The sequence below is a fragment of the Anticarsia gemmatalis genome, chromosome W (genome assembly GCF_050436995.1).
Source record: "Anticarsia gemmatalis isolate Benzon Research Colony breed Stoneville strain chromosome W, ilAntGemm2 primary, whole genome shotgun sequence".
NCBI classification, from domain to species: Eukaryota; Metazoa; Arthropoda; class Insecta; order Lepidoptera; family Erebidae; genus Anticarsia; species Anticarsia gemmatalis.
In genome coordinates, this window is record NC_134775.1 from 5687307 (window position 1) to 5759395 (window position 72089).

The following is a 72089-nucleotide window of genomic DNA, read 5'->3' on the forward strand; positions in this document are numbered from 1 at the left end:
ATCCATGTTGAGTATTGTTAAAACTATTTTTTAAAGCCGCGTAAATTTGATTATAAATATTTTTTTCGAATATTTTTGATAGTATGCATAATTTAGAGACTGGTCTGTAATTAGTAACATCTGATTTAGATCCTTTCTTATGAATGGGCGAAATAAATGCCTTCTTCCATATCAAAGGTACAGTGCATTCGGCAACAGATTTCTTAAATAGTATGCTGATGGGGATAGCTATGGTGTCGGCACAATTATATAGGAATAGAGGAGGTATTAAGTCGGGTCCTGCTGATTTTTCGAGATCTAGTGCCTTTAAAAGTTTCGTCACTGTTGTGGTGTCTACATACACTTTGTGAATATCTGATACAGCATCTTTGTGAGAATGTGAAGAGATAGTGAGGGGAGTAGATGTATGAGATGGTTGCAAAAATGTTGAATGGAAATAACTAGAGAAAGCGTTACATATGGCATCACCCGTGTTTGCTAGCTGGCCATCATATGCAACGGAGCCTGGTATAGTTGAAGACTTACGACGTGATTTGACGTAAGACCAAAAATATTTAGGATTAGTCTTGATTGATTCCTCGACTGATTTGATGTAATTATCATAACACTGTTTTTCTAAACGTTTAACTGTTTCTCGTAATAATTTAAACGCCTCGTAGTCCGACCGATTGCCGTAAACTTTGAATTTTTTATTGTACTTATGTTTTTCTTTAATACATTTTTTTAATGAAGGTGTATACCACGGGGGAAATGAATTGTTATCATATGACAATCGTTTGACGATATATTTATCAATAAGTTGCATAATTAAAGAATAAAAACAGTCAACCGCGTCATCGACCGACATATCAGCGAATTTGCTACACCAATCGATATTACTGATACTGTTGTTTATTTCGGTATAATTACCTTTCAAGAATAAATATTTGGTTCTAGGTGCAGGTTTCAAGTAACTTAGTTTAGAAATTGTAATTTGAACAGAGAGAGCCTTGTGATGTGGGTCAATTGGAACTAATGGGTCTGAACATTCTGACACTTCAACGGTGCTGTTAGAAAGGACGAGGTCCAAAATTCTACCATAGTATTATTTACATGATTGAATTGCTGTAAATTCAGATAGTGCAATGTATCTATAAAGCTTTGCTCATCGGGGGTACTCGCTATAATAGGTGTTGTTATATTGTCATCCCAGTTCCACGATATACCGCTCAAATTAAAGTCTCCTAATATTAGGAAGGTATCGTTGGTATGATTAATAACGTTTTCCTCTAATTTGGACATGTAGTTTTGAAGCTGACAAGAAAAAGATAGACCGGTATTTTGCTTACACAAATATAGAGCCCCTATAAATAAATTGCTTTGGTGACGGTGGGAAATATTGGTAGGTATTTCGATCCAAAGATCTTCTGCTGTGGAATTAAAATTATATTTGATATTGGCAGGAATATCCTTTCGAATTGCAATTAGTACCCCTCCGCCACGAGTTTGATTAGTAAGTTCATACTCTCTGTCACGTCGCCACACCACATATCTGTTATCGAACAATTCGGAATCGCTAATACTAGGCGTTAACCACGATTCGGTCACTACTACAATATGATATGAGTTAAGGCAGACATTTCGGTAAAAAGACAATGTTTTTGAGCGAAGACCGCGTACATTTTGATAAAAAATAGATAAACTATTAATACGGAATGTATTATAACTAGCCATTTTTGTATTTTATACACAAAAACATAACAAGCAACATCTCAAGACCATAATAAAATACTGATAAGCACATTATTTTAACCAGAACACTAAAGCATAATTCACCCAATACCCACAATAATAAAGCGCAGAAGTAGTGAGATAAAATGTGCAAAACATGAGACCTCTCATTCTCAGTAACTAGCCGCGGTAGCGTACAACGCCGTGCGAGCGAGATAGCAATATGTCTTGCATTTTTTACTTGAAGCTGAACAGGCCAGCTAGCGCAAGCGTTGGCGCGCGATGACGACTCAGTTCGTAAAGCAGGAGTGCTCAATCTTTTACATGCAATGGAGTTTAATAGTGAAAAATAAATACAATATAAAATGGAAAAGTTATTATAAATGTTAACCCATGAGAACTTTAAACCAAATGTAGCATTAAGACTTTGATGAAATATCAGCAAACTTATTATACTACAATTTAAACAATTTTGTTTAAATCCTGAACCTTATTAATAATAATAGTATGTGATGTATCATTTTTACGTACATGGATTTTGCCGTACTTCACCCATACGAAGTTGAAATTTTTCTTTTTGGCGGCTTCTCTAGTTTTGTTTAATAGAATCTTCATATCGGCACTTAAGTGGTCGTTGACATAGATTTTCTCGGAGGAGTTGTGGTAGCCGAAATCATCTGCTTTAAGTGACTTCTTAGCGCGTGCATTCGCGATGAATTCTTCTTTGATATATCTGTTTATAAAACTGATAATAATCGGCTTCTCCTTAGAATTGTATGAAGGAACTCTAGACACATAATTGATCTGGGTTTTAGACACCTCATAACCGATTTTGGTACTGATGTTAGCGATGTTTTTAAATAAATTTTCATTTTTTTCTTGAGGTATACCTTTGATCTCCACGTTGTTAAGGCGGGATCTTTGCTCCTCTTTGCAATTATACTGCTTAAGCTCCTGTACTTCCTTTTCCAACAAAGCCCACTTATGTTCTATATCTTCTATGCCTTTTTCGGCTTCGAGTATCCTTTCGTTGAAGTCATCCATTCTATCGCTGATAAACTGGCATGAACCCTTAAGGTCTAAAATTTCCTCTCTCATGTGCTTGATATCTTCTGAAATCTTAGGTATACTGACGAGTTGGCTTTTGATTTCTCTTATCTCATTCATAATACCTTCGAGAGTAACAGCTTCTTTTGGAGGTAATGATGTCGGAGAAATGTCTTTGCATGATACACATTTCCATGCCGATCTTCGTTCTGCACCTAATCGTTTCCAACCCGATTCCGTCATGTTCGCACACCCAAAGTCAAAGTGTTTCTTACAACCTCCACAAATAACGCCGTTAGAGAACTGACTGTTACAAGAGTGACACTTCAACATTGTTATTTTAGTTATTTATATGAATCGACTTCTAAAAAATGTTGACGATATATGAAAATTTTATTTAAGCAAATACGTGTTGTTCGTACAGTGGTCACGCGCCGAATGTGTTTGTCTATCCATTGGAGAAGCTCCGAATAACAAAAGTACTTGGAAATGTTTTGAGCAATTCGAAAATGTAAAGAAGGAGCAACAGTGCTCGAAAGAGAAAATTAAAAGTATAGAATTCGAAAACAGTCAACTCAAGACCACAACTGATCAAATAAACGATCGGCTTGTCAATCTCGAGCAACAGTCCCGTAAAAATAATTTAGAAGTGCAATGTGTGCCTGAGAATAAAAATGAAAATGTTTACGATATAATAACATAACTCTCACGTGTAGTAAACTACGAAATAAATGAAAAAGACATCTCACACTGCACGGGATCAGCTTTTGGCGGCAGCTATAAAATACAATCAGTCTAACAAACAGGAAAAGCTAAATTGCATCCATCTGGGATACTCAGGACCTAAGGCTCCCATTTACGTAACCGAACATCTGACACCAAGTAACAAAACTCTTCATGCAGCGGCAAGAATCAAAGCTAAAGAGATGAGCTACAAGTACGTGTGGGTCAGGAATGGCAGAATATTTGTGCGGAAAAATGATGATGCAAAATGTATTCAAATCAAAAACAAGACTAGCATAAGTAAAATTGTATAAATATAAGTAAGTTTTTCTCTTTTTATTAATAACTAGCTGACCCGTGCGGCTCCGCTCGCGTGAATGTCGTGCTGTTGCATTTGTTGCAGCTCACTTAGACCTAGATACTTTCAAAATAATATACCTACCTACATGCAAATGCTTTAAAAACTTTTCGTTTTGACCTATCCTTCTGTCCGTACCCGTCTTCTCTCATGTTCCTGTCGGCGCCCGCGTACCTGCTATGTAGCGTACGCGTATGGAACCGCGCTAAAGTTCTTCACTCGCGAAACCATGTAGGGATCTACGATGATACGGCCGGCGCGAGCGCCGCGTTAACCATAATTTTATATTCATAAGACATTATAGATAATTTAATTTTACCTATCATCCCGTCATATGATACATAATGCATAAAAATTTTGATTGACATTAAATTAAAAAATAAATAAAACAAAAATCAATAAGGTTGGTGCATGTTGTAAAATTGATTGCAACGCCATCTATGATGTATATGTGTAAACTCAGGTTCATATGAAATAATTAATGCACTTTGAAATAAAATGGATTGCAACGCCATCTATTATGTGTACCTATATGTAAATTCAGGTTCATATGAAATAATGCACTATGAAATAAAATTGATATTAAATTATACAAAAATCTACCCAAAATGTTTAAAAAATGCTAAAAAAAGTATTTTGAATCGTAAAACAGTCACAAAAAGTCATTGTATCCGATGAGGTTTTATCCCAAATAAAATAATGCACTATGAAATAAAATTTATATCAATTTCCACAAAAATCTTAACAAAATCCATAGAAAATGTTTAAAAAGTACTTTGAAACGTAAAACAGTCACAAAAAGTACTGTCTCCGATGAGGTTCGATCGCACACCAAAACGATTGTCTACGGTACAATAAACCAATACGCCACGGCGACGCTTAAGCATGATGCTAAAATTATCGCTTATATTTTTATGTTACCTGTGTACGATTTTTACTACATATTTGCAATTTTCTAGAAAATTAAACAATTTTATGAGGTAAAAAGTATCTTAAAAGATGCTCCACTACTTATTCTATGGATATACCAAATTTCAGTGCATTCTATCCGGTAGTTTTTACGTGATAGTGACACATACAGACGGAGGACAGACAGACAGACAGACAGACAGACAGACAGACAGACAGACAGAAAAGAAAATTATAAATTGCAGATTCGGTATCAGTATCCGTTACTAAACATCCCCCATTGATTTTTTTTTAAATATATTCAATGTACAGAATTGACCTCTCTACAGATTTATTATAAGTATAGATAATAATAATAAATCATTTTATTTTCAAGCTACAATGGCTCATAGATATATACCTTACAAACTAACATATATATTAAGTAAGTATATCATATTGTTATTAGTAAATAAAACTTAAGACTATGTTAGTAGCACTTCACTTAAACACAGTGTCGTTGGTGCTATCCTGTGGTATAAGTCCGCGGAAGCGACGGAATACCACGCCCATGGGCCAAAAGTCCTCCTTCATGACGAGGGGCAGCACGTCGTTTGGGACGCGCACCACGAACGACTTGAAACCGACGTTACGGCGCGCCTCTAACAGCTGCACCCTCATCTGGTACTTGGTTCTCTTAGAGGTATACGTCACGACATCCTCCTTCTTGGTGAGGTAGTGCAGACGTGAGACGTACACCGGTGTGGTCGGTATCGCGGCTCTTAAGCACGGTGTTGGCTCTTTAGGAGCCGTACCGCTGCGATTCTGGGTTCGTGTGGCGCGCTTTTTTCTTTGAACCTTCACGAAACCCTCGTCAGTAGGTTGAAATTGGGGTTTCTGGATCAGATCAGATCCAGAAACACCCAATTTCAACAGTCATTAATTATTATTATTATTCAAAAATAGATATTAATATAAAACTTTAATTCAACTTACTCTTATTACACAATTAATTATATTTAGAATTAATAATATTGTATCTCTAGCGCATGTTAAAAGTATAATTATTCCGTTCACTAACAATTAAAATAGTCTTTCTTACTAACTCTCTTATATACTGTATAAAACTCAAATGTAACATTATACTATGTAATATTATAATAAGTTTGGAGCCAATAAATAAATTTATTAAAAAAAATATTTATTATTAAATTTATAAATTTATCAATCGAGCTTTAACTAATTCAGACATATTAAGGTATGGGAATACTATTCCATATTTTAGAGGCGCCTTCATGAGAGATGAGCTCCCTAAATGTCCCTTCAAAAAAGAATGTGGAATAATTAATTTGGATAGCTCTAAAAACCCTGGATCTCATTGGGTAGCCTATGTAAAATACTATGATTATATTGAGTATTTTGATAGTTACGGCAATCTTAAACCACCAAAGGAATTCATAAAATATGTGGGTTCTAAAGTGAACTACAACTATGAAAATATACAACGTGACCATCCTTTTAATTGCGGACATCTTTGCTTGGACTTTTTAAACAAGTTTTGGTGTAATAAGGTATTAAATAAGCGTGATCTTTAATAAGAGCCCAGTATATAAGCATGTCTACTACGGTTACAATCTCTGGAAATAAATCAGAATTAGTTTCATACTTTCAACCGCCACTTCATTTATCTGGTCAATACGAGTGCGGCTTACTATACTTTTCAGTATTTAATTCAAGACCAGATCCAGATCAGACTACTAAAACTAGCAAATTATCTGTGATTAAAATCGAATGTGATCTTGTGTACGGTTCATATTGCAACGGATTACCAACACATTTTATTCATGAATTTGTGCCTAATACTGCACTAGGTCATCATTACGTGGAGATACCACAAAATGTTATCTACTTTCCAGTAAACAAAAATATAATTTCATCTATATCTGTTTAAATTGTTTATCAATTTGGTCACTGTATTAACTTCAAAGAGGAACGTATTCAACTACGTCTGCATTTAAGAAAAACAAAATGATAGTATATTATAAAAATACGCCAGTGAAAATAAAACGTCTTATTGCTTCTACGACCACTAAGGTGCACAGACGTAATATAAAAATTAAAAAATTGACTAAGTCAAATAAAGAGTTTCTTAAAGCTCTTGGCTTAAAAGTGTGAATATGCTCCAGATTACTGAATTGCCACACTTTGACAGTTCGATTGAAAGTTATGAAATCCATTCATATAATCCCTACAATAACAGCTTTAGAGAAAACGATGAAATCAGAATTCCCATACATCAGCAAGACATATACGTTCTGCCATCAGCCAGTTCAATTTACATCGAAGGTCAAGCAAAGTTATTCGGCAAAGATGGGAATCCGATCACGAAAACTGTTACGTTCACTAACAATCCTGTTATGTTTTTGTTTCAAGACATCAGATATGAAATAAATGGTATTGAAATAGACCGTATAAAAAATTCGGGAATAACGTCAACAATAAAGTCATATATCTCATTGAATGAAGCAGAAAATAAAGTTGCTGGTTTATGGGGTTGGAATTTAGGTGGATTTCAAAGTGATGGGCATTTTTGTGCTGTGATACCATTAAATAAATTACTAGGATTTGCAGAGGATTACAATAAAATTGTGATAAACTGCAAACATGAACTTATCTTGAATAGAAGTAACTCTAACCTAAACAGTGTTATTCTTACTGATGATATCGCTCATTTTCAAATAGATATACAAAGAGTTCAGTGGAGGGTACCACATATAAAAGTATCAGATCGAGAACGACTGACACTTTTAAAACACTTAGAAAAAGATAAATCTATTCAGATGGCTTTCAGGAATTGGGATTTGTATGAGTATCCATTACTGCCTAAAACGACAAAGCATTCTTGGTCAGTTAAAACCGCTTCACAATTGGAAAAGCCCAGATATGTCATTGTTTGCTTACAAACTAATAGAAAGAACAATAAATTGAAAGATAGTTCACTATTCGATCATTGTGACGTAACAAACGTGACCCTCTTCTTGAATTCACAATATTATCCCTATGAGCCTCTAAGCTTATAGTTTTCCAAGAATAAATATTCTATATTATACGAGATGTATGCTAAATTTCGTCAGTCGTATTATAACTGTTCAGTCGACCCTTTGCTTAATCTACAAGATTTTAAAGAAAAGGCACCCCTGTTTATCTTAGATTGTTCAAGGCAAAACGATAGTCTAAAAACAGGTCCAGTAGACGTTCGTTTAGAAATTGAATGTTCAAAACCAATACCAGATAACACCGCTGCCTACTGTTTAATTATAAATGATCGACTAGTGGAATACAAACCTCTGAGCAACATTGTGCGCAGGCTATCATGAATGCCATTGTAGATGTCCAAGGCTTTAAAACAGAAGCAAATGTATTTATAATAAAATAAATTGCAGTATGGTGTGACAGGAAATTACAAGTATTTTTAATTAAGCCTCCATTTCCCTTTTACGATTTGACGAAACCAGAAAGACGACAGGTTGGTTGGATTGAACGTAACCGCAAAATATACTGGCGTGAAGGATTTATTCCATATTCAAATTATCAGTCAATTATTTCGGATATTCTAAAGGATAAGTGTGTCTACACAAAAGGTGTAGAGAAAGTACTATGGCTAATAAGTATTTTAAAAAACAATAATGTATTCAATTTAGAAGATAAAATGTGTCCTAGTTTGTTAAGCTTATGTAATCATTATAAGGATTCTGAAGATTTGTATAGTTGTTTTTATCATAATGAAATATGTGCATTAAAAAATGTTGTATGTTTAAAAAAATGGTGCTTTGATAATAAACTTTTTATATAAATAAATGTTTTTCTTATTTCACCAAGTAAATATAGTTTCCTGCCCCCATCCCATATGTGTCATTATTTTGATCAAGTTTGTCTATAATATTTGGGACACAGGCACCTTACATGCTGCATCAACACTCTGCTGAATGTTTCTATACAGCACCATCTGTATTATGAGACCGTAAAATGTCATGTTATTTCGTTCGAAAGAAACAAATATACAGTATTACTGAATCAGTAACCATGGCATTAAATACAGAAGAACGAGTACAGGTATTGATAGTAGAATAGTGATTGTGTGGGCTTCACATTGGGAAAATAAGAAATCACGAGCAGTATTGCTACCTATCTTAAATACTTTGCTATAGAAAGAATTTTCAATTCTCAAAAAAATCGCTTGAAAGGACTTATGTTTTGGGCTCGAATAATTAGAATCTGCAGCAATCTGGTAGAATTAATGGAGGAAAATTAAAATAAGATGCACAACAGCTTGTGCCATTATGGATAAGCTGTTCATAAACTGGTTCCTCTTTATACGCTGTTCATAAACCTCTTAATATGTAGCAGAAGAGATAAACAGTTAAAAGTGAACAAGAATGATCAGATAAATTATTAAATAGCAATTGTTGAACTAAATACATTAAGAATAAAGTACATAGTAATAAGAGTAAGTTGAATTAAAGTTTTATATTAATATCTATTTTTGAATAATAATAATAATTAATGACTGTTGAAATTGGGTGTTTCGGATCTGATCTGATCCAGAAACCCCAATTTCAACAGTCAGCAGCGTATAAAGAGGAACCAGTTTATGAACAGCTTATCCATAATGGCACAAGCTGTTGTGCATCTTATTTTAATTTTCCTCCATTAATTCTACCAGATTGCTGCAGATTCTAATTATTCGAGCCCAAAACATAAGTCCTTTCAAGCGATTTTTTTGAGAATTGAAAATTCTTTCTATAGCAAAGTATTTAAGATAGGTAGCAATACTGCTCGTGATTTCTTATTTTCCCAATGTGAAGCCCACACAATCACTATTCTACTATCAATACCTGTACTCGTTCTTCTGTATTTAATGCCATGGTTACTGATTCAGTAATACTGTATATTTGTTTCTTTCGAACGAAATAACATGACATTTTACGGTCTCATAATACAGATGGTGCTGTATAGAAACATTCAGCAGAGTGTTGATGCAGCATGTAAGGTGCCTGTGTCCCAAATATTATAGACAAACTTGATCAAAATAATGACACATATGGGATGGGGGCAGGAAACTATATTTACTTGGTGAAATAAGAAAAACATTTATTTATATAAAAAGTTTATTATCAAAGCACCATTTTTTTAAACATACAACATTTTTTAATGCACATATTTCATTATGATAAAAACAACTATACAAATCTTCAGAATCCTTATAATGATTACATAAGCTTAACAAACTAGGACACATTTTATCTTCTAAATTGAATACATTATTGTTTTTTAAAATACTTATTATTTATTTATTTATTTATTTATTTTAAACTTTGTATACAGAGCTGTATAAAGGCGGACTTAATGCCAGGAGCATTTTCTGCCAGTCTACCTTAGGGTGATGCAGAGATTGTTGTGAAGGTGTTTAAAAAGAGGAAGGAGAGTGAGATGAGAAAAGTGTGTAAATAAATAATAATAGATGTGGACAACATCAGTGTAAATTAATAATTATATTAAATATATACTAACATATAATTAAATATATACAAAATAATACATATACATACATATTAATTACATAAATGAAAATAACATACAATAAATATACAATAATAGGTAAATATATGAATACATATAAACTAAGCAAATTGTGACGATTCAGCAACTTTGTTCAGCAATAGATCTTTTACCTTGCTCTTGAACGTAAGACGGTTAGTGGACATCCTGATTTCAAGAGGGAGCGCATTCCATAACAGGACTGATTGGACAGGGAACGAAGAATTGACAAACCCAGAAGTGTGGGAGGGGCAGAGAAGAATAAGATTGCTTGAAGAGCGGAGATTACGATTGTGGTTATCACACAAGTATTGAAAGTAGGGAGTTAGGTAGGCTGGGGGAGTAGGGGAAGTAAGAAAAGAGAACAGTGTCGTGAGTGCACGTAAATTACGGCGCTCACGAATTGGTAGCCACCTAAGTTGAGAGCGATAAGTAGATACATGATCATACTTGCGAAGATTGAAGATAAATCGAATGCAGTTGTTAAGAAGACGGTCAAGTTTGTTGAGGAGATCTGCATTCAGGTCAAAGTAACACACATCACCATAGTCGATCAGAGGGAATATTAAGGTCTGCACAAGCATGGCTTTGGTCCTGGATGGCAGAAAGTTTTTGAGGCGATATAAAGCCCGCAGTGTGCTAGTCACTCTGCGACAAACATTGGCTATTTGGACTTTCCAGCTCAACGTTGAATCAACATAAAGACCTAAATCCCTTACTGAAGACGTCGTGTCAATAGTCCAGCCGTTAAAGACTATAGGTGGTACATGAACATTACCTAATCTGCTAATATTGCGGTGACTGCCTACCACTATAGCCTGACATTTGGCAGGGTTAACGGCCAAGCCAAACTTCTCAGACCAGCACCTAATGTGTTCGAGGTCGCTATTCACGACGTCTACAGCTGTCGATATAGAGTCCACGGACTCTTGCGAATAAAGTTGCAAGTCATCGGCATACAGATGATACGATCCTCGAAGATTTTGGGTTACTAGATTGATGAATATTGAAAATAATAAAGGAGAAAGAATGCCGCCTTGTGGGACGCCAGAATCCAGTCCACGCCAGCTCGATGAAGATTCACCGAAGTGAACCGATTGCTGGCGCCCTTGAAGATATGAGGAAAACCAATTCAGCGCACCGGAAGATATGTTAAGATGGGAAAGGATAGAGAGAAGGATATCATGACTGACGGTATTGAAGGCGTTCGAGAAGTCTACTAAAGCCATAACAGTGACTTTAGTATCCTCCATCCCCGCCCTAACATCGCCAGTCACCTTAAGGAGTGCCGTCGTAGTGCTGTGGCCTGGTCTGAACCCGGATTGGAGCGGGCTAAGTAAGTTGTTATTTAACACAAACTGTGTTAACTGCTTGTGTACGCAGGCCTCCAGCATAGTAGCCATAGTACTTTCTCTACACCTTTTGTGTAGACACACTTATCCTTTAGAATATCCGAAATAATTGACTGATAATTTGAATATGGAATAAATCCTTCACGCCAGTATATTTTGCGGTTACGTTCAATCCAACCAACCTGTCGTCTTTCTGGTTTCGTCAAATCGTAAAAGGGAAATGGAGGCTTAATTAAAAATACTTGTAATTTCCTGTCACACCATACTGCAATTTATTTTATTATAAATACATTTGCTTCTGTTTTAAAGCCTTGGACATCTACAATGGCATTCATGATAGCCTGCGCACAATGTTGCTCAGAGGTTTGTATTCCACTAGTCGATCATTTATAATTAAACAGTAGGCAGCGGTGTTATCTGGTATTGGTTTTGAACATTCAATTTCTAAACGAACGTCTACTGGACCTGTTTTTAGACTATCGTTTTGCCTTGAACAATCTAAGATAAACAGGGGTGCCTTTTCTTTAAAATCTTGTAGATTAAGCAAAGGGTCGACTGAACAGTTATAATACGACTGACGAAATTTAGCATACATCTCGTATAATATAGAATATTTATTCTTGGAAAACTATAAGCTTAGAGGCTCATAGGGATAATATTGTGAATTCAAGAAGAGGGTCACGTTTGTTACGTCACAATGATCGAATAGTGAACTATCTTTCAATTTATTGTTCTTTCTATTAGTTTGTAAGCAAACAATGACATATCTGGGCTTTTCCAATTGTGAAGCGGTTTTAACTGACCAAGAATGCTTTGTCGTTTTAGGCAGTAATGGATACTCATACAAATCCCAATTCCTGAAAGCCATCTGAATAGATTTATCTTTTTCTAAGTGTTTTAAAAGTGTCAGTCGTTCTCGATCTGATACTTTTATATGTGGTACCCTCCACTGAACTCTTTGTATATCTATTTGAAAATGAGCGATATCATCAGTAAGAATAACACTGTTTAGGTTAGAGTTACTTCTATTCAAGATAAGTTCATGTTTGCAGTTTATCACAATTTTATTGTAATCCTCTGCAAATCCTAGTAATTTATTTAATGGTATCACAGCACAAAAATGCCCATCACTTTGAAATCCACCTAAATTCCAACCCCATAAACCAGCAACTTTATTTTCTGCTTCATTCAATGAGATATATGACTTTATTGTTGACGTTATTCCCGAATTTTTTATACGGTCTATTTCAATACCATTTATTTCATATCTGATGTCTTGAAACAAAAACATAACAGGATTGTTAGTGAACGTAACAGTTTTCGTGATCGGATTCCCATCTTTGCCGAATAACTTTGCTTGACCTTCGATGTAAATTGAACTGGCTGATGGCAGAACGTATATGTCTTGCTGATGTATGGGAATTCTGATTTCATCGTTTTCTCTAAAGCTGTTATTGTAGGGATTATATGAATGGATTTCATAACTTTCAATCGAACTGTCAAAGTGTGGCAATTCAGTAATCTGGAGCATATTCACACTTTTAAGCCAAGAGCTTTAAGAAACTCTTTATTTGACTTAGTCAATTTTTTAATTTTTATATTACGTCTGTGCACCTTAGTGGTCGTAGAAGCAATAAGACGTTTTATTTTCACTGGCGTATTTTTATAATATACTATCATTTTGTTTTTCTTAAATGCAGACGTAGTTGAATACGTTCCTCTTTGAAGTTAATACAGTGACCAAATTGATAAACAATTTAAACAGATATAGATGAAATTATATTTTTGTTTACTGGAAAGTAGATAACATTTTGTGGTATCTCCACGTAATGATGACCTAGTGCAGTATTAGGCACAAATTCATGAATAAAATGTGTTGGTAATCCGTTGCAATATGAACCGTACACAAGATCACATTCGATTTTAATCACAGATAATTTGCTAGTTTTAGTAGTCTGATCTGGATCTGGTCTTGAATTAAATACTGAAAAGTATAGTAAGCCGCACTCGTATTGACCAGATAAATGAAGTGGCGGTTGAAAGTATGAAACTAATTCTGATTTATTTCCAGAGATTGTAACCGTAGTAGACATGCTTATATACTGGGCTCTTATTAAAGATCACGCTTATTTAATACCTTATTACACCAAAACTTGTTTAAAAAGTCCAAGCAAAGATGTCCGCAATTAAAAGGATGGTCACGTTGTATATTTTCATAGTTGTAGTTCACTTTAGAACCCACATATTTTATGAATTCCTTTGGTGGTTTAAGATTGCCGTAACTATCAAAATACTCAATATAATCATAGTATTTTACATAGGCTACCCAATGAGATCCAGGGTTTTTAGAGCTATCCAAATTAATTATTCCACATTCTTTTTTGAAGGGACATTTAGGGAGCTCATCTCTCATGAAGGCGCCTCTAAAATATGGAATAGTATTCCCATACCTTAATATGTCTGAATTAGTTAAAGCTCGATTGATAAATTTATAAATTTAATAATAAATATTTTTTTTAATAAATTTATTTATTGGCTCCAAACTTATTATAATATTACATAGTATAATGTTACATTTGAGTTTTATACAGTATATAAGAGAGTTAGTAAGAAAGACTATTTTAATTGTTAGTGAACGGAATAATTATACTTTTAACATGCGCTAGAGATACAATATTATTAATTCTAAATATAATTAATTGTGACCGACCTGAGCTAGGTTTTAAAAAAACCTGTGTTACAGGACTTCACTTGACGCGACTTTGAAAGAAATTTTATTCGACATTATTTTGGTTATTTGCCTAGATTACAATACAAAAAGTTAGTTATATACAGTGGTAAACTATAAACTAGGTGTAGATTTTAAAACTAACAGTATTCAATGGTTTTACTGTACAATGTCTAGTAATTTTTTTGTATCTGAGTAGTCGTATTGTCCTAAGTATTCAGACAAAATTTTTCTAACTTTTTTAGATGTAAAGTTATAAATGTGTAGTTCCTTATTTAACTTATTATATAGATATGGCCCCAAAAAAATGTAGAATCTGGATACGAAAGCATGCTTTGTTTGGGGACGAGTGCAAACAATTTTTTTTTTTTTTTTTTTTTTTTTTTATTTATTCCTTTATTTCAGGCAACTGAGGCCCATAGTAATAATACAATAAACAAAATACAACTTATAAATAGACTAATACATACAAATTATAACTTATTCTAAGTGACACGTGATCCAGGTGTCGCCTGACGCGTGGTGTCGGGTAGCCGTCCTCTGTACCGTCGGAACACAACACCTCTCGGCCAAAATTCCTCCTTCATGAAGGTCGACAGATGCTCAGTCGGCACTCTCACCACAAATGAGTTGAAATTCACATTGTGACAAGACTGCAACTGCTCGACCCTCAGTTTGATTTTGCTTTTCAGTTGGACGTACTCTACAATGTTTTCGGCCTTTGTAGAGTAGTGCAGGCGGGACACGTACAACAGCGTCGCAGGCACGGCTGGACGCAGCAGATGGTTCGGTCCGGTCGGTGCAGTACCGCACTGATTGCGACGAGATGGCTTCCTCTTTTTCTTCTCCACCTTGATGAAGCCATCCTTTTCGCACGTAGCCTCGTTCTTCTTACCCTGATGCGGATTGACGTCTGATCTCATAGTGATCTTCTTATCCCCTTTCTGTCGCCACTGTGGTGGTTGTCCAGCTGGTTGGTTGGCGGCAACGGCCGCGTAGGCACGTGTCGGTGTTGACGTAGCGGCACGTGTCACTACCTCGACCGATGTTGTTGGGGGGACGGGGCGGGCGGCGGGGCGCGGTGCGACGCAAGCAGTTTCGGCAGCTAGCGACGACTTAGGACTCGCCGCTTCCAAATTGCCGACGGATGCGTTTTGCGCCCCGCGACGTGTGTTGACGTTGGAGGTGTCGGGTGACTTACATGACGAAACAGCGCCACGTAACTGCGCCACCTCCTCACGCAATTCACCGATGGTGTTATTGGACACCTCCAGCATCGACTGCATCTCAGCCAGACTCGACTTTAGGAACGTGATGTCCTTCAATAGCCTGGTAACGTCGACGTGGTCGAATGTGACAGGTGGGAGTTTATGCAGCTCCTTCGCCACAAAGGTCGGCACGTCGTCCGGATCCATTACCTTCAGCAAAGCGATGATATCTTGCACGCTCTTCTCTGTCCCATCTCTTCTGCGGGACGGCATCTGGTCCAGCTTGCCAAGGGACTGGTATAACAATCTCTTGCCGCTGCTGATGTCCTCTTCTTTGAAATTGGACTTGCAGATCTGCATCACGCTGACCTCGTCCATAGTGTCAATGGCATTTTGAATAAATGCCAACAACTCATTAGCTATAAGTTGGGTACTCATAGCCATGATCACGTGCAACTTCCTCTGACCTCCTTTTGTCTGCAAGACCAGGGTCAAAAGGAAGTAGAGAATGCTGATGAAGAATAGTGTTTACTATAAATAATTGTCGTACAGTTAATACATTACATGCTGAGTAAAGCTGGTGTGTAGGGAACCTAAAAGGGCGGAAAGTAGCTACCTTTAGAACTGCTCTTTGTGAGCGTTCTGGTGGGAGTAGGATAGATTTAGCAGCACCACCCCAGGACGTAATACAGTACGTAAGTATGGACTGACACAAAGCCAAATATACTTGTCTAATTAATTTATAATCAGCAATGTTACGTAAACTCTTGAAAATATATATCAATTTACGCACTCTCGTGCACAGTAAATCAATATGTTTACGGAAGTTTAAATTTGTCTCTATCGTGACACCTAGATATTTTATATTGTTAGTTACAGCTAATGTGGGACAGGTGCATGCAGCGTCGGCGTTTGTTAGCGAGCAAGTATGTGCGTAAATATTATGATTAGTAAGCGGCATGTTAGTATTTCTCATTTTAAATGAAATATACTTCGTTTTATCGATATTAAGCGTTAATATATATTCCCTAAGCCAGTTAGATACGACATTAAAACCCTTCTGAGCGTATTCGTAGACGTCATCCTGTGTTGTTGCCGAAAACAGCAAGGCCGTGTCATCAGCGTATGACATTATGACACCTTTATGTAGTTTCAAATTACAGAGGTCGTTTATATATATTAAAAATAAAGTAGGACCTAAGATACTACCTTGAGGGATACCATAGCAACTATTTTGTAGTTCCGAGCTTGTATACTGTCCTATTTTTACTCGTTGATAGCGCTCACTGAGATAGTCGGAAAATAATTTCAATTGAATTCCTCTTATTCCAAGTGATTCAAGCTTGTGCAAAAACAAGGGACAAGAAATAGTGTCGAAAGCTTTAGCTAGGTCTAGAAAAATCCCAATGGTGTGCATGCCATTATCCAGGTTAGTAACTAAATAATCAGTCACCTGGTGTACTGCCTGGCTTGTAGATCGTTTAGGCCTAAAACCGTATTGACTTTCCGAAAGAAGTTTGTTATCCTCAAGGTATTTTATTAACCGACTGTTTATGATTTTTTCCAAAATCTTTGAGAGTCCTGTTAAAACTGATATGGGTCTATAGTTGTAAACACTGCATTTGTCTCCAGATTTGAAAACAGGAGTGACTACAGCTTTCTTTAATAAACTAGGAAATATACCTTGAGTCAAACAAAGCTGGAAAATGTGAGTTAGTGGAGGGGCAAGAATATTCTTAAATCTTTTAAGCAGTGTGTTAGAAATGTTATCCCAGCCAATAGCACAAGTATCTTTTAACTCAGAAATTATTCTAATTACTTCCTCGATGTCAGTATTTAATAAAACAAATGAATTTACCGTTCTGTGGGATGAAGTAGTGGCGTTATGAGAGATGAAACTATTTGAACTGAAAGTACTTTCTGCTAAGTTTTTTCCAATGTTACTGAAAAAACTGTTAACATTATTTATTGCTTGTAAGGGGCCCGTATCTGCGGAAAGAAGATCAGGCGGCGGTTCTAAAATTTTTGTTCTCATGGTGTTAGATTTGATGAATTTCCAAACAAGTTTACTGTTATTTCCTGCCGCTTGCAGTTCCCGTCTGTCATATTGAATTTTATTTTTTTTCAGAAGTTTATTGCAAAAATTTCGATACCTTTTATATATTAATGAAATATTTTCATTATTGGGAGCAAGTTTTGATTTTATGTGCAGTTTGTCTCTGTGTCTAATACAACGGACAAGGCCGGGTGTGATCCAAGGCTTAATATTATTATACTTTCTAGGCAAATTTACAGTGTAAGTGTTTTTTACTATTGCACTTTGTACCGACTGTATAAAATAATTAAGCGATGTATTGGCATCACAGCAGTTATAAATTGGGTCAAAATTAATGTTGTGAATGTCATTCTCAAGGTTAGTGTAATGTACTTTATTATAGCTAAGCGTGCAGTTTTTCTTAGGTAATTGTATTTGTAGTGTTAGTAAGACTGCTTGATGATCGGTTATTGAAGAGTTAATAACTAAGGTTAATGATGGCTTACCTGATTTTATAATAAAATGGTCTAAACATGAACCACTTTGGTGTGTAGGGTATTGATGCGCAGGTAAAAGTCCGTGAAACGAACATATGTTTAGATAATTATGGGCATTGGTATCAGTTTTGGTTATGGATATATTAATGTTAATATCGCCTGTTAGTATAATGTTTTTGAAGGCTGTTAATTTATTTAAGTTTATTTCAAGTGATTCCAGGAATTTTTCAATACTTAGTGAAGGAGGTCTATAGATGGCCAATACTACTGTATCGGCATCAACTTTAACTAAAAAGCAGTTAGAGTCGTGGAACAATGGTTCCTCTATGGTTGTTTTTAAATTATTTTTTACATAAACTACGACTCCGTCGTTTTGGTTAATGTTTCTTTCGGTTTTATATGAGTTATATCCGTTAAGAACTGGTAAGTTGACTGTTTGATTAGACAACCAACATTCCGTCAAAACAATAAGGTCACAGCTTATGTCAAGATTATGTAAAAACACTTCAAAGCCATTAATGTTTCGATTTATGCTGCGAATATTTTGTGTAAGTATGCTGAAAGATTTGTTCCCAGCTGGAAATAAACGTTTGCACTCGTCAACATTACAAACTTTAGTTTCAGACACAGAAAAATTATCTAGGTCACTAAGTAGTTGATGAGTCATGGAATTTAGTAACAAATGAAAAAATTAAATAAAAATAAACTTAACGGTTTAAGTATGTGCGAATTAAAATTATCTTAAAGGTAGCGCTCTTAGGCGCCTTCATAATCTATTGAATTAATATATTTGTCCTCTGAGTATTTACGTGCTGGGCAATTTACGTCACCTGTTGAATGGTCACATTTCCTTTTAAAACGATTACACGTCGCACACTTGGGGGAAGAAGATTTCTTGCTGCAATCCTTAGAAGTATGCCCAGAGTCTCCACAGTGGCTGCAAGTAGGGCAAGTTTCACGGCAATACTTAGCTGCATGGCCGTACTGCTGACAATTGAAGCACCTAGTTACTATGGTGAAATCTCTCACGGGGCAAGATGTCCAGTTAATGAAAATGCGTCCTTGAGTTATTAGTATTTTTCTTATATTTGCGGGCACTTCCAAAACATAATTACAGCTGGCTAGGTTTTTCTTACCCGATTTATGACTCAATTTTATTGTAGATAAAAATGAATCACGGGTAATATTCGGCAGCTTCTCATACAGGTTCTGCTCATATATGCACTCAAATACCTCCTTCTCTGTAAGTGCTACAGGTACACCAATAACGACAATCCTTGGTCGACGCTTTGTAGCTTCCTCGACCTTTAGTCCCGAAGATACAAGTTTGTCCGAATGTCGCAACTTTTCTATATCGCCTTTATTTTCAGTGCTTATAAGGACTCCACCGTTCTTTACTTTTCGCACCTCCCGGACTTGCAGTAGGACTTGCATTGAGTAGCCGATATCTTAGTTTTTTTGTTTTGATACAAATATTCCAAGCCCATCTTTATGTGGCTTAAGGCTTAGTCCTTTGCCTAAGCAAAGAGCTTCCATTTTTTCGTTATGCCTCTTCGATTCAGCTAACAGTTTTTTCGCCATTTTGAATTCATTTATGGTTTTAGCAATACCAGCTGCACCACCTGCTAAAGCTCCAGCCGCAGATAACCCCGCAAAAATAGGAATCAAAGGTAGCACTTCACCAGTTTTTGGTATAGGAATAACACGAGGAAGTTTAATTGGTGAATTATCAGCTAATTCCCTGGCAGCAGCCATAGCTAATTCTATAGCTACTTTTTTGCATTTCGGTTTTAATTTTTTCATTTGTTTTTTCGTTTTAGTAATAACGCTCTTCAATTTATTTTTTAGTCCTTTTCCAGATGTATCTTTTTGCGAACAATTGTAGTTACTCTTTTTTAGTCCAGAACCTGTTTTAATTTTGGCTGACAGCGCTACATACTAAACGTGCTGCGAGTTTTTCACCGAGACTAGCATCCCGGGCGACTGCTCGCTTTTTCGTCATATTTAATAAAACTAAATCTGCCTTGTGGCGATCCTTCAAGTTCGAAGACTTATTATAAGCAATGTCGTGTTCTTTACAATATTCGTCTAATTTATTAACACCTTTATCTCCTCGTCTAAGTCTTCTAATTAATTTTGTGCCCGGCCCACAATAATTATAGCCTGGCAAGTGTAACTCAAACGGTAAATGATTTATTAGCCAATTGAGAAGACTGCTCTCTCCAATACACATGATAAGACTAATGATAATTATATTGAACCTTTAATAAATAGAATTATAAAGTAAAATAAATATGTATTAATTTGTTACAATTTATTTGATTTTTCAATCCAACTATTCTCAGAAGGAGGCAAACCCAACCATTTCACGAAGACTTTATTTCCTTTCCGTCTTAGAATTTTCTCCACTAGATAGATATCGGGATGTTTCGTTCTTTGAAGCTCTTGCGCATAAAATGCACCTAAGATAGGTCGACCTCGAATTGTATCTTCAATTAAATATGTGATAGGCGTAGTACTTTGAATCTTTTTTATTTTAAATATTTCTGTTGACCAATTGGGTGTATATCCTTTTTCAAAAGTGCCCTTGTACTTACTAATACGTACATAATCGTCTACTTTAAACTTACTTTTCATACTTTTCACGTTTTTTGACAAACCTATATATCTTTCCAGTAGGCGTTTTTTATTTTCATTATCTACATCTGCAGGCATTTGATCAATTGTTCTATGTTTAGTATGATTATATTTATAGACAACATTATCAAGAGTATTATCTATCCATTTATAGTTTCCTTTTAAACTAAATTCTTTATACAGTTTGGATTTCAGGGTACGGATAAACCTCTCAACTATTGAAGCCTTTTTTGTTGAAAATGTTGAATAATGATTAATATGATATGTTATCATAAGATTTTGAAATGTATTGTTATAAAATTCAGTCCCATGATCCGTTTGCAGATTTTTAGGCACACGTCCTTTGTTTAACAACATCTTGAAAGTGTTACTTATAGCATCTTTGTTCTTCGATTTCAAAGGAAAAGCCCATGCGTATTTCGAAAATGTATCAATAACAGCAAGAATAAATCTAAAATTTTTGTTTTCCTTAGAAATTGATTGCATGTCAATTAAATCCGCTTGCCATAGATCGTCTATCTTTCATGATAACGTGTCTTCGTGAAAAGTTCACTCTTGCATTTTTATGAATTTCGTTGACCACATCGGCTTTACTCATGTTTCTTTTTGTCTCAGTTTAATTATGCCTCTACGCAAGTTCTATGTAATACTGAATAAACGCCACATTATTTTTACTATTTATTCTTTAATAATACCAGCTTCCTTTAATTCTTCGATTATTGATAAAATTTCGTTATCGTGATTTGAATTGCCAGCATCTCTTGACGCAACTAATAATTGCAATCTCTCAACCAATTCATTAGGGTCATCCCAATATACTAAATCAGTGTTATTTTTGTATTCCTTAAGCTTTGGTAAGTTTCCTCCAAATTTAGTGGAAACTTTGTCATTGAATATTTCTGAAAACAATGGTCTGATGATTGCACGGTATTTTGTTCCTTTATCACCTCTTATTTGACCATTAGGATTAAAGTCTCTCTTATGCGCATTTGTAAAATGTAGCATATCCTTATAGACAAGTTTGTCCTTGTCAGATATTAATTTTAAATTAGGTTTTCTTCGAAGTAACAGTTCTTTTAGTCCAGGGGTTAAATTATAGGCTCTGTCACCGATTTTAACTAAAATGACATTATCCCTATTCAAGTTGTCTATTTTAGAAAAGGATACTGATAAATTACCCATCCATAATCTCTTATTTTCACTTCTTATCCCAAACGGTATATTTACACCATCATAAATGTCATGGATATCATAACCTTCTAATGATATTTCTAGGTCATCTGGTAATTCAACTTTGGGTGACTTTTCAACTGGTTGTTCAGAATCTTGGTTTGGGTTATAACTGTTCTCAAACATTGCATTTGAGCTAGTGTTGATGTCATCAGATTTAGTGTTTTTAGTATTGTTGAGAGATGTGTTTGCCACATTCGTATTCTTCATAATGGGTGTATTCGAGTCAACTAGCATTTTAAGAGGATCAGCGACAGGTTTTAGCATTTTATCAAGTGATAAGTTCATGGTATATTCCTGAGTTTTCATTTGTTTTATTTTATTCTTTATGGAGTCTACGGACTTCATTATTTCTATTTTAATATCTTTATCCATCTTACATTCAACGACCGCATTCACATAAAGAAGAACTAATACTAATTTACTTTGTATGTTATTCACAATTATATCAGTTTGTATCATCAACTCCATCAAATTTAAAAAATATATCAAAATTTTTTCTGTATCTGCCATTATTTAATGAACATTCTTTGTTAATAAGTATGAAATTGTAACGATTACTCCAAACTCTTTTACAAATATCTTTAAATTGGTTCCAATTTAAATCAGGGCTGACATGTTCCTCATAAATATGTTTTAAGTTCACATCATCTTGTTTAAATACTATAAGAAAATTTACATTGTCACGTAACAATTGCTTCGGGATTTTGGAATAAGTTTGAGATAAATAGAAACAATCGATTTGTTTATGTCGTCCCATACAGAAATAATTACGGATATTTGTCTGCTTCTCAGTTGCAACGTCATCAAAAATAAAAATAGAATTTGTTAAAGCTTCACTTGGAGCCATAACATCTTTATCATCATTAAATTCATAGAATTTATTCTGCGGAATTCTTCTTATTACTTCACTCAAAAAGCGATATTTTGGTTGAAAAGAGGTTTTAGAGTAAAGATGTATATTTTTGAATTTCAGTCCATTTTCATGTAGCACTAAACTGATCATAACATTTGTTTTTCCACAGTTAGATGGCCCACATATTATACAACGTATTGTATTTGGTAATAAAGGGCTATGCCTTACGTGGTGAGGAGAGTCACTAAAGCTTATATTATTAACATTCAGGGATATGGGCTGCTTGATCAACTTCATCTCGCCTATTAATATTATCACTAATAAACATACCAATATATACCCGCACAAAGTCTTACATTTTATGTTCCTTAAAATCAATATTCTTTATCCCCTCAATAACATTGTGAGGTAATTAAGTAAATTTCTCGTAAGGTGATTTCATAAAAATATAAATAAAATCAAAATTCTGAGTAAAATATGTTCTTTATTAAGCTTACAAAAATCATTACAAAATTTAATGTTTATAAAATCGTGGCATACATCGTACAAATATAATATTTATTATTCTAACATATGCGGTCACAATGACCCCAAGGTAAAGTGTCTATTTGATTAGTTTGAACAAGTTTTTTATCATCTATTCTATTTAAAATTACTTTATTAACTTCCTGCGAATACATGTTTGCTGGATTTTATCATATTCATCTTACATTGTAAAGTAATATTCTTAAATAAAACTCTCTTATAATTAGATATTTTCAAACGCTTTGTGACAGGCTTTGATACTCCTTTGGCTTTATTAATCTGCGTTTTTATTGACTTAATACAATAGAGTTTTGCTCTCAAACCTGTGAATTCAGTTATTACATCGCCACCTAATTCATCTTTAAACAAGCCGGGAATTTTATTATTTACATTTGGAATACCGTAAGGATTATTAAAATCAAAGTTAATGGTATCAAATTTTAATATATTTTCTTTTAAATCCTTATAAAAGTTTTGTGTATGTATAAAGTATAATAAACTGTCAGTATCAGTATAACATAGTTTAACATTTTCACCGTATTTATTTTTAATGAAATCATAATGAAAGTTATACATATGTTGTTTAGCATATTCTAATACAGCAAAACCAACGTAGATAGGTCTATCTAAAACAAGTTTTTCGGGATTCAATTGAACTGCAAGAAAGTCTTCACTAAATATACAGATACTTTTTAAGTTTGGTTTAGCAATTAGTTTTTCTGCACCTATTGTTTTATTTGTTCTATTCTTATTATCATTGCACTTAGTCACCAATTTAACATCAACTTGTTTTCGTTTATTTTCTATAGTTTTTCCAAATATTGAATTATTCAGAAGCTTAAAGAAATCCCTTTCAAAAGATGTCTTTGCTGCTTGACGCAATTGAGTATTTAAGTCTATATACTTTTTTAAAAAGTTTTCTTGTTTAAATTGCAGTATGCGATGTATTTTTTTCAATACAAGACCATTTTTAATACATTCTTTTAAATGAATATAATGTATTACATATTTATACTTGTCATATAAGTTCGCTATTAACTTTTCTGTCTTTCCTCCTATGGGTATGAACTTTTCTGGAGCGAAAGGCAAATCACTGTGTAAATTATGTAAGTGTTCGGGATACATCAGATCAACTTCTAAAATGTAGCCGTACTCAGCATCATCAGGGGTGTCAAATAAACAAAATGTTAATATTTCAGGGCTTGTCAAAAATTTAAAATCTGATATTGGTAATTTTCTAGTCATTGCATATCCATAAAGATTGTTACAGTCAAGATATACTAAAAATGTTGATGGTTTAGAATCATCAAAATGAGGGATATAAACATTATTGGCTTTAGCATATCGGTGGGAACATTGTGCTAATCCACCACGTATTCCTTTTTCTATCATATTATAAATGTCTAAATCATGAATCAATTCTAATTGAACGCCAGTGTAAAGGAGCATAGCGTCCCAACTTAAACCGGGGGAACTTACATAGTAAGCAGGATCAAGATTATAATATTGTAAACATATATTTCTAAAGTTTTCAAAAATATCGCACAGCAGTAAAACATCGCACTTCAAATATAAATCAGTATATTCACCAAGACTTCTAATATTAAAGAAATTCCAAATAGTTTGCGCATGTTCATATTCGCTATCTGTTAAATGTTTCATTTGCAAGCTGTTGTAAAAATAACGCTTTGGAGGTAGCTGTGTCTCATTATATTTGTCCCATGAATCAATATATTCGTAGGGATATATACCTTTCCTTCGTATCAAATCAAATTTTTCGTCAGCAGGAAAAAGTGATCTTAGATTTAAAAAATCACTGTCTGCTAAGCTTTTACTCAAATTATCTAGGCTTGAACTAAGAAACTGGAATGAATCTATGAATTTAATTTGCAAAGGTTTATTATATTTATCGGTTTCAATAAGTTAAGTAATACTTAAATATTTTTCTTTTGTCTTGGGAATTATTTTTATTTCTCCATCGTATTTTGCCAATTCTTTGATAAATAAATGGGAATCGTAACCGGATAGATTATGAAAAACGATAGGTATGAATGAACATACTCTATAAATTAAATTACAGTGTGAATGTGCTGCGCCTCTATACTCTGATGAAATATGATCATGATCTCGCACTTTGTCATCAAACAACAATTGTTTACAAATATGACATGTGCTGGCATTGTGATAACTATTAATTTGCTCTGGAGTCATTGGTTTCATGGCTTTAACAGTTGTCAAGATCTCATGGATTGATTTAGTTTCTTCAATGATTTTCTGAACAAAAACTTGTACACAGTCTTCTCCTCGATAAGTTACAAATTTATTTAATTTTCTGTCATGTGAGCAACACACATAGTATGCAAAACATGAAGGCTGGTGCAATTTATTCTTTATAGTATTTTTATCAGTATTTGTTTCATTAAAATCGCATAACAGGCTTTCAAAATCGGCATATATAACAAAATTAATTTTTTGTTGTCTCTCAAAGTGTTTAAACTGTAACGTACTGTTTTTATCAGGTAATATAGTTATAATCTTAGAACATGCATGAGAATGAAATTTTGCTGGACTTGTAAAAAATTGTAAACATGTCTCACATAAATACATTCGACCTTTGTGTCGTGAAACTTGGCGTCTCACTAAGCGTTATAAGTTTTTTATCAAACAATAATGACCTCTGTTATTTTTCTCGTAATATAATAAATTTACATGTTTATCTCTTCTGAAATTTGTTACATAAAGGGGACCAGTTACATTGTAATGTTTATCCAGTCCATAAATATTAATACTTAAATCACAATTCTTGTTCTCAAACAATTTGATATCTTTGGGTGATGGTGGGAATGTAATTCCAGTTATATTAAATACTAGCTGACCCGTGCGGCTCCGCTCGCGTGAATGTCGTGCTGTTGCATTAGTTGCAGCTCACTTAGACCTAGATACTTTCAAGGCTAGATGCCAAATAAAATAATGCACTAAAAAATAAAATTTATATCAATTTCCACAAAAATCTAAACAAAATCCATAGAAAATGTTTAAAAAGTACTTTGAAACGTAAAACAGTCACAAAAAGTACTGTCTCCGATGAGGTTCGATCCCTCACCAAAAGGATTAAAAATTAAAAACGAATCTATAAACCAATACGCCACAGCGACGCTTGTAATATAAGCTAAAATTTTCGCTTATATTTTTATGTTACCTGTGAACGATTTTTACTACATATTTGCAATTTTCTAGAAAACTAAGAATTTTTATGAGATAAAAAGTTTCCTATAAGTTGCTCCACTACTTATTCATTAAGATTGAAAATATTGAATAACCAAGTAGGTACCTACTTATACTTTCAAAAGACTGCGGAATTTATGACAACAAAAATATTCGCTCACTCAATATTGTGATAAAAATGTTATTTAAATAAAAAAATATGTCAAAAAAATTATAATATTGAATTAAATCACCTAAAAAAATTAACACAAAATTTAAAAAAATAAATAAATTGTACAAAAATGAAATGTCACTCGTTAGGATTTGAACTTACTCTCTCATGACAAAACAAAAGTTCATCCATGATATATGTAACTACTTCGACCACGAACGCTATTAATATTTCAGATAAAATTATACGTTTATTCCAAAAAGGCGAAGCGATTTTTTTTTAAATATTATAAATATCCTAAATGCTAAACAGATAAAAAAAACATACTTAGTACAAAAAGATATCCTTTTTGTACTAAGTATGTTTTTTTGTGAATAACGTTACAATTTTTTTTAATGTAAGGCCATTGACCTAGTTTTAGAATTAAGTATTTAAAATGGAATTATTTGGAACGTGATAACACTTGGGTTACTGGGTCGTTCTCCTGAAAATAAAAAGCAAAACATAGAACTACTTAGATTTTAATTCCAAAATACATATTATCCTACATTGATTAGGGTTGCCATAGATTTGGCTAGGCATTTTTAGGACCGCTTGCCTGACCTTGGCTCTTCTTAAAAATTCAATAGGAAATTTAGAGGGGAAATTAGAGCGATGATGAGTACTATGCAATATGGAAATTTGGAATTGGGGTGGGGGCAAGACTGCCGGACTCTGCTGGAGTGTAGAAGGCGCTGATACAGGAAAATTATCCGTGAAAGTATAAATTTGACGCATATTTCACAACATCACTGTATTACCATACTCAAAGAGTAGGTATATCTTTTGTGTTCAAACCATGTATGGTCACTGAGTTCGTACTCAGTTTTAAATGATTCGTATTTAAATTGAAACATTGTTGGTCGACCTTCCGGTATGAGTTTTGTACGCCCTTGAATTTTATATCTGAGGTATTTTTCTGAACTAATGATGCCTAAACACATTTTATGCTTAATAATGTATAGGTACTTGCGATGATACGTCCGGAACCGCGTAACCCGTAATTATTTTTTATATATCATCCGTTGTTTATTTTTTAAAACTTACCTATAGTCTGTTGCATAGCTATCCAATTTATTTCCTTAATGCAACCAATTAATTTGGTTATGTGTTACGAACTACAACGCCATCTGTTAGTAGCGGCGAACAACGACAACAAACGAAATTATTCGGTTTGCCACCTAGGATATCCCGACCGCACCGGACCCACGTAAACCAGTCAACATTTATGTGTAATAAATCATACAACATTTATGTTTGAAAATCTTATAAATGTATAGCCTGTTTCAAAGGTATTTTTTTTACAATAAAGCAATCAAAATAAATTAATTAGGAAAAACATGCTTTGTTGCGGACTATAACGCCATCTATTGGTTGGTGCGAACAACAGGTATCGATACGGCAGGCGCTGCGAACTATATTGCGAATGTTGTGAAATGGATTCGCAACGCCATCTATGGTATCTCTAGGGAAACGCAGGTTCGAAAGATTTCTACGTATTTTTTTCAATTTTCTAAAAATCTATGAAAAATTATGCGATAAAAAGTATCCTAGAGACTGCTCCACTACTTATTCTATGCATATAGCAAATTTCAGTGCGTTCTATCCGGTAGTTTTTACGTGATAGCGACACATACAGACGGAGGACAGACAGACAGACAGACAGAAAAGAAAATTATAAATTGCAGATTCGGTATCAGTATCCGTTACTAAACATCCCCCATTGGTTTTTTTTTAAATATATTCAATGTACAGAATTGACCTCTCTACAGATTTATTATAAGTATAGATTGTGCTAAAATGTGGATAAGAGCTTGCCCTGCAGACATTATATTTAACTGGAAATAATGCTGCTAGAACGCTCCATAAAAAACAATATTCATCATCATTCTTAATATTTATACAAATCTTTGTATTCTTAATAACATCTGGTAGCTCTATGTAAGATCCACCTCTCATGGGAGAATATTTATTTATATTTATTTCTAAGTGACTCAGTGATGTGAATGACCATCCTGATTCACAGTGCTCAAATTCGGTTAATTTCGACTTAAAAGTATCTCTTAAATAAAGTTCATTAAAATCTGTACTTTTATAAATAACTTCGTATTTTGTATTAAATGACTTCAACTGTTGCTCACCTGTTTTACTTAAAACAAAGTAAGCAAATAGCTCAAAGTTTATTTTAATACATGTATTCTTTAATAATGATATCTCAATCAGTTTAAGAATGTCATCTCGCTTACCATCCAAGAACGTCTCTGCTAAGAGGTACTCGTCTTCTATGGATGGATTTAAGCGATAAGTCATTATTCTGCTCTTAAATGCTGTGGCTATTATATCAATATTTTCAAACTCTGATTTTATCAAACAATTCGATTTGTGGATATTAGTTCGTTTATGATATCTGTATTCATCTCTAGGAATCTCAATTTTACATTTATCACAATTTATACAGGATCTTGATGGTGAATCAGAAGAGGATGGTTTTGCTGAAAAGAATAATTTAAAAGAATAGTAGTAATACATTTATTTAAATACATTTATATAATATACATTATTATTCTAAGTATAAAGTATTGTCAATACACTTAAATCATAGTATGAGTTAAATTAACATTTATTCTATAAAAGTAATAAGATTATACATATTCCTTGAGATTAGTTTAGATAGTATTAAGTATTCTACTGGTACGAGCTTATAAATGTTGGTGTACGATTTTTAAATTCTTTCCTCGTCTCCTTTATAAATTCATTTATATGTTTCCAGGACTCAGTGTTTGAATTTGTTTTATTTTTTATAGTTATTACGGAATGCCGCCATCGATTGACTGGTGGCACCCGCTCAATTTCATCAGTATTATAAATCTTCAATTCAATATAATAATTTCCAGTTTTATCTTCATCTATTTGACGCGAAAAACCGTTTGCTAATCGCCTCGTTACGTAGGAATAAATAGTGCTATTTTTTTACCGGTGCAGTTGCTACGATGCAGTTCGTCGTCGTCGTCGCTATCGGTGCCGAAGAGATCTCGCGCCGTAGCTTTCGCCTTCGTCTTCTTCGTAGTAGAAGGCTGGCTATCTGATGTCTTCTCAGGAACCTTTCGCTTCTTCTTGCTTGACTTTGTGGAACGTCAACTGTTGACTCGTCGGATGATGGGAACAATTGGTCAGCCATTTGCTTAGACCTGAAAATAATAAATAATATTAGTAAGTAAGTGGCAATAGTAACTTTATGATAGAGCTCCCCAATGGATAATAGATTGCTTTATTTTAAATAAATTATTATATTATTAAAGATTGAATACCTAGAAGAGCTTTTAAAATAGTTGAATGATCAAACAGTAGAATTATTGAATAGTTGATTGATCGAATAGTCGTTATTAAAAGTTGAATGACTGAATAGTAGAATTATTTAATAGTTGATTGATCGAATAGTCGTTATTAAAAGTTGAATGACTGAATAGTAAAATTAGTAAATTATCAAATAGAAATAAAAGTACTTACATCTTAGAGAAGATCTGGGAAGCTTCTAGGTACCGAGGGGAGCAGCTCCTGCTTGTAGCTCTTGAACAAATGTTATACGGTCTTCCTTCAGTAGCTACACTCTTAAATAGTGGTAAATCTACGTCACAGTATCCTAAATATAGAAAAGGGCACGTGTATTAAATGCTGTGTCAGAAAATATAATCCAAATACGATAGTTTACATTATCTTAAGCATTGTAACATAACACTAATTTAGCTTATTATGATAATACTTACCCGACTGCATCAAAGATGATGTGTTTAATGTATTTATTTTGTGAAACCAATTTCGTTAACCACGTTAATTTGTATAATTGCGCTATGGTGATCAACTGATCACATAGCTAATAAACATGCATAATCAGTATGTTAAAAATACATATTAATTCATATTGATGTAGTAAAATATACTTATCTCTTGGTGACTTACAAATCATAAGTTAAATTAATTTATGTAAAAATTAATAAACATAGTCTCTGTCTATCCCGTTGGGAAAGAGGCGTGATGAATATGTATCTACTTATGTATGCATGTAAAAATAGGCGAAACCGATCACAAAAATAGTATGTTGATATAACGATATTGTTTTGATTAGTCTCCTTATAAAGAAATGCTTACATTGTAAAAAGTAAAATAATTATCTACGACATACTACTTACGATGACTTCACTCGCCGTATCTTCTCGATTAAATGTATGAAAAAATATAGAGCGAACAAACGAACAGTCGTATTTATGTTATGAATGTATAATTATGGTAAACAATAATATATTAGGCGTCATGGTGTCTTACGGTTTCAATTACATGATACCATTTTAGACTGTGAATAAATATGCAACAAAATCATACGATTTTGAACTCTATAAATGAAAAAAATATCATATATAAGTAAATGAAAAAAAAAATTTTTTAAATCTATTCTGTTTCTACTTCGAGCGACATAGCGTTATTGCAGTGCAATGTCGGTAAGTAATTATTTTATTTGTGAAGTATAGTACAATTATACTTTAACCTTAATATAATATAATGGGTGGTATAAAGAATATTTCTGATTATTCCACAGGACACAGAAGATCTTTTCAATTTTATACCTATGGATCAAGCACCAGTGCAACAAAAGGCTGGACAAAAAACGCTGGGTCTTACACGCAAGAGATCAAAAACAGATCAAACATTTTTTCAGTATATAAAGAAACCCGTCACTCGAGGAACAAAAATAATTAAGATAGAAATTTATGACACCGACAATTTCCTAAAATCTGAACAACCGATATGCAACTGTGAAGCTGATGTGTGTGTTCAACATATCGTGAAAACTACATTATTTGATGACATTTATACCAGTACGAGAGAATTAATATCCAAAATTCAAGATGATATTGAAACAAAAGCATAGACTGACTAATTTGCATGATAAATTCTATACCATGTGTTTGAATGTTGTAAATAAATATGTATAAATGAGCATAATTTTTAAAATGTGTAACTTGAAATAAATTGATACTAAAATTAATATTTAGTTTATTTTCTATCTCATAAACTGCAGCACCTTTATAAGGCAGCGGCGGACGGCGCGTACGCGCATTCCAATACCAGCTACGTAACGTGGCGTATGGATCACGTGCTGCTTGAATGCGAGATATTGTTACCTAAAAACGTCTTCTTGAATCATTGAATGAATCTAGCGTGCACTTTGTAAACCAGTAAAGAATTAGAATGCTTATACCTGAATTAAGAATGCTGAATGAATCTATACTACTATATACTATATCTATACTAATATTATAAAGCTGAAGAGTTTGTTTGTTTGTTTGTTTGTTTGAACGCGCTAATCTCAGGAACTACTGGTCCGATTTGAAAAATTCTTTCAGTGTTAGATAGCCTATTTATCGAGGAAGGCTATAGGCTATATAACATCACGCTACGGTCATTAGGAGCGGAGTAGCAACGAAAAATGTTACGAAAACGGAAAAAAATTTGACCCATTCTCTTCAGTGACGCAAGCGAAGTTGCGCGTGTCAGCTAGTGAATAATATACATGAATTTGAATGATTGTAGATTTTATTAATCAAATGCACATTAAAACGAATAAATAGGAATTAGATATAGGTTTAAGTTTGTATATTAAAAATAGTGTTAATTTAACAATATCAGAATCTCTATATTATTATTGGGTACTTTGCAGATTTATTTGCTCGGCGGCACGCGTTGGAGACGCTTTCGTTAACTACAATATATCAATCCGATATTAATATCTATTTTCGAATAATAAGAATGAATGAATGACTGAATGATGGTTGAAATTGGGCGTTTCTGGATCTGATCTGATCCAGAAACCCCAATTTCAACCTACTAGCGTAATGTCGGTAAATCGGTTTGAGATGATTAGGAGCTACTTGCATTTCAACGACAACAATGAACATCTTCCGCGGGACCATTCCGATCACGATCGTCTCCATAAGATTCGGCCTGTGATAGAACAGCTAAATACGACATTTTCATCAGTTGCAATAGATCAACGACTTTCTATAGATGAACAGATGTGTTCAACGAAAATTGCACATTTTCTAAAGCAATATTTACCAAATAAGCCTCACAAGTGGGGTTACAAACTTTATGTTCTCTGTAATCTCAGGAGATATGCTTACAGATTTGAGGTCTATTCTGGAAAAGAAGAAAACAAAGACAAACCAGCCGATGAGCCTGATCTCGGAATAACAAATAACGTCGTTATACGTTTGGCGAGAGCTATACCAAGGATGAACAATCATATTGTATTTTTCGATAATTTTTACACATCCCTGCCTTTGGTATATTACTTTAATAAACAGGGTATACAATGTGTCGGAACTATACAGCAAAATAGGCTACCGAATTGTCGACTCCCTGACAAAAAGGAACTAATGAAAACTTCTGTTCCGAGAGGTACATATGAGGAACGCGTTTCTCATTCAGATGGAGTAGACTTTTCGGCCACTGCGTGGAAAGACAATAAAGTAGTCACTCTATTATCAACTTACGTTGGCGCCGAGCCTGTAAGCAAAGTATCAAGATACGATAAGAGGGCTAAACAAAAAATTGACATTCCTTGTCCCAAAATTGTGCAAGAGTACAATATGCATATGGGCGGGGTCGACCTGATGGACAGTTTCTTAGGACGCTATCGGATTCGAGTAAAGAGCCGGAAATGGTACCTACGGTTGTTTTATCACCTACTGGACCTCACGACAATAAACTCATGGGTCCTTCTGAAAACCAATCTGATTGCTAAAGGTGTGTCAAAAAAGCAACTGCCTAATCTTGGGGAGTTTCGCAATTGTTTGGCTGACACACTGTGCAATATAGGTATGTCTGGTGGAAGTAAAAGAGGACGACCCAGCACTTCCTCTCTAGAACGCGAGCTACAAATAAAAAAGCCAAAAGGTCCGCAACATCCGCTTCCGTCAAAAGATGTGCGCGTAGATGGGTTTGAACATTGGCCTGTATTTGCCAATCGATTACAGTGCAAGATGCCCAATTGTAAGGGCACCACACAATGGTCGTGTACCAAATGTAATGTACCGTTGTGTCTAAATCAGAAAAATAACTGTTTCAAAGATTTTCATTCACTACAGTAAGCCTAATTCGAAGACAGTCGTAAAATAGAAATAGTATATAAGCTAGATAATTAATACTAACTGTAATGCATACTGATGTAGATCTACATCAATAAGTTTAAAAAAAAAATATACTTTTTGGAAAAAGAAATTTTTTTTCTTTATTTTTCCCTTAATCTATAATTAATTAACTACTTGTTTCAATTTATTGTATTTAAAAAGGAAAAATCACGCATTTAAGGGTTAATACCATTATATAATGGGGATAAAAGACTGTTAAATCTTTATTTGAGAAAGTGTCAATACGTCCTTGAGCGATACAAGGGAAGCCATGAACAAAATCTTTACGTATATAAGGTGTTAACTAGCCGTTTGCGAGACGACGCAGCCGCACTTCTATCAGAACGCGAAGATATTGTGACATGGTCCACATTTCGGGAATTACTCATCCAACATTTCGGAGACCCACGTAGTGAAGCTTGTATAAATATTGAACTTGAATCTTTAAAAATTAAACTCGGTGAAAGCTATTTAGAATTTTGTAACAGAATCCAAAGTGTCCGATCAGCTCTAATGTCCAAGGTCAACATGATCGATGATACAGATTTGAAACGCGCGAAGTCGATTATTTATAACAATACGGCTCTGAATGTATTTTTGTATAATCTTCCTGAGATCACGCCAACAATTTGGCTACGTACCCCAAACACAACAATTCGGGTACAAGGCACCTCAACAGTTTGGATATAAGCCACCTCAACCGTTTGGCTATAGACTACCTGTGCCGCAAAAATTTGGCTATAGACCTCCACAACCTCAACTGTTTGGCTATAGACCTCCACAAACTCAACAGTTTGGTTATAGGCATCCCCAACCTTAATCATTTTTTTTTTTTTTATTTATTTGTTCATTTATTTCAGGCAACTGAGGCCCATAAAAAATACAATAAACAAATTACAGCTTAAAAATATAAATAAACTAATACATACATAATTCATATAACTTATAATTATTCACGATTACTTCTATTGTGCAGCGTCGGCGTCGTGTATTGCGCGGTATCGGGTATCCGGCCACGGAATCGCCGGAAAACAACACCTTTTGGCCAAAATTCTGGATCCATGAACTTTGTGAGCTGCTCAGTTGGCACTCTCACCACGAAGGCATTAAACCACATTGTGACGTGATTCCAACCTCTGAACTTTCAAAGTCCACTTCGTTTTCGTCTGTATGTACTCTACAATCTCTTCAACCTTTGTAGAGTAATGCAGTCTGGACACGTACAGCGGCGTCACTGGTAGAGCGGGACGCAGCAAGTATTTCGGTCCGGTCGGTCCAGTGCCGCACTTGTTCTGGCTCGGCTTCTTTTTCTTCTTCTGTACCATGATGAAGCCATCCTTGTCGGCCTGTTCATTCGGTTGCTCCCTGTTGTCCTTCTGGGTGAATAGGCAACTCTTCTGTTTAACCCCTTTTAAAATTTGTCGCTTTGTCTGCGCTGCAGGTGTTTTCTTAGCGACTATATCGGCGTAGGCACGTGCAGGGGTCGTTGTACCTACGCGTGATGTCGCAGTGGCCGGTGTAGAGGCGCATGCGACGACGGCGGCGAGCAAAGCTTCGTCAGCGGTATCAGCAGCTGGTGACGCACTTGTGTTCGCCGACGCAAAACTGCCTATGGAAGCAGTCTGCGGTCCGCGGCGAGTGTTCACCTTTGAGGCCTCTGGTGACCTAATTACTGAACCAACGTTGTGCAATGATGTTATTTCTGCACGCAGCTCAGCAATGATAGTGTCTGAAGCCTCTAGTCTGGACTGCATCTTAGTCATCTCAGCTTTTAACGACGTGATGTCCTTCAGCAATCTAGTTACATCGACGTGATCGAACGTGACGGGAGGCAGTTTACTGAGCTCTTTCGCCACGAAGTCAGGCTCGTCGTCTGGGTCGGTCTTCTTCAACATATCAATTATATCTTGAAGACTCTTCTCGGAGCCCTCTCTGCGACGAGACAGCATCTGGTCCAGTTTTCCAAGAGACTGGAACAGTAGCAGCTTTGCGCTGCTGACATCTTCCTCCTTGAAATTGGATCGGCATATTTGCAATATGCTCACCTCATCCATGTTCAATTGCATAGACAAGAAACGCCAACAATTCGTTCAATATAAGTTTTTTCGAACTCATAGTGTCACCGTGCAGCGGCTACGGCCGCGCAAAACGCGAATAAAATAATTCGTGCCGTGTACAGTGGAGACACGTCCGTAGCCGAACGCGCATCGCACTGCACTGATAAACCACCACAACAGTTTGGTTATAAACCCCCTACTAATTTAATGTTCCTCAACAACAAAAACCGCAATTGCAAAACACAGACGTTTCCATGCGTACAGCACAGCCTAAATCAAATGAGCCACAAAGTTTCAAAGTAAATGAATTATGTATCGAATATAATGAACCTTATTACGAAGAGTATGATCATAATTATAGCGATGAATCTAACTATGACTTAAATTATTATGACGAAACAATTAATTGAGAACAACAAACGGAAACTGAAATTCAAGATGAAAATTTTCGGGAAATAGCCTCGAACATCAAGAAATCTTAGAACTAAATTTTGATTCTAATTTAAAATGACCTTATATTTACATAGAAGAAATAGACGCGAAAATGATGATAGACACGGGTAGTATGCGCTCTTTTATTAGCCCTAGGAAAGCGTACGAATATTTCAGCGACTTCATAAGCAAAAAAAATTTCCATGTAGTCAGTACACTTGTACTAGTGCCCATGACGAAGTTATTGAAATACCACTTTTACCTACTTTTGTTAGTAACGACTGGCATAAGTTCTTTGTATACGATGTTGATATAAGATATGACGGACTTATTGGTAACTAGCTGACCCGCGCAACTTCGCTTGCGTCACCTAAGAGAGAATGGGTCATAATTTTCCCCGTTTTTGTAGCATTTCTCATTGTTACTCCGCTCTTAATGGCCTTAGCGTGATGTTATACAGCCTATAGCCTTCCTCAATAAATGGACTATCTAACACTAAAATAATTTTTCAAATCGGACGAGTAGATCCTGAGATTAGCGCGTTCAAACAAACAAACAAACAAACTAACTAACAAACTCTTCAGCTTAAAGTATAGATGATCTATTACAACGATTAGGCGCTGTTATTGATCTGAAAGAACAAATCTTACGAACCAATTCTACTTGTATTCCAATTATTAATAATAATTTAAATTATAAAATTAATATATAACCACGTACAGAACAACGTGTCAAACTACCAGTAGACCAATATTCAGATGACGCTATTTTTGACTATCATGACTTTCAAAATGGACTACGAATGCCAAGCGCGATAGTAAATTGTGATCATGGATATGCGTTTACAATCATACAAAATACTTTAGACTGTGCCAGACAATTGACTATTACACGACCTTTTTCAGTGACGCCATACAATAACTCTAAATGTAATACTAATTTTACTGCAAGCGACTCTACCATAGAAATAGACAAATTACTCGAGGAAAATTTAAATAAATTAAGACTCGACCACGCTAATGACGAAGAACGTAACACAATATATGCACTTTGTAAAGAATACAAAGATATATTTTACTGTGAACAAATTCCCTTGACATTTACAAATCAGATAAAACATAACATACGTACAAACAATGAAGACCCTATATACATAAGACCTTACAGACAGGCACCTTTTGTTCAAAATGAAATTAGTAATCAGGTAGAAAAATTATTACATGACAATGTTATACAAGAATCGCATTCCACATGGAGTGCTCCAGTTCACCTAGTCCCAAAGAAGAAAGATGCATCTGGCGAAATTAAATACAGGATGGTTATTGACTACAGACGACTAAATGACATTACTATTGATGACAGGTACCTCTTACCCAATATCAACGATCTTTTTGACAAGTTAGAAAAGAGTGTTTACTTTACTACGCTAGATCTAGCAAGTGGATACCACTTAATAGAAGTAGAAGAGAAGGACAGACAGAAGACTGCTTTTACCACGCAAAATGGTCATTTTGAGTTTCTCAGAATGCCATTTGGACTTAAGACTGCTCCGGCGACTTTCCAACGTACTATGGATAACATACTGCGCGGTTTACAGGGACTGCACTGTATGGTTTACTTGGACGACATCATAATTTACGCAAATAGCCTTGACGAAATGATTAACAGACTTAGAATTGTATTTGACCGACTTAGAGCCACCAACATGAAAATTCAGTTAGACAAATCGGAATTCTTGCGCAAAGAAGTACTTTATCTTGGTCATACTATAACTAAAGACGGACTAAGACCCAACAATGACAAAAAAGATGCTGTTCTCAATTACTACAGCTGAGATAAAAAGCTTTCTCGGTCTCGTAGGCTACTGTCGACGTTTTATAAAAGACTCTGCAAAAATTACTCAACCATTGACCGCCTGCTTAAAAAAACGTAACAAAATGATCATTAACCAAAAATACATAGACGCATTTAATCAATGCAAGGAACTTCTGACACACGCAACACTTTTACAATACCCTGACTATGATAAAAACTTCATTCTAACAACGGATGCGTCTAATGTCGCCTTAGGTGCTGTCCTATCGCAAGGACAGATTGGTAGTGACAAGCCCATTGCCTAAGCTAGCCGTACTCTCAGTGATACAGAATCACGTTATAGCCCTTTCGAACGTGAACTACTTGCTATCGATTCGCTAGGTATTGCACGAGTCTCAGTGGTATTCATTATCTTTTTTTCATTGAAATGGTGGGCTCCCATGCCAAGGTTCGTCATGCTCACTAAAATGTCACTGCTTGCGGCGGCGTCGTGTGCCGGGTCACCCCCTTCCCTCTAATATGTGCGAAGGGGGTGATGGCTGGTCCACGCGTCCTAGGTGTGGTGACTGCCATAATTTTAAAGCAACTACGTTTCAATAACTGTACTTCCTTTACCACATATCAGTATGCTCTTGAAATGCCTCTTATGATTTCATTACTTATATTACTATGTGGGTAGATGCTCCCATCATGCTTCCAATACTATTTATATCTTGTTTATTAGCACCTTAATATATTGATTTAATTAAATTTATGTTATGTTCAAAGTGTGTTCGGTAGTGTTGGTAGGTAGCAGCTACTTATATCATCAATGTTTTATACCAGCATAAATATTGTTAAAATCATTTGGCGATTAAAAAGAGTGGCCAGGAGTTTCTTGCCAGCTCTTCTCATTGGCCCTACCTTCCGAACTGGCGGTAAATTCACTCTCTGTATCATTGACTATCATAAGTGTCAGCACTTGACCTAAATGAATAAATGATTTGATTTTGATTTTGATCATTTGGGCAGTGAAACATTTTAGGCCCTACGGTCGAAAATTTTATATTTATACAGATCATCGCCCCTTAGTTTGGCTTCGATCACTCAAAGACCCTAGCAGTAAACTTACTCGATGGCGATTACGCTTACAGGATTACAATTTCGAATTGATCTACAAGAATGGTAAACAAAATACAAATGCAGATGCTCTCTTCAGAATCAAACTTAATGCGTTATCCTCAGACGACGAAAATCAATCTATGGCAGTTAATGTTGATGAAAAGGAAGATAATAATTTAAAAAAATACGTTAAAAGTGTAGTTGAAGACATAGAAAAGCTAAGTGGAAATATACCGGAAAGAAAAAGTTCATCAACGATAACGATATCTGATTCTAGTCGAACTGCGTCATGTAGTAGTCCCATAGAATTTTCTAAAAATATTAGAGACAGTAACCAAAATACTAATGATTATCCAATGCGATCAGTATCCAGTAAATCAAACGAAACTGTTCATTCAGCCGTAGAGTTAGAATCAACTGGAATACCTATATTACACGAGGCAATAGACACCAAAACCAATCAAATATTAATATTTTCATGGCTTAAAAATCAGATGCATGTTAACAATTTATCACGCGAAAAACAAAAGATATTAGAAGTTTTCCTTCCTTAAAAATAATCCCGAATTGGTAAAGGAATCTCTAAAGAAATACATTCAACCAAAACTTAAATACTTTATTTACTTTGAGGAAGAAGAACATCGTAAATTATTTAGCAATATAATAATCGATTTATTCAAAAAAGGTACAGTTAATTTCTATGAATGTACGGAAAGGGTTATTTTTATAGAAGACGAGAAAGAACAGAAGGCATTAATTTTGAAACATCATGAAGGAAAGTCTTGCCACCGTGGTATAAAATAAACGTTACTTAGATTACGTAGAAATTATTATTGGGATAGAATGCAGGAAATCGTTACAGCCGTAATAAATAGTTGTGAAGCATGTCAAAAAACAAAATATGATAGAAAACTTATCAAACCCGTTTTACAACTAACGCAAACCCAGGACGCGCCATTTCAGGAATTATTTATAGATCTGTTTAGTATTGAAGGTAAAACTTATTTAACTATCATTGACGCATTCAGTAAATTGGGTCAAGCAATCGAAACTCAGGGAAAATCAACTCCTGAAGTAACGAGAGCACTTACAAAATATTTTTCTTATTACGGTACTCCAAAAAAGATAAGCTCTGATCCCGGCACTGAATTTAATAATGAACTTATTAAAGAGTTTTTGAATTAACACAAAATAGAATTTCATATTGGAAGACCAAACAACCCTAATTCGATGGGCCTTATCGAGAGGTTCCATTCTACTTTGATTGAAATATACAGATTGGCTAAATATGAGAAATGATGTACTGACGCGGCCTCGGTTATGACGTATTCTGTTTTGGCATATAATCACACTATTCATTCTGTTACTGAGCTTACTCCATTCGAAGTTGTCTTCGGGTACACTGACTCAACTAGCCCTTTTAGCATAGAATTAGATAAGCGTTACTTCCAAAAATTAGTAAAAGATCATACAAAAAGAATAATAACTTTATATGAACACTTAGCGGAAAAAATGGTTACTATTAAAGAAAATAATAGAGCTAGGAAAGGTGGTGAAGGCGATGTAAAGTTTAAAGAAGGCGATACTATTTTCGGTAAAGATGTAAATAAACGTAAAAGTAAGGATACGCCCCGATATACAAAAGCTAAGGTCACAGGTGAAGCAGAGAGAAACGTTTTACCCATAAAAATTGGAGATAGAGATACTAAAATTCCTATTAAAAATATAAAACGCCCTCCACAGGTGCGTCGTGTTACTGATGACAGTGACAATGCCGTCGCTAGCCCTTCACCTGCAAACCCTTGAAGGAAATCCAGGAATACTACCGATGAAACAAGGCCAAGCATATTTCCAAACCGATCATTGGACTATCGTAAAAGTTATCAATCTTGAACAGATTTAGAAAGATTTACATTATATCTCTACAAACTATCAAAAACTTTGTAATGTAATCGATTGGAATGCATCATATTCACAAGAAATCTTTAGTATAAAATTACATACAGAGTCTATACGCGATATAACTATGGAAGAGTATCAGCAACTTATACCATCTAAACGCTTTAAGCGTGGCCTCATTAATCCATTGGGTTCTATTATAAAAATTATAACCGGTAATCTAGACCATGATGATGCTCTACAATATGATAAACTTATTTCAAAACTAAATCACAATCAAATCATTATATCTAAAAAGTTAACTCTAGTCTCTAAAATGTTTGATGGCTTTATAAATATCACAGAAACTGTTGGACAGAATAAAGTTAATTTTCATAACAGATTGACTAATATTGAAGTAATAATTAAAGATTTAACTGTCCAGCAAAATATTTGGAATTTTCTAACTTATGTAATTGGGTTATTCAATGTTTTTATGAGTAGCTTTCGTACTATATTTATTAGATTAAGTAAAATTGAAACTGCACTAGCACTAAGCAGGATATCCATTTTACATCAATCAATTGTAAACTCTTCAGAACTTTTATATCATTTAAAATTAATATCTGAATCTGAGAGTCTAGTATTTCACCCCAATGAATCAAACTTGTTAAAGATAGAAGAGATTATAACTGTCAAAACTTTTATTAAAAATGATCAAATAACATTTATAATGGAGATCCCACTTACTGATAATGCTACTTATAATTATTATAAAATATATTCCTTACCAATATTCCATGAATCTGATAATAAAACCCTTACTATCTTCCCAAAATACCCATACCTATTGGCGAAAGAAAGTACATACTTACCGATCGTAACACCGTGCCGATCATTCTCTGCTGGCAGCCGCTTCCTGTGCAGTGCAGAAAATCGAGTTCCTTACTATGAACTTACCTGTATTGAGCAGGTTATGAATTTTGAAGATGACCTTTCTCGCTGCAAGCAACACGCAATCCAAATTGAAGAGGTCAGGGTCCAGCAAGTTTCCGTTGACAATTGGATTTTGTACAGTAGACTGAGGACTACGCTAACAAAACACTGCAACAATGCGGTTAGCAAGCAGCTCGTATTTGGTACTTACCTTATGACCATTGACGAATCCTGTGAATTGGAGATCCGTGGCATTCACATCCACCATCGCATCCTCGTAGAAACAGAAAGAGTGGAAAGAATTCCAATTATCACCTTACCCCAGTTACGAGCGAACGCGACTCTATCCAGTACACGTGCACTTAACATGAAAGACGTAAGCTTGGATGAAGTTAAACATACGGCGTACTCATTAAAAAATAGTGAAGTGATTGAAAGTGTTTTTGATGAAAATAAAAGTAGCTTCAGTGCGTCTTTAGTGTACGTAACTTTAGGTTTAGTCATATTAAGTATTTTTGTGTTTTCCCTTTATGTGTTTCGGCTCAAATTGTTGAAATATACGTGTTATAAGAAAAATTATCGGAAACAATCTCAAATCGATTCTCCCGATATTTTCCTCTTAAGGTCGGAGGAGCTATGGTAACACCCACACCTTCAGCCTGAAATTAAGTTTAGAATATAGTTTATGCTTAGCCAGCAGAATGCTGACAATTCTTAGAAATAAGATAAGCCGGGCCCAACGGATGTGTCTCTCCTGAGGGTCTAACTGTCGTAAACAAGTTAAAATTAAAACAGCCTCCGAATCGGCTACACATGTATTTGCGTGTTTAATTTCTCACTTTAATTTGAATTAAATTAGTTTTAAAAAAATTGTTTTCCCGCTCCAGAAACAAGAGTATGTATTCATTAACAATTATGTATCAAACACTTTATGGATAAACGCAGAACACTTTTATAGAAATAAGTTTAACCTATAAATCTGACAAAATGAAAATTTACTCTAATAGATACCTACATGCAAAACAATTACTGTTTAATATACTGATACGTTCTCAATTATGCACAAACACATTTCGCTCCTTGAATACAAAAGAGCTACAACTCAAAAAAAATGAAAATCGTTTTATTGCAAAAATGACACCTGAACCGCCTATAATAAAATAAATAAAATAAAATAGCCTTTATTGCTGTTTCTTAACAAATAAATATTCTTGACATGCCTACTTCCTAAAAATAAAACATTCTTTCTAACTAACTTGGTTGTTATCTATCGGCAACTGGTGTTTCTGTGGAACAGCTTGTCTGTTGACATAGGCCTCCTCTAAAGATTTCCACGCATCTCTGTCTCTAGCTAAACGAGTCCATACTGGACCAGCTATTTTCCGGATATGATCTTCCCATCTTATTGTTTGTCTGCCTCGATTTCTTTTGTTTCCCCTTGGATACCATTCTGTCACTATCTTTGTCCATTTGTCTCTATTTTCCCTTAGCATATGCCCAGTCCAACGCCATTTAAGCTGTCGGTAAGTCGTGTGTACATTTTTAAATTTTGTTTTCATTTTAATTTCCTGCAGTTTTACTCTATCTCTTCTTTTTATACCTAATATACTTCTTTTAATTGTATTTTGACAGACTTTTATTTTATGTTCTTGTAGTTCTGTTAATGCCCATGTCTGGCACCCGTATAGTAAACATGGCATAATGCATATTTCGTACACTTTCTTTTTTGCTGACATTGGCATATCTTTATCCTTCATTATTTCTTTCAGAGACCAAAACCGTTTCCAGGTATTCGTTATTCTTCGTTCTATTTCTTTTTCCATGCAATTATCTGTAGATATAAGTTGGCCCAGATATATATACTCCGTGTGGCTGGAGAGAGGGCACGGCGCGCTCACTTATCGGCTGACGCAGGTCTTGACCGGACACGGTTGTTTCGGCAAGTACCTGTGTCGCATAGGCCGTGAGCAGACGCCCAAGTGCCATCATTGTGGTGACTGCACCGATACGGCGCTGCATACGCTGGCACACTGCCAGGCGTGGTCGTCGCAGCGCCGTCAATTGACCGGGGTAGTCGGGAGCGACCTCTCGCTCTCGGCCGTGGTTCTGTCCATGGTCGGGAGCGAGGCAGCGTGGTCGGCCGTCGCCTCGTTCTGCGAGGAAGTTATATCCGCAAAAGAGGCGGCGGAACGGGAGCGGGAAATCAACGCTCCCCTCCCTTCCCGCGCAAGACGCACTGGGCGTCGTAGGCGCCGGGATGATCTCCGGCCCCCGTGACGCGGACCTGTGGGCGGCGGAGGCGGAACGCTCCGTCGCCTGGACAGGGAACAGGTCCGAGAGGTGGGGAGTGCGCTGTGTGTTCCTGGCACACCCCCTTGAAGTGGAGAGCTAGGGGGGGGCAATCTTGGTGCCTGCCCCCGCTCGAAGTAGGGCCCGCATACAAAGCGGGCCGTCACCGACTGGGACGCGGAGTATCCGATCGGAGGTACCGCGTCCTGGCCACGTTATGGTGACCGCAGAAGGAACACCGTCAGGTTTTTAGTCGGTATGCCCAAGTCAGCCGGAACGCCTTGCCGGCAGGAGAGCCCGACAGACCCCCGCTTTCCTCCCTGGGGCGGGACATGCAGTAATGCATTTTCCTGACGAAAAAAAAAAAAAAAAAAAAAAAAAAAAAGATATATATACTCCGTAACATATTCTATTTGTTCGTTATTTACTGTTATTTGTTCGTTGTTTACTGTTTGCTGGGCGTTCGTCATAATTTTAGTTTTAGTTAGGTTCATTGTCAAACCGGCCTTGGAGCTTTCATCAGATAGTTGCTGCAATATTAGTCCCAGCGTTTCGGCGTCTTCTGAGAACAAAACCAAATCATCTGCGAAGCGTAGATGGTTGAGATTCACGCATTTATGTTGAGGCCGTTTTCAGTCCAGTTTAGATTCCTAAAGATCATCTCAAGCACTGCCGAAAATAATTTAAGCGATATAGGATCTCCTTGACGCACACCTCCACCTCCACCTTTCAATAGGAAACTCGTTGCCCGCAGATTCAAGTTTAACTTGTGCAGTGCTTGCTGTATAAACATTTTTAATTATTCTTATACATTTTGCTGGCACCCTTTGCCTTTCTAGAGCGTCCCATATATACTCATGCTCCAATGTATCGAACGCTTTATTAAAGTCCACAAACCCAATGTAATACGTTTTATTATATTCTCTATATTTCTGTAATATCTGTCTTAGAGTGTGTATGTGATCTATGGTCGAAAAATTACTACGAAAACCAGCTTGTTCCATTGGTTGGTTTTCATCTAGTATATTAGTGATTCTTTGTAGAATGATTTTAGAAAATATTTTATAAATATTGGACATTAAACTGATCGGCCTGTAGTTTCCTATATCGCCCATGTCTCCTTTCTTATGTAGCAGTATGATTGTCGATTTAGTTCAGTCTTCTGGGATGGTTTCCGTTTCAAGGATTTCATTGAATAGATCTGTTAATCTTGGTGCTATCACTGGTAACGTTATTTTTAACAGTTCATTTGTGACCAAATCTGATCCAGGTGCTTTATCTAGTTTTTGTGTTTCGAATGATTTTATGGTTTCCTCCTTAAGGATTGTGTTTATCTCGTCCGTATCTGCTGAATTATATTCTTTTATTACTTGGTCACCTTTACGGCTTTGGTATAATTTCTGGTCTTTTGCTGGTCTTTCCCCTGTTCTATTTTTTCATATTTGGAATCCAATCCTTTTTGTAACTCATTTCTTTTAGGGCCTTCTTTATTCTGCCTGTTTTTTCTATATGTTTCTTTAGTGTTGCAAACCTTTTTGCTTTCCGTTCTTTTCTTAGTTGTTCGCTTATCTTTTTGCTTAATTCTGCAATTTTTTGGACATTATTATTATTGCTATTTTTTCTTTGTTGTATAACTTCTTTCCGTTCTTGTAATAATTGCTTACTTCTAAATGATATCGCTGTCTTACTGGTCATATTTGCTTTTTTAGTTTGTGATTTTAGTTGTTTGAGCAATCGGGTGTATTTTTCTTGAGTCGATATACATTCTTTTTCCCTTCCTTGTAAAGATGTCTTTTTTTTTTTTTTTTTTTTTTTTAAGACAACTCCCGCACTAAGAATTGCTCTTGTGTCGCGGGGACTTTTACAAACATACAAACAACGGACACAAAGCACAACCAGACCCGAAACAATTATTTGTGGATCGCACAAATAATTGTCCCGTGTGGGAATCGAACCCACGACCTCCCGTTGCAGTGGTATCGGCGTGGCGACCTCAACCACTGCGCCACTGCGTCTCAAGGTTATTTAGAAGTAAATCAGTGTTGCCAATACACTCGATGGCTTTCATATTATTGTGAAATTGTCTTGGTCTTTTAACACGTGTCCCTGATTGTTTAGCTCTAACCAATCTATGATCTATGTTAAAATTAAAATTTATTAAGATAGACAGGTCTTCAAAAACTTTTAAGTTGTTAGACATAACATAGTCGATTTCGTTTTTATGCCGGCCATTAGGAGATATCCATGTCCATTTCTTTGATGGTTTCTTTTTGTTATGATGCTTAATTTATTTTCAATAGCAAAGGATACCAATCGTGAGACGTTTTTACTTCTATTGCCCCATCCGTGATTTCCTATATATTATATATAGTATATTCTTCTCCCGTTTTCTGTGTGCCAATTTGTCCATTAAAATCTCCCATAACTATTAGGTTTTTTGATTCATTTGCAGCAGTTAATTGTAGGTCTGTGTAGAATTTTTCAATTTTTGATATGTCTTCTCTTCTATTGGTTTCGATTGGCAAATACGCCTGGATTATTGACCATATTCGTTCTTCTTCACCATCAATAGGTAATAGAATGTTGAGTAGTGCGATCCGTTCTGAAATCCCTCTTAATTCCTGTATGTTTTTGGCGAGGTTTCTTTTGATCATGAAGCCGACACCGTATAATACAGGCGTCTCCCCAATATCGTATAGTATGTATTTACCATGGTCTTCAATTCTTTCCTCTCACTTCGCTAAGACCAATTATGTCCCATTTTATTTTATTCAATGCTAATTCCAATTCTTTTAGTTTTTCAGTGGTTCCGAATGATCGACAGTTTAAAGTGGCGATATATATATCGTTATCGTTACGTTTCTTTTTCTAGTTTTTCTGGTTACTTTTTATCTTTAGAGGGTCGCGGTCATTTTCCCCCACGAGGACCAGTCGGCTTGGGGGAGGTTGGTAGTTTCTGTATGTTTGGTTTTCTATATTTTTGTGTTGTTTTGTTTCCCGGTTGCCGATAATTAATTGTTATTGCCTATTATCCGCCTTGGGGCACGAGAGAGGGTTGGATCTGCCTCTTATCACATCAAAGGCGTTGCGCCTATTTGTATGTGATGGCGTCCAGACTTGCTGTTTTTTAGTTTGTGTGTTATCACCCGGTGAATAAGCTTCTCCTCTTTTTCTTTTTTTGTTACTTGCATTATTTTCCTTTACTACGAGCTTGTCGTATCTGAGATATGCAAAATTCCCTTTTATCCTTTCCTCTTTCAATTTTGTTTGTAACATTTTCCTCTTCTCCAAAACTTCCTTAGAATAGTCTTCTGTTATATATATGTCTTTCAGATTTTTCCGAACTCTCAGTATCTCTTCCATGAATTGACAAGAGAGAGCAAAACCGGTCTCGATTTTCTGCCTGGGCTTTTCTTCCCGATGCGAAAAATTTGATTTATTTCAAAATCCCCAATATTTATATTTAAGTCTTTATTAAATATGTTCTTCACCACTTCTATTAATCCTGTCATTGATTCTTCTTCCTCTTGTAATCCAAAAATAATAATGTTGTTTTTCTTCTTATCTCTTTTCATATATTCTATCTCTTTCTCAAGGCTTATTACTTTTTCCTTTAAATTTATTTATTTATTTAAACTTCTTATACAAAAATTGTATAAAGGCGGACTTAATGCCAAAGGCATTTTCTGCCAGTCTACCTTGGGGTGATGCAGAGATTAAATGAAGTAGGTGCTTAAATAATAAAAGAGGAAAATTAATTTGACAAAGAGGTTTACAAATAAATAACAATGGGTCATGTGAGTGTACATAAATATAGATAAGTATACCGGGTGTAACAGGCGGTCTACCGAAAACGAAAAAAAATGATTTTAGACATGATTCTGGTGCTTATGGCGTTGAAATTTTTCATCGCTTTTTTCTAGATTTTTCCGATTTCTTATGCGTTTTTTTTATTTTTTTTCGGTATTATTTCGTTAATACTACACAATGCAACATGAATATGAAAAAAAATCCGTGATATTACTGTTTTTCACCAAAAACAGCAATGGATTAAAACAACGTATAAATTCGCTATCAGCTGTTCGGCCAACGACACCGCGCCGGCGGCGCGGCGGCCGGCCGCGACGGTTGACGTCACGCCGCGTACCTACGCGCGCCACACAGACACGATTACGCACACAGCCGTCAGCCTCACACTCACTAGTATGCAGCGTTACTTAGTATTTGTTCTATGTTAAAAATGAAAATGACGTAATTATCCCGCTCTCCGATAAACGGTACATTTATAAGATTTAAAATGTGTGATATCTTATTATTACACGTACAAATACATACATAACATCAAAAAATCCTATTGATATTCTTTAGCGCTATAAAAATCTCTAATAAACAATTTAACATGTATTGTCGCTTTGTTCTTGCAAAATTATTATTCTATTCGATATTTACACGCTCATTCATACTTCATACAAGCGCGGTGCGACTCGAAAAGTAGATGGCCGTACTGACGCGTGACGCCGCGACCGCGCGTGGATGTTACAAAGATGGGATGCGACAAAATGGATGCTAAGTAATTCTCCGGGGATAATGAATTACGATAAGTTAGTTTCTCTGATAAGAATATTAATGGATATTGATTGTTATCATTGTTATGTACCTAATTTTTTTATGGTTTAATTAAATAAACGTTTCGTGTTTATTTTATTTACTTTAATCTGATTTTATGTTATAAATATCAAAGTATTTTAAACTTACATTAATAATGTTTGTAATGTTATTCGGTATTTGAATAAAACTACAATGCAACGAGTTACAACTGTGAACAAAGTAAAAATAGTAATGCCACATCAATATTTTATTGAATCTATTCTCTCGCTGGGATCCTAACTCGTCGCTCGTCACCAAATCGGCGGCGCGCGCGCGGACGGCGCGGAGGGAGCGGGTGGCGCGGGCGAGGGGCGGTGCGAGTGAGCGGAGAGGCGCCCGCGCCGGCGGCTCTCTTTGATCGATAGTTCGAGCAATTCGCTCGCGGAAGACGGAAGCTCTTCACCGGTGTCGTTCGTTATGTCCTATTCGTCGTGTCGTGTGTGAACTGTTGTTTATTTTTACTTGTTATTGTTTCGGTTTTGAGTTGTTAGTGTTTTTATTGTTATTATTTTTGTTGTTATTGTTTTCGAAGTGCAGTTGTGTTCGTAAATAGGAAGAAATGTTGATGTGTTATGTATGGTGAAGCACGTGGAAGTGCACGGCGTGCTCTGCACCTGTACGTCCGGATCCAAAGGTACTCAAAATCTCGTCATACACCAGGTAATTGCGTGTTGATAGACATTGATAACAATTTGTTTTAGCACTTTCTTATTATTGGTTACATTTTGCTAATATTGTTTGATTTCACGTAAGCCAAGTAGGTACCTACCTACTTTCAATTTTACTATGAGCTATTGTAACATACGGGCCTACTTACGATACCATAAACGATACATAAGATTGTTATCTAATGATAGCGTTGCATACTAGTGAGCGAGCATAGACGTGGTGGTACGCGTACGTACCTACGACGCGTCGCGACATGTCGTCGCTCAGCGCGCCACCGCCGCCAGAAATCTCGTAGGCATGCGCGGAGATACATCGCGTTGTTCACTATACATTGAACGCTCAAAAATGACTAACTCGGGAACCAATCATTTCCGAGAAAAATGGTTGAAGTAAATTTCGCGCATTTAGTGTCACAAAATTAACACTGAAGTTTTCGGTTAACCGTCGTTTATACCCTGTATACATACATAATTATTAATAATGATAAAAAATTAAATACGAATAAATCACTATATTATATAAATAGATGATATTAAAAACATACTATAAACTAAATATATATATATAATTCATAAATACAAACTATGATAAGTGTGAAGATTCTGCAACTTGTTTTAACAAGAGATCCCGAACTTTGATCTTAAACGTAAGACGGTTAGTGGACATCCTGATTTCAAGAGGGAGCGCGTTCCATAATAAGACAGATTGGACAGGAAAAGAAGAGTTGACAAACCCAGAAGTGTGTGATGGGCAGAGAAGAAGACGATTATTCGAGAAACGAAGGTTACGGTTGTGATTATCGCACAGATATTGAAAGTAAGGAGTTAGGTAGGCTGGGGGAGTAGAAGAAGTAAGAAAAGAGAAGAGAGTCGTGAGTGCACGTAAATTACGACGCTCACGAATGGGCAGCCACCTAAGGTGGGAGCGATAAGTAGATATATGATCATACTTGCGGAGGTTGAAGATGAATCGAATGCAGTTGTTGAGAAGGCGGTCAAGTTTATTGAGGAGATCTGCATTCAGGTCGAAGTAACATACATCACCATAGTCAATCAGTGGAAAGATTAAGGTCTGCACAAGCACTGCTTTAGTCGTGGATGGAATAAAGTTTTTGAGACGATACAGAGCCCGCAGTATACCAGTGACCCTCTTGCAAACGTTAGATACTTGAGCAGTCCAGCTCAGAGTTGAGTCCAAGTAAAGGCCAAGATCTTTCACAGTAGGGGTCAGTTCTATTATTGAGCCATCAAATACTACCGGTGGTACTGATATCTGACCTAGCCTACTGATGCTGCGATGACTGCCTACGACTATAGCCTGACATTTGTCAGGGTTAACAGCCAAACCGAACTTCCTAGACCAACACTTAATGTGCTCAAGGTCACTGTTAATCATGCCGACAACTGATGCTACGCATTCCACTGTTCCTTGCGCGTACAGTTGCAAGTCATCAGCGTACAGATGATACGCACCCTGAAGATTTTCGGTTAGAAGATTGATGAAAATAGAAAACAATAACGGAGAGAGGATGCCGCCTTGTGGGACGCCAGAATCGAGTTCACGCCAGCTCGATGATAAGTCACCGATGTGAACCGACTGTTGGCGTCCTTTAAGATATGAGGAAAACCAATTCAGTGCACCAGAAGATATATTCAGGTGACAAAGGATGGAAAGAAGGATATCATGACTGATGGTATTGAAGGCGTTCGAGAAATCAACCAAAGCCACCACGGTGACTTTAGTGTCCTCCATGCCCGCCCTTATATCGCCAGTCACTTTAAAAAGTGCGGATGTAGTGCTGTGACCTGGTCTGAACCCAGATTGAAGTGGGTTAAGCAGGTTGTTGTTTAACACAAACTGTGTTAATTAACAACGTTAAAGTCGTCAACGCCTACTGCATTGGACTTAATTGAGAGGATTACCTTCTTAATATCTTCCGGTGTTACTGGAGCAAAACAGAAGGGATCAAAGTTGGGTCGGGGTAAATTATTAACGGAACTGACAGTGTTGCACGTGGTTTGGTGATCTAGAGGTACGGTAGAAGTGAAATGAATGTTAATGTCATCCAAACCAACCGTGCACTGTGGGACGTTACTTCGGTCTTTGCCGATACCCAGGGTCCCTAGGAACCTCCAGATATCGGCCGGGGAAGAGGAAGAAAGATTACTTAGAATATGTCGGCGTTTAGCGTACCATCTGATTACATCGATTCCTTGCAACTTTGAACTGAACCCAATTGTCGTCACAGCGGTCTCTAAGGAACTTTGCAAATGCCCTATCCCTACGTCTCATGGCAATGCGAACTCCCTCAGTCATCCAGGGAGCAGGCGGTCGTTTCCGTCTCACTCTTCTGATTGGCGCGTGGACGTCATACAGCCTAGTGACAGCGGTGTTAAAAATTTCGATTTTATCGTCAATCGTAGGGGCTGACGTTAGCTGCTCCCACTCGACGGTAGCAGCGTCCTTACACAATTTAACTACATCCATACGCCCAAAACAGCGCCTGTACAGAACCTTGGGAGGGGTCTTGGGAGGTTTAAGGGTGTAGGACAGATATATTAGGTCGTGATGAGAGAAACCAGGAGCAGGGTATTGACCTAAAAATGAGACAAGGGTGGGAGCAGACGTGATCATTAGGTCCAACCAAGTATCATCGCGTTCGGTGTTGTGATGAGTGGCATTTATTTATTTATTTATTTATTTTAAACTTTGTATACAGAGCTGTATAAAGGCGGACTTAATGCCAGGAGCATTTTCTGCCAGTCTACCTTAGGGTGATGCAGAGATTGTTGTGAAGGTGTTTAAAAAGAGGAAGGAGAGTGAGATGAGAAAAGTGTGTAAATAAATAATAATAGATGTAGACAACATGAGTGTAAATTAATAATTATATTAAATATATACTAACATATAATTAAATATATACAAAATAATACATATTAATTACATAAATGAAAATAACATACAATAAATATACAATAATAGGTAAATATATGAATACATATAAACTAAGCAAATTGTGACGATTCAGCAACTTTGTTCAGCAATAGATCTTTTACCTTGCTCTTGAACGTAAGACGGTTAGTGGACATCCTGATTTCAAGAGGGAGCGCATTCCATAACAGGACTGATTGGACAGGGAACGAAGAATTGACAAACCCAGAAGTGTGGGAGGGGCAGAGAAGAATAAGATTGCTTGAAGAGCGGAGATTACGATTGTGGTTATCACACAAGTATTAAAAGTAGGGAGTTAGGTCGGCTGGGGGAGTAGGGGAAGTAAGAAAAGAGAACAGAGTCGTAAGTGCACGTAAATTACGGCGCTCACGAATTGGTAGCCACCTAAGTTGAGAGCGATAAGTAGATACATGATCATACTTGCGAAGATTGAAGATAAATCGAATGCAGTTGTTAAGAAGACGGTCAAGTTTGTTGAGGAGATCTGCATTCAGGTCAAAGTAACACACATCACCATAGTCGATCAGAGGGAATATTAAGGTCTGCACAAGCATGGCTTTGGTCCTGGATGGCAGAAAGTTCTTGAGGCGATATAAAGCCCGCAGTGTGCTAGTCACTCTGCGACAAACATTGGCTGTTTGGACTTTCCAGCTCAACGTTGAATCGACATAAAGACCTAAATCTCTTACTGAAGACGTCGTTTCAATAGTCCAGCCGTTAAAGACTATAGGTGGTACATGAACATTACCTAATCTGCTAATATTGCGGTGACTGCCTACCACTATAGCCTGACATTTGGCAGGGTTAACGGCCAAGCCAAACTTCTCAGACCAGCACCTAATGTGTTCGAGGTCGCTATTCACGACGTCTACAGCTGTCGATATAGAGTCCACGGACTCTTGCGAATAAAGTTGCAAGTCATCAGCATACAGATGATACGATCCTCGAAGATTTTGGGTTACTAGATTGATGAATATTGAAAATAATAAAGGAGAAAGAATGCCGCCTTGTGGGACACCAGAATCCAGTCCACGCCAGCTCGATGAAGATTCACCGAAGTGAACCGATTGCTGGCGCCCTTGAAGATATGAGGAAAACCAATTCAGCGCACCGGAAGATATGTTAAGATGGGAAAGGATAGAGAGAAGGATATCATGACTGACGGTATTGAAGGCGTTCGAGAAGTCTACCAAAGCCATAACAGTGACTTTAGTATCCTCCATCCCCGCCCTAACATCGCCAGTCACCTTAAGGAGTGCCGTCGTAGTGCTGTGGCCTGGTCTGAACCCGGATTGGAGCGGGCTAAGTAAATTGTTATTTAACACAAACTGTGTTAACTGCTTGTGTACGCAGGCCTCCAGCACTTTGGAGAGAAAAGGTAGAATGGAAATGGGTCGGAAGTGAGCTGGAAGCGACGGATTTGGGATTTTAGGCAATGGGATAATGTAGGCTTTGCGCCACAAGGAAGGAAAGGAACCAGAGGTAAGGGAGAAATTTATGATGTGAGATATGGCGGGGAGCAGGTGATCCAACACAGAGACAATCATGCGTCGACTGACGTCATCGGCGCCTACTGCATTCGATTTAATAGAATATAATCCATTCTTCTTAACATCTTCCGGTGTTACTGGCGAAAAGGAGAAGGATTCAATATTTGGTCGGGGTAATCCCAGTATGGATTGGACAGTATCGGTCTTGGTTTGGTGATCCATCACTGTGGTGGACGTAAAGTGACGATTTATATCGTCCAATCCAACCGTGCACTGTAAGTTATTGCTCTGATGTTTGCCAATACCGAGGGTCCCGAGAAACCTCCAGATATCGGCCGGGGAAGAGGAGGAAAGGTTATTTAGAAAATGTCGGCGTTTAGCGTTACGTACCATCTGATTGCATCGGTTCCTTGCAACTTTAAACTGGTGCCAGTTTTCGTCACACCGATCTCTACGAAACTTGGCAAAGGCCCTATTTCTTCGCCTCATGGCCATTCGAATACCTTCTGACATCCAGGGAGCAGGAGGACGTTTAAGCCTAACTTTCCTAACCGGCGCGTGGACATCAAACAGCCCAACAACAGCTTTATTGAATATAGAAATTTTGTCATCAATGTTCGAAGCTGTTGTTAGCTGCTCCCAGTTGAGGTTAGCAGCGTCCGTACCTAATTTGTCCACATTCATACGCCCGAAACAACGCTTGTACAGAACCTTTGGACGAGATTTGGGGGGCTTTAGGGCGTAGGACATGAAGATTAGGTCGTGGTGAGAGAAACCAGGAGCTGGGTATTGGCCTGAGGATGAGACAAGGGAGGGAGCAGAAGTAAGGATTAAGTCCAGCCAGGTATCTTCACCTTCAGTGTTGTGGTGAGTGGCATGTAGGGGTAGAACGTGAAGGCTGGAGGACTCGACGATCTCAAGGAGTTTACAGGAGCGTGGTGAGCGAGGAGAAAGGAGATCAGTATTGAAATCGCCCATGATGATTTGATGTGAGTAACTAGACCCCATAGATTCCAGCACCGACTCGATGCTGGAGAAGTAGTCGATGGAAGGGGGACAATATACAACGCCGAGAAGGACTTTGGCTCCTTTGACACAAACCTCGAGAAAAAGGAATTCGGCGGATGCAGAGTAATTGGGAGAAGAAGAAGTAAGAATGTGGTAGGGTAAGTCACTTCTAAGATAGATAGCGACGCCACCACCTCTCCTATCTATGCGGTCGTTACGTATTAGAGAGTAACCTGAGAGAGAGTAGGAAGAAGAAGATAAGTGAGATTAATGGTAGGACATGTAGACTGGCGGACTCAATGATGTCTAGGAGTTTACAGGAACGGAGTGAGCTGGGAGAAAGAAGATTGGTGTTGAGATCGCCCATGATGATGTGATGTGAGTAAGCAGACCCTAAAGATTCCAGTACCATTGTTTCGTACGTATCAGTAATAAAAACTTCGTTTAGTGTTTCAACTATTCATATATTATTGCAGACTAATTATAATGTACGACCTCACGCGGTGCGCACTGACAGGTGACAGGTAGCCCGCGCCCACAGATTATTGATCATGAAAACTAGACATAAATGAATTGATTTTTATGATAGCGCCATCTCTGGGAGTTTCAATCAGGACGACTAAGTAGTTCATACTTCTAGCCAGAGATGGCGCTTTACAAGAACTTGGTTAATATGGGTATTAACATACTGCGCCCCTTGGAATGTAATTCCAAGGTACAATAATTGGTATCTAAAGGAACTTAAACTCTTGTGAGACCTATTTTGGTATCTGTCTTACAAGATGTTAAGCCTTTTGCAAGAACGAGCAGTCTGTTTACATTTCTATGACTGCGCCCATTCTTATCTACATGACCTTTAAATAAAACAAGGAAATGACTATCGTTTATTCCTATAGAAATGCTACTACTTAAATAACATCTAAAATATAACCTTTATGTCTTTCAACTTAATACTTAAGACAACAATTAACTTAACATTGGTACATGAAATAATCGAAAAAAAACAACAATTTAAATGACGTGCCCCGTCGTGGGCAGTGGACAAACGTTGTTGAATGCACGTTGAATATTTCCCTTGGCAGTTTTGATGATGGCTACCCTGGCGACACCATCGCGACCAGGTTGTGTTGCTACGATCTTCCCCAACATCCATTGGCATGGCGGCAGCCGCTCTTCCCTCACCAGGTCGGTAGTGCCGGCGGTGAGACTCTGCCCCCGCGAGCTTCTCCACTTCGTACGCTCCTGCAGTGTCGCAATGTAGTCGCGCGACCACCGCTTCCAGAAGTCCTGTGTAATTTGTTGGAGAAGTTGATAGTGAGTTAGGCGGTTTGGTGGAATGTCGGTTAAGTCTTCGTCAGGTAGGGAAGTTGGAGTCCTCCCAATTAGAAAGTGAGCTGGCGTTAAGGCTGGGTAATCTGGATTTGAATTTGGTAAGGGACATAAGGGTCTGGAGTTGACAATTGATTCTACTTGAGTTAATATAGTTACAAATTGCTCATAAGTTAACAAAGATCGTCCTAATACTCTTTTTAGATGATGTTTACAAAGTTTTACACTACTTTCCCAAATAGCACCCATATGGGGTGTATACACAGGTATAAATTTCTATTTGATGCCCTTATCCGCGCACCAAGATTGTAGTTCAGTTGAACTGTCAGTTAGGTATCTTTGCAACTCTTGCATCTCATTACACGCGCCTCTAAAGGTAGTAGAGTTATCGCTTACCAGCTCCGTTGGTTTACCTCTTCGTGCAATGAATCTGCGGAGCGCCGATATGAAGTTAGCTGACTCCAGGCCTGTAATTAATTCAAAGTGAATTGCTCGAAGCAAAACAAATGAACACGGCTATGTAACACTTATAAGTCTGGTAACCACGTCCTTTCCTGTCACGAATGTTAAAAGGTCCTCCATAGTCCAATCCCGTTACTTGGAAGGGAGGGGAAGGATGGACCCTAGTTGGGGGTAAATTTCCCATTATGGGATTAGTAGTTTTCGGGTTAGCCTTGAAACACTGTAAACATTTATTTACAATTTTTGAGGCTAGCATTCTACCTTTGATGGGCCATATGCGTTCACGCAATGTTGACAGTAGTAACTGCGGTCCAGCATGTAACAATCGTATGTGTTCGTTCTGCATGATTAATTTTGTGAGTACATGTTCATTGCTCAGTATAAATGGGTGTTTTTTATCATAGGGGTATTGTGAGAGACCGATACGTCCGCCCACGCGAATAAGTCCGTCCTTCATAAATGGATGCAACGATAGCAGTTTTGATTTGTTCGAGATTGGCTTATTATTTAATAATGATTGGTAATCTTGAGGAAATGATTCCCTTTGAGCTTGTTTAATTAACTTGTGCTCTGAATCTTTTAATTCCTGTACAGATAATGGTCCTATTAATTTTCTATCATAACATATCGTTCTTGTTTTTTGTTTGGTATTATATATGAATCGGAAAATATATGCTAATACGCGGATTAGCTTTTTGTCACTTGACCATCTGTTGAATAGGTAGTCTAGTGTATCGTTAGATTGAGTCTGTGTAGTTATATTGCAAGTAGAGGTTGTCCCTGACTCGGGTGCCAGGTTCAATGACTCTGTGTGGGCCGACCATGCTTCACTGGGTTGGATTAACCAGGTAGGCCCGTGCCACCACAACTGGTGGGCATCCAGCTTGCTGGGTTCGAGTCCCCTTGACAAGCAGTCTGCTGGGTTTTCCGCGGATCGCACCCATCGCCAGTCCTCTCTGTTGGTAAGATTTAATATTTTATCAACTCTATTTTTAACAAAACAAGTAAGTTTTTGGTTTGGATTCTTTATCCATGAGAGTGCAATGTTTGAATCCGACCAGAGATAACTACCATCAATCCCACTCCTCAGAGCCTTCCGTACTTTGTCGGTGTGTGTTGCTAGTAGTAAACAAGAACATAATTCTAGATTCGGAACAGTTTGTGACTTTATAGGTGCAACCCTTGATTTAGAATATAGTAGGTGTACCTGAATGTTGCCCATTGTATCCATTGAACGAATATAAATAGCAGCTCCATAGGCTTTGGTGCTGCTGTCACAAAATCCATGTATCTCAAGCTTTACATAGTTAGGTATTACTGTACATCTGAGAATTTTCAATTTATTTAACACAACTAAATCTTTATAGAAGGTATCCCATTCCTGAACTAACTCGAATGTTAATTCTGTATCCCAGTTTAAATCAGATTTAAATAACTTTTGGATAAATATTTTCGCTATGACTATAACCGGTCCGGTAAGGCCTAGAGGGTCGAAGATTGAAGAAATTACCCCTAGTACTTTCCTTTTTGTAATTGGTGAGGGAATTCGATTTCCCCTTATAGCAAACACTAGCTGACACGCGCAACTTCGCTTGCGTCACATAAGAGAATTAAAATTTTCCCCGTTTTTATAACATTTTTCACTGGTACTCCGCTCCTATTAGTCATAGCGTGATGATATATAGCCTATAGCCTTCCTCGATAAATGGGCTATCTAACACTGAAAGAATTTTTCAAATCGGACCAGTAGTTCCCGAGATAAGCGCGTTCAAACAAACAAACAAACAAACAAACAAACTCTTCAGCTTTATAATATTAGTATATTAGTATAGATTAGCTCATCGGAGTCACTGGACCACGCTAATCCCAGTATTTTCTGTGTTTTGTCTCCAAACTCGGTTGGAGGTGTACATTTGTGTGTTTGTGTTTTGGTAATGCTTTGTATGACGGTTTCTGAATTGGATTTCCACTTCCGGAGGCGGAAGTTAGCTCCCAGCAGGATCTGGTTTTTCTGTAATGCTGTTTCCGCCACCAGATTTTCGTCTTCCCCCCCGTAAATGAGGTCATCCATATAAAAGTGGTGTTCAATGGCTTCTGCCGCTGTCGGAAACGTTTTCTGATTCTGTTGTGCCAACTGTAACAAACATCTTGTTGCCAGATGCGGTCCTGCCTTGAGCCCAAAACTCAAGGTGGTCAGTGTGTAAATGTGTAATGGTTGATTGGTGTTCTCCCGCCAGAAAATACACTGGAGATTTTGTTGGTCAGGTTTTAAATATATTCTCCTATACATTAGCTCGATGTCTGCACTAACTACATAAGTGTATTTTCTGAACCTTAGAAGTATGTCTATGAGTTCGTCCTGTTTTATTGTGCCTTTATATTGTATGTCGTTTAATGATATGCCCTTGTCAGTTTGGCAAGATGCATCAAATACAATACGAATTGGAGTGGTGGGTGAATTGCGCAACACAGCCTGGTGGGGTAAGAAATTGCATGGACCATCATAGCTACCTTGTAACTTAATCATATGGCCAGCTTGTTGAAACTCGCGCATACAATTTACATATTTATTTTAAATTCTGGGTTCCGTTGGAATTTTGATTCAAGTACTTTAAATCTTTTATAAGCTACGCGTCTAGAGTCACCTAACTCGATAGGTGGTGATTTTAATGGTAGTTCCACCTGAAAGTTACCCTCAGCGGTGCGAGTATGAGTGTTCACAAATATACTCTCGCTCTGTTGTTCATCATAGGGCAATTTTGGTGAGGAACCCTCTTCTATCTCCCAAAATCTTTGTAATTGATCTTCGATAGTGATTTTACATTGAATTGACTTAGTAAGTGGTTTAGAAGCTACTGAGCCCGTAGCTACCCACCCCAGGCGTGTGCGCTGTAGTGTGGGCATCCCGACCCCCAGTTTGTGTTGACCTATACAAAGTAGGTCATAAAATCGTTCAGCGCCGATAATAATATCAATTTCACTCGGTGAATGAACTGTACTATCAGCCAGTTTGAAGCGAGGTGGGATATTCCAGTCTCGGAAGTTGCTGACTGCAATATTGGTTGTACAAATGGTAGGTACAATAAAACAGGACAACGTTGTTTTGTATGTTTTATCCAACGAGTGTAAGGTTATGTCACAATAGCTGAGCACATTGGTTACACTATTGTTAAACCCAATTACTTGTAAATTGTGTTGGTGCTTTGGAAGTTGTAATTTGTAATATGCATCTTCCGTAATAAAATTCGATTGAGATCCTGAGTCCAGGAGAGCTCTCAATTTCTGAACCCGACCGTACTCATTCTCAATAAGCACTTGGGCCGTTGGTAAAATTACTGAGGTAGTTGGAATGTTGTGTCTCGCTACTTGTGTATTGTAAGTCAGCGTTGTTGTCTCAGCTCGGCTGGTATCTGTGCTACTGGAGCTTGGCTCCTTACTGGATATTGACTGTTTGTGTGTTGTGTTGTCCCTGTTTGTGTCTTGTTTATGTAGTAATGTGTGGTGTTTGGCATTGCACAATCGGCACATGCTGGCCCTACAGTTACTCAGAATATGTCTGCCGGACAGACAATTAAAACACAAACGTAATCTATTTACCATCCGGATTCGTGCCTCAACATTTAAGTTCTTAAATTTTTGGCACTGGTTAATATAGTGATTACTTGAACAGTGGGGACACACATTCGCTTTGTGTTGGTTGGAGGTTACCTTGACAGGCTTGGAAGTGGTTACCAGGACTTTCTCGACTTTGCTGCCACTGCTAGGTGTCACGCTCGGCGTGGAGTCAGCCGCTTCAAGTCGGTCAGCCCGGTTCCTCAGGAACGCTCGGAATTCCTGTAATGTAGGCAATTTTTTTGCTTCAAGACTGTTCTCTTATTTTGTTTTTAATTGGGCATCTAATTTTTTTGTTAAGACATGAATTAATATCAGATCCCAGTTTTCTATAGGGACACTTAATGACGTTAGAGATCGCAGATGTTTAGAAATATTATCGTTTAGACCTCTGAGGCCCAAAGGAGTGGTAGGCACTGATTCTATGTCAATTAAAGCTTTCATGTGATTGGAAACTAACCGTCTCGGGTTATTGTAGCGTTCACATAGCATTTGCCAAGCGATGGTGTAGCTTTCATCGGAGAATTCAAGTGAACTAATAACCTCGAGAGCACTATCCCTCAAACAACTGTGAAGATATTTATATTTAACTATCGGTTGCAAATTTGCTTTGTTGACAAGGGCATCAAAAGTATCTCTAAATTGTAGCCACTGTACGCTATCACCGTTAAACTCTGGAAGATTTATTTCAGGATATTTTATCGACCCACTGACACTAGTAGGTTGCATTATGTTTTGTTTAGAATCTACTGACTTTGTTGGATCCACCTCCTTTGGTATCAATATACTACTTTTTGCAGTGAGTTGATAAAAAGAATCCTCGAATGACTCACGTTCGGTTGCCTGAGCCTTGATGTCATCCTCGCCGCACAGTGTCTCGATTCTATCCTGTATCTCACAAAAGTCTATATATAATTTTGGCATTTGATCTGATCTTAATTTAATTTCTACTATGGTTTCCGCTGTCGGCGGAGCGATCGCCATCTTGTCGATAAACTTTTTGAACAAGGTTAATTTTCGTTTACAGATACCTCGTTTGGATCTTAGTTCTTTTAACTCTTGCTCTTCTAACGTGCTTTCGAGACTTTCGTTAGACATTTTGGATTAAATATTGGTCTAGGAAGGGAAGGGAACACGCCTGCTCACTTACCTCTTGGGGCTTTTCCTCTCTTCCTGTACCAAGACGTTGAACTCGACGAGCCGCCACCGTGCTCCGTGCATGCGGTGAAACTTCTAGACGTTCCCCGCACGTGCTCCTCTTGGTATTGCAGTGAAGACTTCTCGGCGCTTCGTGCACGTGCTGTGTGCCCGCGATGAAACCTCTCGACGTTCCACGCACGTGCTCGCGATGAAACTTCTCGATGTTCCACGCACGCGCCCGCAATGAACTTCTCGACGATCCGTTTCGGTTGTCGTGGCGTGCTTTTTTGGTGTGCGCGACCTCGATGGTCGCCTGTCGATTTTTCGTATGTCGATCACCAATCGATCACGTCGGGGTCACCATATGTTTCGTACGTATCAGTAACAAAAACTTCGTTTAGTGTTTCAACTATTCATATATTATTGCAGACTAATTATAATGTACGACCTCACGCGGTGCGCACTGACAGGTGACAGGTAGCCCGCGCCCACAGATTATTGATCATGAAAACTAGACATAAATGAATTGATTTTTATGATAGCGCCATCTCTGGGAGTTTCAATCAGGACGACTAAGTAGTTCATACTTCTAGCCAGAGATGGCGCTTTACAAGAACTTGGTTAATATGGGTATTAACAACCATTTCAATACTGGAGAAGTAATCAATGGATGGGGGACAGTAAACTACGCCGAGAAGAATTTTGGCTCCTTTGACCCAAACCTCTAGGAAGAGAAATTCGGCGGAAGCGGAGTAGTTAGGACAGGAGGAAGCTACAATATGGTAAGAGAGGTCACTTCTGAGGTAGATAGCGACGCCACCCCCTCTCCAGTCTATCCGATCATTACGGATAAGAATGAATCCAGGGAGGGGGTAAGAAGTTGAGGGTAGATGAGGTTTGAGCCACGTCTCTGAAATCAGGACGGCATGAACGTCAGCATCGGCGAATGCCTCCTGCAGGTCACTATAATGGCTAGGGACGCTTTGCGCATTTATGTGACATACGTTAAAGAGGTTTATACCAGTGCTGTCAAAAGTCCGACGTACAAAGTCTCCTAGCGTGCCTGTTATAGAGCAAAAACTATCTTTCGAGGATGTACTAATATCGTCAGCAGAAAAAAAAGAAGCTTCATCATCAGACATATATAACAATATAATATGTATAAGTAATAAATTCAAATATAATAAATAAATATATGTCCTCTCATACGACAACATACTACACATTTACGATAGACAGCCTTAGCTAAAGCTTGACCACCAATGGGCCAGTAGTTTTCTTTAATGGATGCTAATAGAAGTTGTGGTCCAGCATGCATGAGTTTTTTAATGGATATAAACAAATAACAATTTTGTGACAATGTCAGTTGAATGTAGTAATAAAGGATGTTTTTTATCATAATTATGTGAGTTGAGATATTGTGAATAGTGAGAGATATTGTGAATTTGCAAGCCGACCACCGACACGCATTAAATTATTTTCATCCATAAAAATGTAAAATTTGATTAATGGACTCTTTTTTGGCATTTGTTGATTATTGCATAGCATTTTATATTCTAGGAAAGAATCGTTTTGTGATAGTTTTATAATTAAATTTAAAGCACGTTTCAACTCATCATCACTTAGATACTGATGTTTAGGTGGCTGTTTTAGGCAAATATCCTTAAATCTTAGCACATATGCCACTGCACGTTTTGAACGTAAAAAAATCGAAAATCGATTAAAATCTATAACCGGTGACTGGCTCACAGATTTGGCAAGTAAAGAAATTTCTGAACTTACATTTGGTAATTTCTCACCCGTTACCGTTGGATTTTTAGGCCATTTTGAGTAATCATATTTCAAAAAGTCTGGGCCTGACCACCACAATTTTAATAATTTTAAATTACTGGCATCTATTCCTCGAGATATGTGATCCGCTGGATTTAGATTAGTAGGGACGTGCCTCCAAGAACATGCACCAGTCTTATCCAAAATTTCTGCAACGCGGTTGCGAACAAAAATTTGCAATTTGCTTGGTAACATGTTTAGCCAGCTCAACACTACCATTGAGTCTGTCCAAAAAGTGACACACCTAACTTGAGCTCGAAAAGACTCAATAACTTTTTCGTAAAGACGAACACCAACCAACACAGCACAAAGCTCGAGCCTTGGTATTGTAGTTGGTTTTATTGGAGCCACTCTGCTCTTGGCAATAAGCAACCGTACCATTACATGGGTATCAAAACCTGAATTTCGAACATACAACCATGCACCGTAAGCAGTTAATGATGCATCACTAAATATATGTAGGTCTATGTTCTTATAAAAATCACATAATACAATCCGAGGAATACGTAGTTCATTTAGAATAGGTAAGCCACGCACTATAGCGGTCCATAACTTTGAAAGTTCAGAAGGCAAATGATCATCCCAACCCAATTTTAAAATCCATAATTTTTGAATTACCATTTTCATAACAATAATGCACGGGGCCAGAAGACCCAGTGAACCAAAAATTTGTGAAATAGTAGAAAGTATTCACGTTTGGTCATTGACTTGGAAATATCTGAATAAATTGGAAAACAAAGCGCATCTAAATCAGTCAACCAACTGAGACCTAAAGTTTTACAAGGTTCAATGGAGCCTATATTAAAATTAAATGAAGAGTGCTCTGTGTTATTAAATACTACACGACAATCATTTGATTTCCATTTGCGCAATGGCATTCCAGCCGATGCCAGTTCGTCAGTAACTTTATGACGTATGTCAAGCACCTCCTCACTTGTATCCCCCCCAGTAAGCAAGTTATCGACATAAAAATCGTGTTGTATTATGGAAGCAATCTTACTATCCGTATAATCCGGAATACACAACGCCGACATATTCACGCATCTGTCGAAAACGGAGATCCAGCCAAAGTCTGGAAATTTCTGAGATCATTGGGAGTCGGCAAATCGCGCCAAGACACAATTCCTAAATCTCTCGATCTGAACGCTTTAAATCAGCATTACCCCACTTTGACCCCTTACTAAAAGATAATACTCTAAAATCTCTTTCACTACGTTCGACTCCCGATTGCTTCCCATTTGACTTTCATCAATTTGCTGCTTGTGACGTTAAGAAAAGCATCCTATCTACTACCTCGAATGCATTAGGTACCGATTGCGTCAGCCGTAATATGATCCTTCCTATCCTTGATGAGATACTTCCTGTCATCTGTCACATCCTTAATTTCTCCATCTCCAAGGGCATCTTCCCATCAGCTTGGAAAGACGCCCAAATCACACCTCTACCTGAAAAATGTAACCCTTCATCCTTCTCTGAATACCGGCCCCTTTCTATCGTACCTTTCCTGTCTAAAGTTCTTGAACGCCTCGTTCATGATCAGCTTAGTTCCTTTCTTTCTGAAAACCAACTCCTTAACCCACTCCAGTCTGGTTTCCGTCCCGGTCACAGTACCACCACAACCCTGGTTCATATTACGGAAGACATTAGGTCAGCAATGGAAGGTGGTCAGCTAACAGTGCTTGCATTACTAGACTTTAGCAACGCTTTTAACACTGTTGACTTTGATGTACTTCTCGGGGTACTATGCTTTCTTAACGTATCTCCAACAGCGGTTGACTGGTTTCGTAGTTACCTGTTTGGGCGCCGGCAACGTATCAGCATCGATAACACGATCTCCGCATGGTGCCCATCATATGCTGGCGTTCCGCAGGGCGGCGTCTTATCTCCCCTTCTCTTCACAGTTTTTATCAACTCAATTTCTAATTACTTGACTTCCTCTTACCACCTCTACGCAGATGATCTACAGATTTACTCCCACGCTCCCCTAGATAGGTTGACGGAAGCCGTTCTAACTATAAACACCGACATGATGCGAATTTGTGACTGGAGCAAGTCGTACGGGTTAAAGGACAACCCGGATAAGACCCAGGTGATTGTTGTTGGCAGTTCAAGAATGGTCTCGAGAATCGACTGCCCGTGTCTTGTGACGGTATTGATATCCCATACAGTGACAAAGTCAAGAATTTGGGTATCTTTATTGATAGGAAGATGCCGTGGGTTCCTCAAATCCAACATGTCAGTCGCAAAATATTCGCTCCGGCGGGGTCTTTGCGCAGACTGCGTAATTTTCTTCCCATCACGACTAAAGTTGCGTTAGTACAATCCCTTCTTTTTCCCGTTCTTGATTATGCCGATGTCAGCTATCTTGATCTCACCGAGTACCAATTGAATAAACTTGAGCGACTTCAAAACTTCTTTATTAGATTCATATTTGGTTTACGCAAGTATGATCATATTTCTGAATACAGACATAAGCTCAAGTGGTTACCCCTACGTTCACGCCGGAATGCTCACATTCTCTTTCTCTTGTACAATATATTGTTTAATCCCTTTGCACCCCCATATCTTAAAGAACGTTTTGATTTCTTGCATGACACACATTCAAGACTCCTGCGATCGTCAGAAAATTTAAGATTGAAGATGCCAGTGCATTCCACAAAGTTTGTTGATAGATCGTTTTCTGTAGAAGCTGTGCGATTGTGGAATGCACTACCAGTGTCAATACGACGTGCTCAATCCTTACCTATCTTTAAAAAACAAGTTAAGGAACACTACCTTTCGCTACAAAATGAATTATTTATTTTATGTATTTATTAAGTATGTATTTTAAATATATTATTTTTTTATTTATTTTTTATTTTAAACTTCATATACATGTGTATATAGGCGGACTTAATGCCAAAGGCATTATCTACCAGTCTACCTTAGGGTGATGCAGAGATTGAAAGAAGTAGGTGTTTAAAAAAATAAAAATAAAGGACGTTAAGAACCAGGTTTACCAATAAATAAAAATAAGGTCATGTATGTACGTGTACTTAAATATAAATAGGTTTATACATACATAATGATTAACAAATAAAAAAAATTAAATACATATACCCATATACATAAATAAATAATAAAATATACTATATACTGAATTATACAATATATATTATGAATAATAAATATATATAAATAAAAATTAAGACGAGTGTGACGATTCTGCTACTTGTTTTAACAAGAGATTCCGCACTTTGCTCTTAAACGTATGACGGTTAGTGGACATCCTGATTTCAAGAGGGAGCGCATTCCATAATAAAACCGATTGGACAGGAAAGGAAGAGTTGACAAACCCAGAAGTGTGAGATGGACATAGAAGAAGAAGGTTGTTTGAGGAACGGAGGTTACGGTTGTGATTGTCGCACAGATATTGAAAGTAGGGAGTTAGGTAGGCTGGGGGAGTAGAAGAAGAGAGAAAAGAGAAGAGAGTCGTGAGTGCACGTAAGTGTCGACGCTCACGAATAGGTAGCCACCTAAGTTGGGAGCGATAAGTAGATATATGATCATACTTGCGGAGGTTGAAGATGAATCGAATGCAGTTGTTAAGAAGACGGTCTAGTTTGTTGAGGAGATCTGCATTCAGGTCAAAGTAACACACATCACCATAGTCGATCAGAGGGAAGATTAAGGTCTGCACAAGCATAGCTTTAGTCCTAGAAGGTAAAAAGTTCTTAAGACGATAAAGAGCCCTCAGTATGCCAGTGACCCTTTTACAAACATTAGAAACTTGGGCTCTCCAGCTTAAAGTTGAGTCCAAGTACAGGCCAAGATCTTTTACGGTAGGGGTCAGTTCTATGGTAGAGCCATTAAATACCACTGGTGGTACCTGCATATGATCTAACCTACTAATGCTACGATTACTTCCTACAACTATAGCCTGGCATTTGGTAGGATTAACAGCCAAGCCGAATTTCATCGACCAACACTTGACATGCTCGAGGTCGTTATTTAACGTGGCGACAACTGAGGCTATAGAATCCACTGTTCCTTGCGAGTAGAGTTGCAAGTCGTCCGCATACAGATGATACGCTCCCTGAAGGTTTTTAGTCACAAGATTAATGAAAATTGAAAACAATAGTGGAGAGAGGAGGCCGCCTTGTGGGACGCCAGTGTCGAGTTCACGCCAGCTCGATGAAGATTCACCGATGTGAACCGACTGTTGGCGTCCTTGAAGATACGAGGAAAACCAATCCAGCGCACCGGAAGATATGTTAAGATGGGAAAGGATGGCGAGAAGGATATCATGACTGACGGTATTAAAGGCGTTCGAGAAATCAACCAAAGCCACCACGGTGACTTTAGTATCCTCCATGCCTGCCCTAATATCGCCAGTCACTTTTAGGAGGGCGGAAGTAGTGCTATGACCTGGTCTGAACCCAGATTGAAGTGGGTCAAGGAGGTTGTTATTAAGCACAAACTGTGTTAGTTGCTTGTGTACACAGGCCTCAAGCACTTTGGAGAGAAAAGGGAGAATCGATATGGGGCGGAAGTGAGCTGGACTTGAGGGATTAGGAATTTTTGGTAACGGTATAATGTAGGCTTTGCGCCACAGAGAAGGAAAAGTACCAGAGGTAAGGGAGAAATTTATGATATGGGAAATGGCGGGGAGCAGATGATCCAAGACAGAGACGACCATATGACGACTAACGCCATCGGCGCCCACTGCATTGGACTTAATTGACAGGATAATCTTCTTAATATCTTCCGGTGTAACTGGAGCAAAATAAAAGGATTCGAAATTGAGTCGAGGTAAATTCATCAGGGCACGAACGGTGTTGCATTTGGTTTGGTGATCCAAAGGTACAGAGGAAGTGAAGTGGGTATTGATGACATCCAAACCAACCGTGCACTGTGGATCGTTACTACGGTGTTTGCCGATACCTAGAGTCCCAAGGAACTTCCAGATATCAGCAGGAGAAGAAGAAGATAGATTACTGAGAATGTGTCGGCGTTTAGCATTGCGTACCATCTGATTGCATCTGTTCCTTGCAACTTTGAACCGAACCCAATTGTCGTCACAGCGGTCTCTGCGGAACTTTGCGAATGCCCTATCCCTACGCCTCATGGCCATACGAACTCCTTCAGTCATCCAGGGAGCAGGCGGTCGCTTGAGTTTCACTTTTCTGACGGGCGCATGGACATCAAACAGCCCAATAACAGCTTTGTAAAAAATGCCTAACTTGTCATCGATTGTGTGGGCTGTCGTTAGCTGCTCCCAATCGATTTTCGCAGCGTCCCTACACAGTTTAGTTACGTCCATACGCCCAAAGCAGCGTCTGTACAGAACCTTGGGACGGGATTTGGGAGGTTTGAGGATATAGGACAAATGAATTAGGTCGTGATGAGAGAAACCAGGGGCCGGGTATTGACCAAAAAATGAGGCAAGGGTGGGAGCAGACGTAATCATTAGGTCCAACCATGTATCATCGCCTTCGGTGTTGTGATGAGTGGCATTCAGTGGTAGAACATGTAGACTGGCGGACTTAATGATGTCTAGGAGTTTACGGGAACAGAGTGAGCCGGGAGAGAGGAGATCGGTGTTGAGATCGCCCATGATGATGTGATGCGAGTAAGCGGACCCTAAAGATTCCAGCACTAGTTCAATACTGGAGAAGTAGTCGACAGATGGGGGACAGTATACTACGCCAAGAAGGATTTTAGCTCCTTTGACCCAAACCTCCAAGAAAAGAAATTCGGCGGAAGCGGAGTAATTAGGACAGGAGGAAGCTACGATTTGATAAGGGAGGTCACTTCTGAGGTAGATAGCGACGCCACCCCCTCTCCTGTCTATCCGATCATTACGGATGAGAGAGAATCCAGGGAGGGGGTAAGAAGTTGAAGGAAGGTGAGGTTTGAGCCAGGTCTCCGAAATCAGGACGGCATGAACGTCAGCATCACAGAATGCCTCCCGCAGGTCATTGTAATGGCTGGGCACGCTTTGCGCATTTATGTGACATACGTTAAATAAATTTATCCCAGAACGCTCAAAGGTCTGTCGGACGAAGTCGCCTAGCGTGCCTGTCGTAGAGCAAAAGCTATCTTCCGAGGATGTAGTAGAGTCGTTCGCAGAAACATATGAAGCATCATCATCAGACATAGTGTATAAATATTAAATAAATGATAGTATATACATATATATACATATATATATATATATATATATATATATATATATATATATATATATATATATATATATAGTAAATAATTATCCTTAAATAATAATTATAAAGATAAAAGTGATAAAAAAAACAAAATACTACGGTGCAAATTGCATCTCTGCACCACCCGCCAGCTAACACAAAAGAGAATGGAAAAAAAAAACAGCAAAAATATTAAACAATAAAACACATTTCCGAACGCAACTTAACTAATCAAAGGACTGTCAGTTTGACAACTAACAACCCTTCGACGCAGTCATTAACGTCATGTGTCAAACAAAACAGTATAAGGTGAAGAAATAAAAAGTTATAAAGTAACAATGCGTGTAGATAAAAAAAAAATATATATATAAAGTGGGTAAACATATTATCGGCGAAAACTACAAGTTACGTAGGATGCAAAACTAAACTGGAGCACGGCACAGTCTAACAATTGAATCAATTAACACGTAAACATTGCGTGTCTTACTTGCGTGTCTTAGATATCGCAGTCGATGATCCCGCACTTCCACTGGCTGCTCCGGTCTGGGAAGAATGAGAGGTACCGGTCACCTTTGGATGCTTGGCCGCCAACGCGTTCAGCTCGTCGGATGTTATAATCTTGTGGCGGCTTCCATCGGCAACTTTCACCACAATGACGCCGTCCTGTGTCCAGCATCCCCTCATACCGAAGTGCTGTCGTGCCTTGGCGAAAACAATTTGGCGGGACCGCGTCAAGAACTCCTTTACGGCGACAGACGTTCCACGCAGCTTTGCCTTGGCACGCCAAACAGCGTTCCGGGTGTCCGCACTTGTGAAGCGCACCAGAATGGGTCGGTGATGCTTGCCTCCAGGGGCCCCAATCCGGTGACAGACTCTTATGGCGGCAGTTGAGACATCAGGCAACCCCATCTTGCTATTAAGGATCTCCGAGGCCATAAACTGTTGGTCAACCTTTGCTGACTCCGGGATCCCCAGGAAGAGAAGATCCTTTCTTCGGTGCCTGGTCTCAATAGAGTCCACCATCCGGGCACACTCACTTATTTGTTGCCGCAGCAACCCAAGGACCCCAAACATGAGTTCCCGGAAAGTGCGGAACTCCTCTGCAACCTTAGCCACCGTGTCCTTGGCAGCACCAGTTTGGAGCTGCGCCTCGAGTTCAGCCATCCTCTTGCTGAAAGATTCCTCCAACTTTGCCTGTGTCATCTGTATGTCACTTAATTGAGACATAATGCAGTGTAAAAAGTGAAGTGACTTGCAAAAATTGTGTTCAGCTGGCAGGTGGTATATAACAGTACACTAATACTACATGTACTAGGTATTTACTATTTGTAGTACTTAAGGGCTAAATATATACTATTATTAAATGATTATAATGAATAAAAACGATAAAATAAATTAATTTTCAATAAATAAATGAGGAGTGATTTTTTGTGTGTCTACTTATTTTGACACCTACCGCCCAAAAAAAACTTATATTATTCGTGTATCATTTATATATGTATGTTTATATTCCTCTATTATATACGTATATGTCAATATTTATATATTTACTATTTACTCTAATTTGTACCGCCCTCCTTCATTCAACTGCTTTTATATCTCTCCATCCAACGGTTGCCTGGAAGAAATTGCCACTGTGCGATAAGGCCGCCTATTGTACTTTTATTTAAAATTTATTTTATGTTTGTTCGTGTCTCCTTTATGTACAATCAGTGTTGGGCATTAATCAATTAATTTGTGAATTCTCTTGTTAATTGATTAAAAAAGTAATTGCAATTAAATTAATCACAATTAAGTTAATCGCAACTGAACTTTTAATTGCACCTTGCAATTAAATTAATTTGATTAACGTGTGTCAATTGTAACTCACAATTAAAATAATTGCAATTAACTTTTTTAATTGTTTTATGAAACAATTAAAATTACACAATTAACTTTACGTATCAAAATGAAATACGTAAAGATATAGGAAAATTAAGCCATATGCATTAGACTTTAGACAAATAAAAATGTGGTTAAATGCTGTAAGTATAGCTTATTTTTTCTAAATCTTTCTTTCTACATGAAAAAAAAAAAAACTGCAAGTAGATAAAGGAAATATTCATTATATTTCCTTTCAATATGTGTTTATTTTTATGTATAACAATGTTGCATTGATAAATATATAACCGTTTTAGGGCCGTTATCAGAATTCATCTTTAACAAGTGGGCGAGGAGTCGAAATAACAATCAAATTTCTTCCAACAATTATAATTATCACTAAATA

At 37.3% G+C, this 72089-nt stretch overlaps 3 protein-coding genes across 3 annotated transcripts; all 3 read right to left on the reverse strand.

Annotated features, from left to right (window-relative positions):
• Positions 1-2129: 2129 nt before the first annotated feature.
• On the reverse strand, positions 2130-3000 carry LOC142985857 (uncharacterized). Its single transcript, XM_076134100.1, has 2 exons — positions 2242-3000; positions 2130-2165 (listed from the first exon to the last, which is right to left on the reverse strand). The coding sequence occupies exons 1-2, from the start codon at positions 2998-3000 to the stop codon at positions 2130-2132; spliced, it is 795 nt and encodes a 264-aa protein (XP_075990215.1).
• Positions 3001-14889: 11889 nt separating this feature from the next.
• LOC142985858 (uncharacterized) lies at positions 14890-15990 on the reverse strand. The gene has a single exon (XM_076134102.1). The coding sequence runs from the start codon at positions 15988-15990 to the stop codon at positions 14890-14892; it is 1101 nt and encodes a 366-aa protein (XP_075990217.1).
• A 19107-nt stretch (positions 15991-35097) lies between these two features.
• On the reverse strand, positions 35098-36045 carry LOC142985859 (uncharacterized). Its single transcript, XM_076134103.1, has one exon. It carries the CDS (start codon positions 36043-36045, stop codon positions 35098-35100), a length of 948 nt encoding a protein of 315 aa, XP_075990218.1.
• Between the last annotated feature and the right edge of the window lie 36044 nt (positions 36046-72089).

Bases quoted from the DNA above. Each gene is read 5' to 3' on its own strand.
- LOC142985857 (XM_076134100.1), bottom strand. From the start codon at position 3,000: ATGACGGAATCGGGTTGGAAACGATTAGGTGCAGAACGAAGATCGGCA. The intron at 2,166-2,241 runs GTACGTAAAAAT...TTTAAATTGTAG, and splicing joins TGAAGTACGGCAAAATCCAT to TATAATAAGTTTGCTGATAT.
- LOC142985859 (XM_076134103.1), bottom strand. From the start codon at position 36,045: ATGGATGAGGTGAGCATATTGCAAATATGCCGATCCAATTTCAAGGAG.
- LOC142985858 (XM_076134102.1), bottom strand. From the start codon at position 15,990: ATGGACGAGGTCAGCGTGATGCAGATCTGCAAGTCCAATTTCAAAGAA.